Here is a 72,089-nt window from a genome sequence, read left to right on the forward strand (position 1 = left end):
TGAATTCACTAGCAATTTGACCAAGAAGTCATATTTTACCAGAAGTTACGACGATCTGAATTGTAAATCGATAAATGTCGTCTACGGATTAGAGTGCAACCTTTGCGTATTGGTATACGTCGGTGAAACGAAAGGAAGGCTAAACAAACGTATGTGCGGTCATAGATCAGACATTCACCTCAATGCTAACGACATTCTATACCAGCATTTCAATCAGCCCGATCATTCCATCGTTTCTATGACAGTTCGCATTATCGAAAAGATATACCATAGCTCTAACAATCCTAATCTTTCAACGACTCTCCGTAGACAAAAAGAAGACTACTGGATTAGACAATTGGGAACTGCAACACCGTATGGCTGCAATGACAAAATTGATGGTATAGGTATTCTATCTAGTCCTTCGTGTAACTCGGTGAATGTGATGGATATTTTCAACTCGACTCCTCGACGTAGACGCAGTCATGGTCATCGTCATTATACATCACCTTCTCTGCATGATGTCTCTATTAATGACTTGCTGTCATTCATACAAAAGCCGTTAGGTATTCATCACATTCGCACGAAACTTTATTCATTACCCCTTTCAAAACTTCATTCTCTGTTCAATTTATGTTTGGAATCCACTGTTACAAACCCTCATTCAAACCAATACAAACTTCAAGCTATAATTTCGGATATTGCAAGTCACAGACTTTTCAAGCCAGTTCGCATTGGAAAAGATGAAAAAGAGAAAAGATCTTTTCTAAATCTTTCCTTTGCCAACAAAGGTCTCGATGGCGTCAACCTAGGCAATAGCCTTCATCATAAATTAGTTCAATCGAAAATACCTCCTTATTTCAAAGACCAGTCTGTACCAATAATTTCTTATACCTATACCAAACCTATTGCAACTAAAATTTTCAATTACAAACGCGTTTTGAAGAATCTCGATATTGACGACTTCAAGTCTAAACCTCCTGATTGCACTTCCCAATTCATATATAATCCTGCTGGCCACGTTATTACCGGTGACCTTAACATTGTTAATAACACTTCTCTACGAAATGTGTTATCGAAAGGTCCGTAAAATCGTGAGCCTAAATCCATCAATTGGAAATACAACTTTAAAATTTTGATGGACTCAGTCGAGGAGTATGCCAGGCAATGGGCTAAACGTGAAAAGGAAGATGTAGACACTCTATCCGAATGGATTAAGGCAGTGAGGTCGTTAATACAAATCAGAATCAAGAAACTGAATGGGTCCATCAATGCCCATGCTACGTCAATCTTTAAAGACCCAAATGTTGCTAAACACTTATCCGACCTCCATGATAAATATGTTGTTGTCCCCGCAGACAAAGCCCCAAATAACATCGTTTTTGTCTGTAAAAGTCACTACATTAATTGCTTGATAAACGAATTAGGTATAGACAATTCACTTGGAAACTCAACATATACCCTCACGACACTTACCAAAGAGGAAATCCTGGATAATCATAGGTCTGTTCTTTGTTCCTTTGGTATTTCAACCAAAGATGAAGAACTGGATCTTCCATCACTGTATTGGATACCTAAACTACATAAGTGTCCTTACAAACAACGGTATATTGCTGGGTCTTCCAAGTGCTCCACGAAACCTCTTTCTAAATTATTAACATCTATTTTATCAGCAATCAAAGACGGGCTTCAAAGTTATTGTGAAACTGCCTATTCTAGAGGTGGCGTGAATCAGATGTGGATACTTAAAAATTCCAAAGATCTTTTAGAGTACATACAATATAACTCTCTTTCATCTTGTAACAGTATTAAAACATTTGACTTTTCTACTCTTTACACAAGTATTCCACATTCCAAACTAAAAGACAAATTGAAAGAGTTGGTATTACTTTGCTTCATAAAAAAGAATGGCCAACGTAGATACAAGTATCTTGTCTTAGGAAGGGATAAATCATACTTTGTAAAGAATCACTCTGATTCAAACAAAAAATTCTCTGAAACCGATATTATCAAGATGCTTGATTTCTTGATTGACAACATATTTGTAACGTTCGGAGGACGTGTTTTTCAACAAACTGTCGGCATCCCAATGGGAACAAACTGTGCTCCTCTACTTGCCGACTTGTTTCTTTATTATTATGAGGCTGACTTCATGCAGGAACTTCTTAGGAAGAAAGATAAGAAGTTAGCAATATCCTTTAACTCTACTTTCCGCTATATAGATGACGTTCTTTCACTAAACAATTCAAAATTTGGTGACTATGTGGAACGCATTTATCCCATCGAATTGGAGATAAAGGATACTACAGATACAGTTAAGTCTGCTTCATATCTTGACTTACATCTAGAAATTGACAATGAGGGTCGGTTGAAAACAAAACTTTACGACAAAAGAGATGATTTCAGCTTTCCAATTGTGAACTTTCCATTTCTAAGTAGCAACATTCCAGCAGCACCTGCATACGGGGTATATATCTCCCAATTGATACGATATTCCCGTGCTTGCATTTCCTATCATGATTTTCTTGATAGAGGGTTACTGCTCACAAGGAAGCTATTAAACCAAGAGTTCCAAATGGTGAAGTTGAAATCATCCCTTCGTAAATTTTACGGACGCCATCACGAGTTGGTTGACCGTTATGGAATAACCGTTTCACAAATGATATCGGATATGTTCCTTACGTCGTAACTACAATCCCCTTTCTCTTTCATGAATGTGACCTACCGAATTAGACTATTTACCGGATTTGTAATCACATAAGCAACACGACGGGTGCCACATGTGGAGCAGGATCTGCTTACCCTTCCGGAGCACCTGAGATCACCCCTAGTTTTTGGTGGGGTTCGTGTTGTTTATTTTTTAGTTTTCTATGTTGTGTCATGTGTACTATAGTTTTTCTGTTTGTCTTTTTCATTTTTAGCCATGGCGTTGTCAGTTTGTTTTAGATTTATGAGTTTGACTGTCCCTTTGGTATCTTTCGTCCCTCTTTTATTTCTTGAGCATTTTTATTTAAAAAAAAACTTTTGCGAAATCGTAGGTATTGTTCCTTGATCTTCGAAACAGTTTGATTACCTAAGTTGTATAATTAAACATTTACTTGAAGTATCTGCAGTGTTCCCTTTATCTGTAGGTAAGACTCTGAGATGGTTAATAAGTGTTAAAATTGAGGAGAATGTATAACTTTAGATACACTCATGATCATCACCGTACAATGATCTATTTTGTAGACGAATTTTCACACATTTTCTATATTTTGAGATGTTCTTCTCTCTGTCGGTGTATTTGTCATTAGGGATTTAAATGTGCTGGTGTATTTGCTGGCAAATTCTATGTCAGATGGGAAATACCATGTCTAAAAATAATGTGACGTCCAAAGACCTCTAGACTTTTCTTTGAGATGGATACAAAGAACATTCGGTTGAATTAAAAAATTATATCATGCTTACAAGGGGTATTTGCAAAAAACGGCTCTGCACATTTGTTAACCTCTCAACCGGCATTTATGCCAAAAGCCCCTTGTAAGCATGATGTATTTCGTATAAAAATCCAGTCACAAATATTTCATATTCGTATTCATATTCATATATTGAGTATTTCGTGACAACTCTATCAATAGATGCATTAGGTAGATTTTGCACAGAGGGTTGACCAGAATTATTTAACTACACTAACTGATAGAAAAGCAATGATAACAGTATATTTCCATAAAAGTATCGGGTTTGGTTTCTAGAAGAGGGAGTTCATGTTTTCAGGAAGTTTGAAACCAGTTTTTAATGTCTTGTACCAAGTCAGGAATATGGCAGATGTATGTTGGCGTGTGTTTGTGTTGCACTTCAGTATTTCTGTTGTTCCGTTCTTTTCCTCTTATAGTTGATGTGTTTCCCTCGGTTTAAGTTTGTATCCCGGATTTGTTTTTTTGTTTTTAATTTCTCGATCGATTTAAGACTTTTGAAAAGCGATATACTACTGTTGTCTTTCTTTAACACCTGGTTTTTAATTCCGTTTCACCAAAGTCACATCTGACCCTTTACACTAACTATATACCATTATTACTTTATCGTTAAAGGGAACTAAAATGAATTAATGAATTCGAAAAATATTTTCTTGTTCCTTGCCTATCTTAAAAGTTGATGGATGTCGTCTAACCATATTTTTCAAATTATTTTATATCCAATACTTACTAAATTGTTTTTTTTTTTTTTATTATTCACATTTCTACTACATGACTTCATACTACCCTTTTTATACTAACGTATGATTTACGATATACGTAAGAACGTGTGTTCCATCATTAAAAGACCAAGTGATGATTTATACGTATTAAAAACAAAAACAAAACCATAAAACGAAACAAATAAATCCTGGAAAATTTGCGAGTGCTAAGATAAATTTCTCAAACTCCCGGGAAGCCACTAGGTTGTATTATGAAGCAAATCAAGATAAAAAGAACAAAAAGTAAAATGTTATCTAGTCGTCAGATTAAAGTTTTTTTGAATATAACAGATACAAATGCAAAACAAAGGTCAATAAAAAAACACCAAAGTGTGATTTTCAAAATAAGTCACAAGCGCACTTTCCCCAAATGTGCACATATACTCAGACTGTTAATATCTTAATATGATTTCTTAAAGCAAAATTTGTTTGTATATGTTTATCATGCATAGAAGGTCATTCACATGCATAAAGTCTATCGTCCAAAGCATTAAAGGAATAGTTGACATTGAATGTTTAACAAACACCTATTAATCAATCAAATTTAGTTCAATGTGCTCTCCTCCAGTTGAGGGTTAAAAACCAGGTTGTTATTATCACGCCTTTTGTAGACTTAAAGCTTACACACGTAACAAGAAGATATCTTGTGGACTATGTTATATTGTTTTACTGATAAGATAACGGCAAAAGAAGATTTCAACCCTTAACAGTATGTATTTTTTTCTTTAATTAGTTTATTTATTCTTAGTCTTTGTATTAAATATTCCAGTTAAATATTTTATTTTATTTTTATTTAGTATTATTGTTTGCCTGTTAACATAAAGGTGACCTACCGATTTACTTGTAGAAATAGTATAGGAAATATCTTGTAAATATTGTACTAGGTACGTTCATCGAAAGAATCACCCAATCTTTACAATACTTATTTCATATCATCCAAGTTCATTGTGCCTGGTTTTACCTCTCCTTTTTTTTTTATTAAAACTCATAGTCATATCACCTTTGTTCAAAACAAAAAATGAACCATTTTCAGAAGTAAACATCCACATGTTCATGACAAGATAGCCTCATTCTTTTAAACATGTAAAATCAAACTTTAGCAGTAATCATATGAACCACTGCGGGCAAAGAAGGAAAAGGAATGCATATGGAAGACAATCTAAAAAAAAAAACAACGAGGAACTGAGTTTTAATAAATAAACAAAAAAACAGAAGTAAAACCAGGCATAATGAAATTGGATCATATGAAATAGGTATTGTAAAGATTGGGTGATTCTTTCGATGTAATTGAATGCATATTGGTAAAATGCATATGTTGTATTAAAATGCCTTTAAAGCAAAATATGGCGTTGAATAGTATTATGATAAAATATGAATCAATTCTCGTGGACTCATCAAGTGAAACAAATATAAGGGAAATAACCCTACCTCTTATAATTTCTATTTTATTCATTTTGATTGAACGACTACATGTATAAAGGTAGTGATAACGTATGGAATTAACCTCAAAATATCTAATTCATTATAATAACTCCTGATTGATTAACTTGAAAATGTGTTGCCGGGTTTGAGATTTTCCATTGCTTACATTGATCAAAAAAAATAACGTTATACCTTGAATTTTATCAAAATAAATATTTTGTAATTCTTCGTTCACCTAACAATCTAATTTAAAAAGTTTTACATGCACTTCTAATATGAATATGTTACAAACCAGTGACATAATGTGTGTTATCTTGGAATGTTAAAATGCTCTATGTTGTCTTTTTCTAAGTTGTGGTAACTTACTCCTAGTTTGTTCATAATTTTTTCTATAATAGATATATAAAACTTGGTGCACGTTATCACTGTAACTGTTTATCACATTTTGACAAAACACGTATGTATTGACAGTTCTAGGACTGTTATGTAAAGTAAGACGCACAAGTCACAAGCGCTTGCGATATTGACCTCCCTTACCAGTATGCACTCTGTGGGAAATATGACTAGATCGCTTGTGCATATAAACTACGTCCTCGATACGGTAATGTTGGAATTAGCAAGAGTTAAAGAAAAGAAACTAGGTATTGGAAAATATTTATAACACAGGAAATAGGAAAAAGATGTTTAAGACCCTTGTAAAAATACATGTATCAGTAACTATGCTTTCGCGATTGGTTCATGCATTTGCCATTGCAACAAGTCTATAAACATGTAAAGTCAACATTATTTTGTTAAATTTACACATTCCAGGTGCAATATCTCCAATACGGAATGACACGCTCGTCTCGAACTAACTGTAACAAAATGGCAGTCGTAATTAGCCAGATATGATCAAATTTCCATTCAAGTCAACAGATACGAGGCCCTGGTAAACTACCTCCTTTTGTTTAGTGAGACTTATATTACTTTTTAGCAGTAGTAGGTAAACTATATTCCAAAATAAGAAAATCTTTACAACTGAAGACTGAAGTTTTTATTAGATTTTCTTATCATTTTCTTGATCTTTTATTGATTAATAAATTGTGTGCCGTAAATATATTTCAATAGGGTTGCAATTTTGTAAACGGATCGGTCTTCGGGTTCATCAGAATTGTGTTCCAAAAGACCAATGCTGATAAATATTGCCAAAAATAAATGCAAAAGAATGTGTGGAGGAAAAACGAACAGTTTAGAAAAGGAAAAATGTCAGATATCCAAACAAATGTCTTTCTTCTTAAAGATCAGAAATATATGAAAGTACAGTCATTACAAATAAAATCCATTATATGTAAATTGTCAAGACCCATGTTTCCCAATCTAGTCGATTTGGATATAAGTCTTAGATTTTCAGTCGCAATCTTTCTTATTTCTCCGATAGTATTTGCATTCTTAAAGTTATCTATTGTAGGTCTAACCTCATGGTAATGTCATCTGTTAAACATATCTGTAATCTTTGTGAAGAGGAAGATGTTTCCAATGTTGCAGTTGTTTGGTGTGCAGATTGTGAGACCTTTCTTTGTAAAGACTGTGAAAGGCATCATAGCAAGAATAGAGCTTCAAAAGGACACCAAACTATGGCCCTTAATGAGTACAAGAAACTGCCTCCATTCATTGCTGATATAAAAAGTCGTTGTGAACTGCATGATGAAAAGTATGACCTTTATTGCAAACTCCATGGAGCCCCTTGTTGCGTAAAATGTATTACGGACAACCATAAAGATTGCAGGGATTTAGATCCATTGGTTGATGTTTTAAGGAATATGAAAACGTCTGCCAAAGTTTCAAGTCTTGGCAAAGAGTTAAGTACTTTAATACAGACTTTTGAAACAGTAGGCAAATATTTGAAGTCTAGAATAAATAACCTCCAAGAAAACAAAACTGAATCCCTAAAAGAAATCCGAAATCTACGTTCCTCAATTAATAACCACTTAGATGAAATAGAAAAGAAAATAGTGGATGATTTAATTGGGGAATTAGATAAGATAAAACTAAAATCTGACCAATTTAACAGTGAAATTGATAATAAAAAGAAAGGTATTAAGAATTTGCAAAATGACCTCTCACAAATGATAATGTATGCAACAGACCTTCAAATTTACGAAGGTTTGCAGTATTTGGAGAATTCTATATCATCAGAAGTTGGATATCTATATGATATGAAAAGAAAGGGTCACTTGGATGCCATTCGTATTGAGACGAAATTGTCCGACGATTTAAAATGTCTGACTAATAACATAAGGACATTTGGCACTACAATTTTTCAGTCTTCGCCATGTAATTTGCAGCTAAAATCTTCTGTGGATTGTCAAGTACGTCTGTCAGTTCCACCTTTATTAACAATTGATAGTATCGAACCGAAACTAAAAACAACATTAAAGATTCCGAAGAGTTAACAGTTAGAAATAAACGGTTGTCAGGTTTTACCTGATGGTAGACATCGTGTTCTAGAAGCAGTCAGTAAAAGTGTGATTTTGTTTTCAACAAATGGAGAATACACTGAACATGTTGCAATTTTCGATGACGAACCAAATGACATTTGTTACATTAAAGGCAATTTAATAGCCGTGACAATTCTCAAGAAACGCAAAATTTTGCTGATTTACCTAATAATGAAAAACATTACGAAGACTTTTCAAGTAAACGATGCATGTTTTTGCATCGAGAGCTACGGGGAAACATTGGTTGTGAGTTTACATGGTAGTTCACACAAACTTTAAACATTGGATCTCGACGGTTACATTTTATCAGAGGTTACAGTACCAGGAAAATATACTATTCGTATGGCATTGTATAAAAGCAATATTCTCGTTACAAATTGGAAAGATAATATCATAATATTGCTACACCAATAACGGGCTCTTGTTATGGGAACACAAACACAAAGATATTTGCGAACCATTTGGAATAACAGTTGACAAAAATGGATTCATATGTGTTGCGTGCAAAGGAAATGACAAGATAGTAGTGTTATCAAAAGACGGAAAAACGAGTAGAACAATTCTGTCAAAAGATAATGGCATCGTTTATCCCCGTGCTATAAATATAGACAAAACATCATCTACAATACTTGTTACAAATTCTTTTGATGGTGACGCTTTCGTATTCAAAATTTAGAAATTAAAAATCAGAAGAAGTATGTTTTTCTAATTCGAGTGATTGAATTACGTGCGTCAATTGTTTTTCGCAGTTGAGTATGGTGTTTGTAGTTGATATGGTCTGTTGTGTTGTTCAGTATCTTTGATGATTATTTTTTTATCCTTTGTTTTTGTAAATGCTTACCATATGTTTGATGTGTAGTGTGAAGTGTCCACTGTGAAAGTGTCAGCAGTTGTATTTTCAGCTTTTCTTCATTGTTTTATCTGAACTTCTTCGCCTAATGGTCTTAATTGTCCCTTTTGGTATCTTGCTTTAAAATGAAATAGAAATATGTGCTATTATTGCATCAGACCAAAGCAGTGGATTCGAGCAAACATACGGCCTTCTACAATTAGCAAAACGTATAATTAGCCATAACAGGTCAGATGGGAAACAATTCAAATGCGGAAATCGACGGCATCAACATGCAATTATAAGTCTAAAACAAACAACAAATATAACAGACACCAACCAACGATAACAACTGAGTTGTAGGCTCCTGGTTTGGACAATCACATATATAATGTGGTGGAGTTATATGTATCTTATTGTGAGTGCCCAACCCCAATCTCCTCTACCCTAACAGAGGGATGTAACAGCTCTTTATTTTCTAAATTGATTTATATAAATTTCCTGTTTACAAATTGATGCATTCTTCGAAATACTAAGTATTATATACCTCCAGTGATAATTTATCGTAGCCATTTTGCAAATCGTTTCTGAATTGTTAGTCCTCATTAATGCTCTTCAACTTCTTACAAAATTATTACTTGAGATAACCTTTTAATTATTTTGATACAAGCGTTACTGCTAAGTCTTAGTTTGTTATTTAGAAACTCGCATCTGGTGTATAATTTTAAGCTTGGTATCTTTGATGACTTTTTACACTTTCTCTGTTTTAAAGCTTACGATAAACCTTAAAATATATGATAGAGGATTGATCAATAAGGTCTATTTGCAAATAGTATTAGCATTTCAAGATGAGAGCATGTTTAGACAATATGAATCTGACCCCTGATTTGAACTAGATCGACACAGTAGTAGTTAAGGCAAAAGTTATTCTAAGTTCATAGGACACATAACACATAGAAAAAATATTCATAATGTCATGTTAATTTGTATATGTACACTTATTATCTACAATGTTTCGTGGAATTCTGTCGTGTGGTTTTAGAAAATGTGCGATAACAAATCGTTGCAGATGTACATTTTTGCCAAAATTCTAAGTTCTAAGGGGACTCACTCCGAGAAAAAATGCATTATTATTTCCTGTTGATATGCACATCTATATAGTATTTTCTTATTATCTACAAAACTTCCTTATATTCTGTTTTGTGGTCTCATAGGAGTTGTGATGAGAACAGCGGGACTGACAAACAGATGGGCAGTCGGTCTCACGAACTGAGAACTGGCGGAGAGGGGGATCAAAATACTATACCCTACGCAATTTTGTTGCATGGGGTATAGAAATACGAAAAAGTAGCAAGTTTAAACGAATAAGCGAGGCTAAGAATATATCTTAGCCTGAATATTAAAAGTGATGAAAATGAAGTTGTAAAAACTTCTACTTGTCTGTTAAAAGATAATTTTAAAGGTTTGTTTTTTTCAAACCACGCCTACAATGTAAGCATTGGTAAGTGCGACCACTGATATCAGACAAATGTCAATAGTGCACTGCATGCCATGGTGCACATATACACAGACTATTTATGATTACAGATACTTGTTTTATAATTTCTTTCTCAAGTCTCTCTGTACATATTATTTACTTTTTTGTAAACTAACAATTATTGCATAAAGTATATCATCTTAAATATGAATGAAATGTCTGATACTGGATTTTAACATACATCGGATAATCTGTCAAAACTAGATCAATGAGCTCTCTTTCAGTTCCCGGTCAAAAACACGGTTTAAAGTTCGTATTATCACATAGTTGATAGGTATGATGATTACAAACATAACTGATTGATATCTTGGGAACTATTTGTTTCCGTTTTATTAAACGTGTTATATGAATGAGTACTGTTGACAAACAACCCACGAGGGTCGAGAGACGATTAATATTTTAAAGGGGTCGTCTCAAAAGACGTTCTAAACTTCTATCGTTAACATATTGCATTATGTAAAGTCAAATGAAGTATGATCAATTGAAGTTTTCATTACTTTAAGCCAATTCAATGGTGTCCTTTTCTACCAAACAAGCGCAAAGTTTAACAACCTGATTTATTTAACATTTAAGTCTGCGAATAGAATGTTCGACATTAATTCGTCATTATTGTATAACGGTTAGCATATATCTTATCCGCTAATATAAACAAAACGGTTCGCTATGAAATACTGTTGTAGTCTGTGTTCTATTTCTGGAATGGAGTTGCATTGTTGTGCATCATTTTGGAAGCCTAGGCATCGATACCGCTGTGTACAAGTGGTATGTGTTTTTTTGTTGTCAATCAAAACCTGTTTTGTATCAATCTTTTGAGCTTAGCCACGTTCAACTGATATTTACAGTGTGTTCTTATGTTGTGTTGTTAAACCACTGTCCTGGTTAGGGGAGGGTTCAGCCACCACAAACATGTATAACCCCGTTACTTTCTTTATAGAACTGTCCCAATTCAGGAGCCTGTAGTTCGGTGGTTGTCTTTGGTACATGTCTGTCATATTTGTTTATGTTTTATTGTTTTGTTATAAATTAGACCGTTAGGTTTTTTCAGTTGAATTGTTTCATATTTTTCATGTCGGGGCCGTTTTATAGACGACTATAAGGTATGGGAATTTCTCATTGATGAAGGTCGCACGGTAACAGTAACCTATAATTGCTTGCATTCACTTTATTTGAACTTTTTGACTGGTGGATAGTTGTCTCATTGACAATCATAACTCATCTCTTTATTTTCATACATGGTGTAAATTAGTCTATATGTCGGTGTACGGAATAAAACTGTTCATGCGGCTCATTATGCGGGCGATAAATTGCATGAGATAAATGGTCTACTCCCTACAATGCGAGTTGGAGTCTTGGCCAAACGCTCGTTATGCAACGTCGAATACAATGAAGACAATAATTTCACAACAACGGTACTATACCGTCAATAATTTTTTGTACATGTTTGCGACATAGTGAATGAAGAAACACCAAAAGACAAAGGCAAATTCGAATAGCACGAATAGAATTAAGTTCATAACCACAAAATTACCCACAAAAGGCGTTTTCACCGAGACAAGTTGCATCTGTCCGATTCATAAGGAGGCAAGTTTCAAAATATTTAAAGGCTTTTGGTATTGACTCAGAATCTGATTCTGATTCTTATTTAGATAAAAAAAAATATCCTAGTATATGATTCATTTATTTTTTGTTAATATATATATCGCTATTTCATACACACACAAAAAAAAATATATATATATATATATATATATATATATATATATATATATATATATATATATATATATATATATATATATATATAATACAGACGTTCTTGTTCATGATATGTAGCTATATACTCTGTTCTTCGAACAGCAAAACATTATCATCGAGTGAGGTAGTGAGTGTTGGATTTCCCCTTTCTAAATGGCTGGAACCGCGCCTGTGTAGCAATGATAAAAAAAAATAGTCTTGTACATGTACCGAACAAATCAATAATAGTTCTCCTCTTTGGAGATGATCTCTTAATTGTCAACAATAGTTCTTTATCTAACATGTCTAGTGGCAAGATAACGGAAAAGGAAGGTTCCTACCCTGTTTAGTTTGTGTATGTCTTCTTGAAATAATTATTTATTTTCAAGTCAGTTTTATTTGAATGCTATAACTTAATACATGAATCACCTTATTCAATATAACTTTTTGATTGTGTACATTTATGTTAACTCCAGTTTTTACAAGTTTATCTATGTGATCATATCACTATTTGTTTTTGTTTTCTTAAAATTCATAGCATATCACATCTGTTGAAAAAATAAATCAGCTATATCACAAATAAACAACCTCATTGCCATGTTTAGTACTCGGTTTAGTATCTGCAATGGAGACTCATTTTTTTTAAATTTATAAAAACAAATATATAAATTTCTCCATGTCGAAAAGTATAAATGTATGCATACGGAAGAGCATACGGAAGACAGTCTACACCAACACAGAAATACGAAAAATGCGTGTTTCAGTAAATAAACATTTAGATGAAACAGAAAATAAATGATAAGTGATATGTTTTCGGTGTTCGATTAGATAAAACTAGAGTGTGGCAAGCTTTCAAAAAATAAGAAATATATTAAAATTATAAATGTTTGCGACAAACTTTAACATTTACGTAGGAGTGCAGAATATTGGAAAATTCCCAACAAAAGAAAACTTATTATTATTAAGAAGGGATATAGTTACGATACTGTTGTCAGGTCAATAAAGATTGCATATTTTGCCGTTAATATTGATTCACTTATAGGGTCTTTGCATCGGAGCTAAACACATTTATTCAAAAACCAGTTGTTGGCATGACACGGGTTATGTTCTTCTCATATATGTTATGATGGTATGATACTAAACCCCTAACGGGAAGGATTGTGCCTGATGTTCATATGATGAAATCATAATCTTTCAGTCAGTTTAATTGAAGTCTGGAGCTACATGTCAGTTAACTGCTAGTAGTCTGTTGTTATTTATGTATTATTGTCATTTTGTTTATTTTCTTTGGTTACATCTTCTGACATCAGACTCGGACTTCTCTTGAACTGAATTTTAATGTGCGTATTGTTATGCGTTTACTTTTCTACATTGGCTAGAGGTATAGGGAGGGTTGAGATCTCACAAACATGTTTAACCCCGCCGCATTTTTGCGCCTGTCCCAAGTCAGGAGCCTCTGGCCTTTGTTAGTCTTGTATTATTTTAATCTTAGTTTCTTGTGTACAATTTGGAAATTAGTATGGCGTTCATTATCACTGAACTAGTATATATTTGTTTAGGGGCCAGTTGAAGGACGCCTCCGGGTGCGGAAATTTCTCGCTACATTGAAGACCTGTTGGTGACCTTCTACTGTTTTTTTTTTTTTTATTTCTATGGTCGGGTTGTTGTCTCTTTGGCACATTCCCCATTTCCATTCTCAATTTTATTTATTATATTTTCTAGATTTACAAAGAAAATGTCAACTACAAGAGATTAACTTGGAGATGACATTGTGAATTAAAAGCTATTGTTATTAGGGACATTTGAAATCTATGATGAGTTTATTTATAACCTCTTGGTCGATGCCACTGATGGTAGAGTTTTTATTCCCCGAGGGTATCACCAGCCCAGTAGTCAGCACTTCTGTGTTGACTTGAGTTATCATTGATATGGTCAAAGTTATAAATAAACGTTTGTAATCTAATACAATAAATAACAAAAGATAAAAGATGTAATTTATCGACTTAAACCGAATAGTTTTGTGATATTTTTCTACAATTTATATACTAAACTTGTGTTATCATTTTCCAAAATAGTTATGTATTTTTAATTACATGACTGTCAAATATAAAAATGAAGTTAAAGTCATACACTAGGTGTTTCGGCAATGGTCTCCTATTATCATTATATTACCTGACAACAGTATCGTAACTATATCCCTTCTTAATAAGTCTGTTTAAAGCTTGTGTTAGCTATTGCGGCGAATGTCGCTATTTTTGTGTAAAGATTAATACCATACAAGATTGGACGTGAAGCACCTGAACGTATCTGCATATCTGCAGGTCTGCATGTTGATTTATATTTACGAATGCTGTCTTCGTACCGATGATAAAATTTAGTAAATGTTTTGACTAGCTTGTGATATCGAAAACCCTAATGTAATCGAGAATGTAATATTTTTTTTCAGTCATACATTTCTTTCGCTTAAATCAAATACGTTGTTACATACATAACGAATTGTACAAGATCAGATATATAAACACCATTAGATGGTGACAAGGAACGTCACCATCTAAATATGGATAATTAACCATAGGAAAAAAAAATATCTCTTTAATCGTAAATTTTGGTATTAAGCTTCCCGTTAATGATATGGACACAAGACCCAAGAAAGGGCAGTGTTCATTGTTATTATTAATTATCTACACTGTTATTGGACGACTTAATATGATGAAAAATGCCTATGCAATATAAGGTTTAAACTCGGCCAATACAGAAAAACTCGGCCAAACATGCTGAAAATGTCAGTATGGCATATATATCAGGCTAAAGACGGTCAAATTAATTTAAAAAGCATTCTGAAAGCAGTCGATGGAATTATTTCAAGTTTGGGGAACGAGTAAATCATCACAAAGTTCACTTCTTGACGACCTCATAAATTATTTCACGATGGTACAAATCGATTAAATGTTTACTTTCGCTTTTTTTTGTAAACTGTCATTTATTTTTAAACCCGAACAAGGCATATGCATTCTGTAATTATGCAAATCTTCGTTCTTATTTTCAACTCCTTCATTTTTTTTAAAATATATTCAATTAGTTTATGCATAACACATGCAATGGCAGTACCTTTCCAATTACTATTTATGTGTTGTGTCTAAATTTAAGTTGTAACACTTTATAGTGACTGAAAAGGGTAGAAACATTCATCAAATGAGAATATGCTGAAGACACCTGTAAACAGCACCAGATCATTATATATTGCATTTTATAAAAAGAAACTGAGATTTGGATAGTTCCACTTCAAAGTAAAAATATTTATCTCTTTTGAAATGAAATAAAAAAAATATTGTAACACTGTAGTTAATTAATAAAGATACTATTACGTGTATTTCTGTATTGACCTTGCTTCGCCTCAGGCCAATACAACAATCCTCGGACCAATAAAAAGGCTAATACAGAAATACTTACGTAATAATATCATAGTATTAGCTTATTTATATTAATTGAACAGGATACATATCGTTTATTTACATACTAAAGTCGTCAATATATCATCTAAATATCTAAAATTGTTATTACATTTTTGTATCAGGTGTGTTTCGATTGGTCTCGGTGGGTCTTTGCTGATTTTAGACATAAATTGTTACTCATAACAATACAGAAAGGCCTTATTTGAACAATTTATTATCAGGTTTATGATTGTATCAAGTGTACTAGTATTTAAAATAGACAGTTCAGTAGTTGAACATTGGTTTGAAGACGAAATACATCTATATTTGTAAGGTGTTTTGTGCAGCTTCGGAAGCTAGTACATATTTGTAACTTTAACTGTACTGTGTAATAAAAGATTATGTTTGTTACAGCTGTCAATTTCCGAAAATGAAGTCATTTGGAATGATGGCGAAATCGTGATATCCTTTTTTTTATCGTTCCTGATGAAGGGAAATCCAGAAAAGAGCTTCATTTTTTTAATTTGTGCATCAGAAATGAAATATAGAACTCTGATATCGCTATTATAACTGCTTGAAATATGAATTTGTCACATCGCACTGCAATTGTCTCTAAATCTATTATGGTAATAACTTCCACTAATAAGCGAGTCAAGATCTGAACTTTCTTAAGATATTATAACTCCAGTAAAGACATGTATCTTTAAATATGTTTCAAAAATCATTCTCCCACTTAGTTATCTAAAGGGAAAAGGAACTGAAATACCTTGCTATCAAATTAGTATAAACTAAAAATAAGAAATTAATTTGCGGAATTTTTTTAAGATTTCGTATCAATTACAGTAAATAATACATCCGGTGTTCTCAATAATTGAAAATCGATATTTCGATATAAAAAAACCTGAAGATATCAAGAAGACATTTAAAACTTAAACGTCGAAAAAGCGAATACTACGAAAAGACTAACATCTCCATAGACTACTTAAGACTAAGTAGCACACGAAACTGTGAGTTAGCTCAATTGGACCGGTTGAGTAACCAATTCCAGACTCTTATTCATTATTTTATAATATTCTAATCACATACAATTACATATATATTTACACAATAAAAAAGGTACATAAAACATACATGTATAACAAGAAATATTACTTTAACATAGTATGTGGCAATCTTAAAAGATTTATTAGATACTGTACAAGCAATATTAAAATACAATTCGATAATGTACGTATTAGATAATAATATAGTATTGCTTTAGAATATCATTAGAATACAGCATAATTAATCAAATAAAAATAGAATTCTGATTAAAATGTTATAGCAGGTTCTAGCAACACTTTCAAAAAATGTATCGTTATTGAATAATTGATAAAACGTTTAAAATGTCTCCAGTTTATGACATAAAATATGATATAGTTGACTATAAGCAACAGACAAACGTTGAACAGATTTCGAATGCACCAAAACTTAGTTTGCAATAAGAATCTTTTGTAGGGTTCAGGGCAAATGTCTTCCGATAGGAAAAGGGATAGGAGTTTACTAATTTCTCTGATATTTGCATCTTTAAAAATATCTATTGTAGGTTTAATCTTATGAGTATGGCATCTGTTAACCATATTTGTCATCTTTGTGAAGAGGAAGGTGTGTCCAATGATGCAGTTGTTTGGTGTGCCGATTGTGAGACTTTTCTTTGCAAAGACTGTGAAAGACATCATAGCCGAATTAAAGCCTCAAAAGATCATCAAACTATAGCAATGGATGCTTACAAAAAACTGCCTTCTTTTATTGTTGATATAAAAAATTGTTGTGTAAAGCACGATCAAAAGTATGACTTTTATTGTAAATTCCACGGCGACCCGTGCTGTGTTACGTGCATAAAAGATAACCATAAAGATTGTAGAGATTTATATCCATTGGTTGAAGTGTTAAGGGCTATTAAAACTTCAGCTAAAGTTTCTAATGTGGACAAAGAGTTAAATATTTTACTGGAAAATTTTGATACGGTAGTTAAATACTTAAACTCAAGAATAGTCACCATTCAGGAAAACAAAACAGAATCCCTAAAGGAAATACGAAATATTCGTGCATCAATAAATAAGCATCTAGATGAAATAGAACAGAAAATAATGGATGATATATCCGTGGAATTCAATAAGATAAAACAAAAATCTAACATTATTTCCAATGAAATTGGGAACAAAAAAGAGGTAATTCAAAATTTCAAAATGACCTTGCGACAATGACGAAGTATGCAACAGACCTTCAAATTTACGTAGGTTTGCAGTATTTGGAGAAATCTACATCAGATGAAATTGGATATCTTAAAGAATTGCAAAGAAAAGGTCTATTGGACGAGATTCGCTTGGAGTCGAAATTATCTTCCGATTTTAAGTGTCTAACTGATAACATAAGGACATTTGGTACTGCAGTAACACATGCATCTGTATGTACTTTGAAGCTTAAAACTTCTGCCTCATATCAGGTGCATCAGTCAGTTTCACCTTTATTAACAATTGATAGTATAAACCCGAAACTGAAAAAAAATTTCCGAAGAGTATTAAAAATGTAGAAATATGTGGTTGTCAGGTTTTACCTGATGGTAGAAAACTTATTCTAGATTATGCTAGTAAAAGTTTGCTTTTTTTTTTCGAAAGATGGCAAATATACTGAAACTGTAATATATTTCAACTGACCACCATCTGACGTTTGTTTTATCAAAGGCAATTTAATAGCTGTGACATTATTCAACCTAAACAAAATATTGCTAATTGACATAGAAAAGAAAAACATTACAAAGACTATTAAAGTATCAGATTTGTGTTATGGAATCGACAGCAACGGTAAAACACTGGTAGTAGTATTACTAAGTAGTCGACAAGAACTTTTAACTCTTGATCTCGAGGGTAATATTTTATCCGAGATAAGAGTACCAGGCGAATTACCTATCCGTACGGCGCTGTATAAAGATAATATCGTTTTTACAGATTGGAAGGCTAATATCATATCTTGCTACACCAACAACGGGGTCTTAGTATGGACATATCAACATGAAGACATTCGCGAACCATTTGGGATAACAGTTGACAAACACGGATTCATATTTGTGGCTAGCAAAAAAAATGACCAGATTATAGTTTTATCAGAAGACGGGAAGACGAGTAAAACAATTCTGTCGAAGGAAAATGAAATTGATAAACCATATGCAATAAGTATAGACAAAACATCATCTACAATTCTTGTTACAAATTTTTCCAATGGTTACGCCTTCGTGTACGAAATTTAGAAAGAAAACAAAACAGTCGTATATTCCTCTGATTGAAGTAGTTCGTTCATGTGGGTCATTTTGAAATTGTAGATGTTGTTGGTGTGTCGTTGTAAACTGAATTCTGTAACCATACCTGATAATATACATTATTTCTACGAGGAGCTATTCTAACGTAGACGTTATGAATTATTTTTTCTTACAATGCTAAAGAGGAAGTTCAAAATGACAACATTTTCACTGTAATCAAAAATTTATGCGATTTTTTGTCAGATTTATTCAATTATCAAAATCACTTATTTAGGCTGTAGTATACATTATAACCAATGCAAATACATATTCAAGTTCTTTTGTGTCTTTTCGTGAACAGGTCGAGTGGTGTTACTAGTGGTACCTCTTACCTTTCAAGAGGACTAGTATTCATTATAGTGTATTGTGAAGTTCGTGTCCCACCCGTTTTGTGGCCTGTACCCAGTCAGGGTATTTGGACAATGTGTTGTTCGTTATTGGTGGTCATTTTTGTATGTCTGTTTTTGCGATTGATCAATGTTGGACGTTGATATGTTCTCTTGAACTGTTCCATGAATTTTGTCGATTTCTGTTATTCCTTTGTATTGTTTAAAATATATTCCATAATTAATGTTTTGTCTACACTCGTATTTTCATATTTTGACCCATTGTGTTGTCTGTCCTTCTGTACTTCAAGATATTAATGGTTTCTTTGGTATTTTGTTTCTTGTTTAAAAATAAAATAAAAAAAGGAGATGTGCTTTGATTGTCAATGATACCAACTATTCACCAGAGACCACGTAACTTAGATGTAAGCAATTATAGACCACTTTAAGACTTTCAACAATGATCAGAACCTTATCAGTGACAAATTTAAAACAATCAGATAGTTATCAAAGGTACCAGGATTATAATTTAGTACGCCAGACGCGCGTTTCGTCTACATAAGACTCGTCAGTGACGCTCATATCGAAATATTTATAAAGCCAAACAAGTACAAAGTTGAAGAGCATTGAGGAAGCAGAAAACCAGCAGTCTGACTGATGCTTAACCTGTAAAGGAAAACCAAATATGACAGGCATACAGCCACTAACAACAACAACTGAAATAAAGGATCTTTACTTGGGACAGGCACTTATTGATTGTTGCGGATTAATACATATTTTAGAGCATTCAAATAGCGCTATAAAACCAGGTTCAATGCACCATTTTCTACATTTGAAAATGCCTGTACCAAGTCAGGAATATGACAGTTGTTGTCCATTCGTTTTTGATGTGTTTTGTCATTTGATTTTGCCATGTGATTAGGGACTTTCCGATTGAATTTTTCTCGGAGTTCAGTATTTTTGTGATTTTACTTTATACCTACCACTAACCTGGGACAGGAACGTAGTATTACTATGACTAAAATATCAATCTGTACACCTCCAATTGATTAAGAAGAAAGACGTCAAAATCAGTCTGAGTTAATCATGCTATATAAACCTTGAAAAGAAAAAAACATAAACTCAAATTAAGCAATGCGTGTTAAGTAAATGATTGATAACTTTTTACGTTTATTCAAGTGTCGATAAGTGTACATGAACGTCCGCTTCCCCTGTTTTGACCTTTTAAAAGCAACATGATTATATTAAATGTCCCTATGCAAAAAGCACATGCATATCAGAACGAAAACATGTAAATGAACCCAGATGTATACTACACTGACATCATTAACTATATTTTTAACTTACTAAATGTAATTCACAACGCAGAAGACACATGCACACATTATTTTGACTCCTATAAGACCTGGCATTGCTTTTTATCCTAAAATCTGCGTGTCTAGCGTAAAAGCATCAAATACCAGTTAAGGTCTTATGTTTAACCTTGAACGGGATTGAACCTATGACCTCTCGCACTCAAGGCTGGAACGCTACCATGAGACCCTGATGTGTTCAGAAAAACGCAAAAGGATTGTTTATAGATTTAAAAAAGTATCCTCTTAATTTCTCTTCACTTTGAAATTAATATCCTCTTTTCATATTATTATGCTGAACAATAGACAGGCGAGTAAACTCTTTCTAATGGAAAAGAAAGAGAAAATAAGTATTTATTCATGACATAAAATTCTTAACTCATACTCAACAAAGCCCAAATCAAAGAACCAGCACCTCCATTGCTGTCCTCATCATTCAAAGAGATAATCGCCGACTGGACAACAGAAGAAAGGCAAGCTTGTGATCTATGTAAAATGTCGATAGTTTTGATAACTTTTTTTGTACTTTTTCACGTTTGAGGAAGAGTATGCGTAATGGGGAGATATTGTGGATTATACTGCTTATTCATCATACATATTTAAGGGCGGTTTCATGTTGATAATGAGATAGTAATCTATTTCATTTTTTGTACTAGACCTAGTGCATTTAACATTTTTAGCTCACCTGGCCCAAAGGGCCAAGTGAGCTTTTCTCATCACTTTGGGTCCGTCGTCCGTCGTCTGTAAACTTTTACAAAAATCTTCTCCTCTGAAACTACTGGGCCAAATTTAACCAAACATGGCCACAATTATCACTGCGGTATCTAGTTTAAAAAATGTGTCCGATGACCCGGCCAACCAACCAAGATGGCCGCCAAGGCTAAAAATAGAACATAGGGGTAAAATGTACATTTTGGCTTATATCTCTGAAACCAAAGCATTTAGAATAAATCTGCCCTGAAAAACATTGTTTACCAGGTCAACATCTATCTGCCCTGAAATTTTCAGATGAATCGGACAACCAGTTGTTGGGTTGCTGCCCCTGAATTGGTAATTTTAAGGAAATTTTGCCGTTTTTGGTTATTATCTTGAATATTATTATAGATAGAGATAAACTGTAAACAGCAATAATATTCAGCAAAGTAAGATCTACAAATAAGTCAACATGACCAAAGTGGTCAATTGACCCCTTAAGGAGTTATTGCCCTTTATAGTCATTTATTACCAATTTTTCGTAAATTTTTGTAATCTTTATAAAAATCTTCTCTTCTGAAACTACTGGGTCAAATTTAACCAAACATGGCCACAGTCATCATTGGAGTATTTAGATTAAAAAATGTGTCCGGTGACCCGGCCAACTAACCAAGATGGCCGCCATGGCTAAAAATAGAACAAAGGGTTAAAATGTAGATTTTAACTTATAACTCTGAAACCAAAGCATCTAAAGCAAATCTGAAAGAGGTAAAATTGTTAATCAAGTCAAGATCTATCTGCCCTGAAATTTTCAGATGAATCGGACAACCGGTTGTTGGGTTGCTGCCCCTGAATTGGTAATTTTAAGGAAATTTTGCCGTTTTTGGTTATTATCCTGAATATAATTATAGATAGAGATAAACTGTAAACAGCAATAATGTTCAACAAAGTAAGATCTACAAATAAGTCAAGATGACCAAAATGGTCAGTTGAGCCCTTAAGGAGTTATTGCCCTTTATAGTCATTTTTTACCAATTTTTCGTAAATTTTTGTAATTTTTTACAAAAATCTTCTCCTCGAAAACTACTGGGCCAAATTTAACCAAACATGGCCACAATCATCATTGGTGTATCTAGTTTTAAAAAACGTTTCCGATGACCCGGCCCACCAATCAAGATGGCCGCTATGGCTAAAAATAGAACATAGGGTAAAATGTAGATTTTGGCTTATAACTCTGAAACCAAAGCTTTTAAAGCAATGCTGACTGGGGTAAAATTGTTTATCAAGTCAAGATTTATCTGCCCTGGAATTTTCAGATGAATTGGACAACTGGTTGTTGGGTTGCTGTCCCCCTAATTGGTAATTTTTAAAGAAATTTTACTGTTTTTGGTTATTATCTTGAATATTATTATAGATAGAGATAAACTGTAAACAGCAATAATGTTTAGCAAAGTAAGATCTACAAATAAGTCAACATGACCAAAATGTTCAATTGACCTCTTAAGGAGTTATTGCCCTTTATAGTCAATTTTTAACAATTTTCATCAATTTGGTAATTTTTTGTAAATTTTTACAAAAAATTTCATCTGTTACTAAACGGCCAAGTTTATTATGGATAGAGAAAATTGTAAGTAGCAAAAATGTTCAGTAAAGTAAGATCTACAAACACATCACCATCACCAACAAACAATTTTGTCATGAATTCATCTCTGTCCTTTGTTTAATATGCACATAGACCAAGGTGTTCGACACAGGCTCTTAAGAGCCTCTAGTTATAATTTATATACTATTATTTACCTATAACTTTTGCTATCCAAATTTGAAAAGATTGTAAAAAAACGTTCCGATTTTTCTTTATCAATCAAGTTATGTTCATTCGCCGTTTTCGTATTGATAGATTATGATCCTTTTTCTTTATATGAGTGTTGTTACTGGAAATACGCAAGTGTTACCTTCCTTGTAGTTGTATGGGTTTTGCTTATTGTTGACGATCATTTTGTGACCTTTTATTTTTTCATCCTTGTCATTCTGTTATTGGTAGAGAGTGGTCTTATTTGCATGTTTATCCCATCTCTATTTTAATAACATAACTTAAGGGTGAAAACCTGTTGGAGTATCAAAAATGAAAAAAGAAAAGATGAAGACCTGGAGAAAGTAAGTAACCTGTTAAATGAATTAGAGCTTTGATTGCGGGAGGTAACCCTCGAAGATATTTTGAATTTCTAATGCTTGCAACTTTCCCGTAGTATTTTGTGTACTTTTTCCTAGTATAAAACTTCTCCCCAACAACTCCTAAAGTCCTCAATGTTTTTGAAAGCTTTAATCTAAAGTACATTTTCTGTAAGATTCTTTTGAAATCCTTGATATCCATTACATTTATAATATAATTATATAAATATTAATTTCATACTGTGTACCATTCGTTTAGACCAATGCCTTTTTTCAAACATCCATAGACAATTTACCATACTTGTGATGTATAATACATTATCTTTTGACAAAATACTAATACATCATTGAGGAAAATGTTTCTTCTGAACTTGTAACTTGTAATGCCTTTGATACAGTATCCTTGCCACCAAGCCAGAACTTTCCTCGGATACTGCATTAGATTACTAGGTAGATAACATCATCAGTGACTATCAGTTCACTTTTTACAATGTATCAGTTTAAATGCAGTAAATGCCCGTTTCGGCGCATTTAATATCTTATCTAGAACTTGTGTCTTGTGTTTTATTGATCTAAATAAATTGAAATTTTAGGTTTAAGGTGAAAAAGATCGAAATTTTAATCATTCATGATTCCTCTTCTCTCGATGGAATTTAACACAATATTTCTGGTCAACAATCTACAAAACACTACAAAAACTGAAAAGTTTATGCATCCCGTTTTATACTAACGTTAGATTTATTTGTTTCCCTCATTTCAGGACATTTGATAATGTCATCATAGAAAAAAGTACGAAACAAATCAATTTTGTAAAAGCAGCGGCGAGTGCTAATACATTTGCGATTTATTGAAATATCTAAGCTTTAATATGAAACCATCATGATAAAAATGAAGACAAAAGTTAAACAAGTTTTTAATTTGGCAGTTCAATTTTAATTTCAAAAGGTTTTTATAATCCATAACCTAATAAGTGAAACTCCTGATCAGCAAATGTTAGCAGCGCACTTTTGACCATTGTGCACATATACACGAACTCTTAGTATGGTTTATATGATCCTTTCAACAATTCTTCTGTTTGTGCATTTTACGTATTGTAGGCCATTCCCATCCACAAAGTCTGTCGTCCTTAATGAATGAGTACGTTGACGCTGGATGTTTAACAAACATCCATTAATAAATCGAATTTAGTTCAATGTGTTCTCTTGCAGTTAAGGGGTAAAAACCAGGTCGCAAATTGATTTGCACAACGTTAACATGTTAACAGTTTACAAACAAAACTAAAACATGTCTAGTGAACGTTTTTTACTGATAGGAAAATCGAACATACCCCATCCAGTGCAATTGTCTGTTTGTATACATATAAAAGGATATTGAGTAAATGTACATTGGACAAAAATCGCACACAATACATAGAAAAAAAAAGATTATCAATGAACAGGGCTTTTATTCCTGTTCTTCATCTTGACAGTTGATGTAGGGTCTTCAACAATGAACAAATCATTCATACCCTACAACAATGTCAAGACGGCCCCTAGCGTCGACTTTAGCGGTACTATTGATTAAAATAAACCACAGTTAGTTAACCTTCTTGCTCCCCACCCGCCTCGGAGTGCAAACTTGTGCGATGCTTGTGTACGACGGTTCTCCAGTCGAAAGCACCAGGGATACAAGAAAAGTGCAGTAATTTTGAAAGACATCGATCGCCGCTAAAATATGCTTTGAAGTTACAATGTACACATGTCGGGAGCGGTCACTGAATTACATAATTTATAATTACGGGCGAATACATTGCCCAACAAAAGACCAATACACTAGAAACAACAAATGATAGATGATGCATATAAAAGTAAACAACAAATGATAGACAGCACAGGGCACATCGAAATATATGTAAGAAAACCTAGCAGTTTAAAATAGTATAAGAGTGCAATATACAAAACAGATGACAAGACCAGTATTTTGAAGACATTAAGAAAATATTAAATAGCCAAACATGAAATTTTGATTTTGTATTAATATGAGAAATTCGCACATGAACAAGCACACCATAACTGTAAATATTAAAAGAGCATATACCTCAAGCACGGGGAAACGTTCTACTGCCTCCACACAGCACGAGAGACAAACTCTAGAATCAACAGACAATAAAAGTATATGGAGTAAATATACATGGGACAAAAAGGTTTACTTGTAGAAATAGGTCAATTATGAATTGGCAAAGTTGACCTTAGATGGATTTGACAATTATTTAAGATCTCTTTTTGTTCATATAACTCTTCTATTGTTTTTGTTTTTTTACATGCTTGACTTTATAATACTTGGCTTTGAGCGTTCATTATGAAAGTAAATCCAGAAAAGCGCGTCGGACGCATTAAATTTATAAAGTGTTGTTTTGTTTTGTACGAGGCAGGAATCACCCTAATGTAACAATAGTTATGTTGTATGAGCCCATTTCTGCATGCTTGATTTACTCATTAACATGGCATTAACATGTCATTTGTTTTAAACCAAAAATGTACTATATTTAGAAATAAACATTCACACTATAATGTTTTGTTTCCGTCTATGAAGCACCAATCTAATTACAATGAAATTATATATCATTAGTCACATCTTATATTTCTACAAATACAAAAACGAATTATCATGGTTGCTTTTATTAAAATTCTTAGCTGTTTAAACGATCATTTTCATCGGACAATGTCTGTACCATGTAAGGAATATGAACGATGGTTACTAGTCTCTATAGATGGTTGATATAGCCGTGCTTTACGTTTTGTTATGTTTTAATGACTTCCACGTTTTGAATGTAACTCAGTTTGGTATTTCTCTTATAACATTTGAAGGTATATGAAAGATGATGAATAATTGAAAAATTGCAATTCTAGGCTCGTTTTTGTACAATCCAAGTTTGTTTTCATTGTCGTTGACGAAATAAGCAGGTTCCGGACTACATTATTAGTATGGTTTCTGTGAATTTTGTTTTTGTTTTCTATGACTATTATTTTCCAAGAACTAATGATTTAATAAGTTTACTCTAAAAATATCGAGATTCGGAACTTAAAGATTAGTAATTTAAGTTCTTGACATTTAAGAAGATAAACCTAAGGTCGAGGATATAGCTCTCAAAATAATATAAGTACTTTAGTGTCAATCATTTTAAAGTTTGATAGTTACACATTATTATTTACTTCTCTTTCATATCAGTGTATTATGAATTGACTATTACAAATGCAGTATTGGTTTATCCCCCTTCATGAAGAATGATCATACGAATTGTAGAGATTTAGACCCATAAGTTTTTTCATTTTGCATTTTTAAGGGATATCAAAAAGTAAAATAACAAAAATACTGAATTGCAAGGGAAATTCAAAACGGAAAATTCTTTATAACATGGCAAAATCAAAAGCTCAAACACATCTAACGAATGGAAAAAGATGTTTATACTGTCATATTCTTTACTTGGTATAGGTATTTGCTTAAGTGGAAAATCGTGGATAACACCTGGTTTTATAGCTAGCTAACCTTTCACTAGTATGACAGTCGTACACAATTCCAACAAAGGTTCAAAATTTAGACAAGGTTTTTAAAGTTTTTCTTTCAAAGTTTGAAAACGGTAGTCAAATATATAAAACAATTTAAAAAACAGAATATCTTTAAGAATACGAAATATACCTGCCTAAATAATACATTAATTAAATATTTGCAACATGATCTTTCAAATACGACAATGTATGTGACATACCAGGTGCAACAGTCATATGGACATCGATTAAAGATGTATAATGTTAAAACGAAACTGAAAACAAAACTGTTAATGATGAAAAAAATGTACCCGTATGAAAATATATGGTTGTCAGATTTTAATTGATGGTAAAAATTCGTATGCCAGATGAAGTGAATTAAAGCATGCATTTTTTTTCGAAAGGCGGGCCTTAACTCTATATCCAGTTTCGCAAAATTGATATTTGTTACAGCAAAGGAAATTTATTATCAATGACGTTTCACAAGAAAAGACCAATCTTGTTCTATGACCTATTTAGTAGAATCATACTGCATTTGGATTTCGACATTTAAAAAAAACATACATAATACATTTGTAACTTAGCTCAAAGAAATATTATACATGTAAAGAGGAAGTTCCAAATGCAAGAATAATCAATATTGTCTAAAAAATAGAAAAATTCTTTTGATAAAAAAACATGTCGGATTTTGCTATTCCCTAAAGGTACCCTTTTTGTCCTAAAGCTCCTCGCGCATTTTTTATTTTCTAAAATCTGAATGTTGGAATATACCATTTTAGGTCATAATGGAGCTAAATTTGTAAGTTCATATCAATGCTGTAGTGCTGGCTTTCTCTTCCATTTCACAGAGGAAATGGCGAATAGTCTCACTGACAATCATATCACATCTTATAATTTTTATATTCGTAAATAACTACCCTATCACTTTCCTTCAAATATACCATCGTTACTAACTCTTAGTTTTGGGATATTGACTTTACAAATTACACATAAAACTTTGTTTACGTTATTAATCTTATGTTTTATTACTGTTTAATGTAGGTCTTGGTTTTGTTTTTCAATTCTAGAAGTTTTGTGTAAATTAAGTCACATTTGTTCGAGGCATTAACAATTATTACCCTTATGCAATCTGCTGGAAATAAGATTACATGAGTGGCACGTATAAATTACGTCATCGATAAGATTACGTTCATGTTAAGTTTAGTGAATGAAGAAAAGTAAGATCTTATTGTATATATGTATAAGTACTTTCGTGCTTTTTTCATTGCGATGAGAATTAAAAGCTATATAAAATCAAACTTTTTTTATTAAATTACACATACACGAGGTAAAACAAGTTTCTTTTGACAGTTCAAAGTCAATTTCAAATGGTTTTTTTCAAATAGAAGACATAATAGCCGATCATAAGTCCAAAATAACTAGCCCAAGTGCAACTAATGAACAAAATAATATGAGAAGCGTACGTTTGTCAATTGAGCGAATATACACAGACTCATAATATGGTTTATAGGATATTTTTCAACAACGTATTGTAGGCCATTCCAATGATCAATTAATCAATCAAATATACTTCAATGTATATTTCGTCAGTTTAGGATTAAAAACCAGGTTCGATATTGATTTTTACAACGTTTATAGGTTAACAGTTTACAAACACAAATAAACCATGTCTTGAAAACGTATTTTACTGAAAAGAAAATTGAAAAGGACGATTTCTTCCTTGAACAGTTTGTATATTTTTTCTTGAATTTATTCATATTTTCGTAGTCATTTGTTAATTATTTCAATGAAATACTTGATTTATCTAATAAAGTGTAATAATTTGATTGTGCACATATAGGTAACATCTTTCAAATACCCGGCTTTGAGCGTTCCTGATTAAGGTAAATGCAGAAAAAGCTTTGAATGCATGTAATTTATAAAATGTTGTGTTTTTTTGTACGAGGCAGAAATCACTCAATGATAACAATTTGTATGGTGTATGAGCCTTTTCTGAATGTTCAGTTTTACTAATTAAAATGCATTAACATGTCACTTGTTTTTAACCAAAAAATGTACTATACATTCACGCTATCATTTTTAGTTTTTGCCAATGAAGCACAATTCTTTAAAAAAATATATAAAAATGTTGATAGTAACTATATGAATCATTTCATATAAAGAAGGAAAGATTATGAATATGGAAGACACTCTACGCAAAAACCGATGTAGGAATACATAGTACACAATTAATTACAGACTAGTAAAAGCATTTCTATGAAATTAGTCATATTTGTTTTTGTACAAATAAAAACAAAAATTGTTATAGTTGATTTTATTATAAGTCTGAGAAGTTTAACCAACCATTTTCTTCGGAAAATGTCGATACCAAGGCATATGACAGTTGTTTCATAGTCGTTCCATTATTTTGTCATATTTAAGGATATACCCCTCTTTGAATTTGCCTCGTTTTTATTTATTACATTTAAGGTAACTGGAACATGTTATATTATTGTGTGAAATACCAGGTTGAATTAACATTGTTCGAGCATGTTTTTTTTTAATTGTCGTTGATGCGGGCTGTGGACTAAACTATTAGCATGGTTTCTTTGATAACTTTTTTCGTGAATATATTTTGCAAGAACTAATGATTAATAAGTTAACCCTCATAATATTGAGTTTTCCAAAGATTTTCATAACTGTTCATAAACGTCAGGTCAATGATATATCTCTAAAATTATTATAGGTACGTAGTGTCAACCAATCATTTTCAAGTTTCGTTGGAATAATGATCATTTTACTCCTATTATAATCTGTGCTGTAAGACATTGAGTATTTCAAATGCGCTATTGGTTACATACCTGGAAATGTACAGATTTAGGTGTGTATTATTTTCGAAAATTAACATTTAAAGAAAGAAAATTCCTTCAAGATTTGCAATGTCCTGTCAATTAAGAGGAATTGCTAATAACAGAATGACATTAAACATTGCGTTTGCTAACCATAGAAATTTGTTTTTCAACTCAAAACGTCTGGTGTAAATCAGGTTCAACTGTCAGTTGTATATTAAAGATTGATAATATTAAATGAACTGAAAATAAAACTGTTAATGTTAACAATCTACCCGTATACAAATATATGGTTGTCAGATTTCAGCTGTTGGCAGAATACTTGTGCGCGATTAAGTCAGTAAAAGTTTGCATTTGTTTTTGAAAGATATGACCTGAAAACGATATCCAGTTTCGAAAACAAGCCAATTGATATTTGTAACATCAAAGGCAATTAATTTATTATCTGTGACATTTCACACTCAATGCCTAATCTTGTTCTGTGACCTATTAAAGGACAAACATACTGTTTTCAGAACTGATGAATAGTATCACTGGCAATCATAACACATCCTTCATTTTCCTATTCGTAAATAGCTACCGTATCACATTCTTTCAAATATACCATCGTTACTTACTCTTAGTTAGGGGATATTTATTTTACAAATTACATATAAAACTTTGTCAACGTTATTAATGTTATGTTTTATTACAATTAAATGAAACAGATATATTGTTTTTAATTCTACAACTGTTGAGTAAAATGAGATGCATGAGACAAAGTCCCATGATGCATTGGCATTGTGGAAAATAAGAATACAAGAATGCCACACATAAACTACCTCCTTGATAAGGTTTTATTGGTATGAGTAACAAAACGATAGATTAAAGTACTAAGTGAAGTGAATAGAGATTAGGAAAATATCCATAACACTTGAAAATAAATTTAAAGGTGTTGAAGACCTTATGATATATATGTAAAAGTAGCTTTATGTTCACGATAGGTTTATGCAACTGTCAATATGAAGTCAAATCATTTTTTTTAATTACACATGACAGATGCAATATATCCAATAAGGAAACACCGGATTCGATATATATTGCATCTGTATATTGGTTCTATCTCAAACATGAAAAATAAGAAAATGTTCCATGATTACCAATGATAAGTATCTATCAGATGCCAAAGTACATAAATAGTTCACGATTGGACCTTCAACAACGAATGAAAGTCGTTCTGTATAGTAAGATAAACAACTCTTGAATGTCAAAATTTAAAGTAATCCAAAGAAAAAACCAGTGGTGAAATAATGATGCACCAGTGAATGAAAAACAAATATGACAGACAGTCACGAACAACAACTTAATCAAAGGGTCGGCGCTTGGGACAGATTTGAGTTAAATATGTTTGTGAACGCTCAATCACCTTGAGCTATAACTAACATGCATCTTCGTTAGACAAGGGTAACAATTCGATACCCCCTTTCCAATCTTGACGGATTAAGAAATATTTTGTGAATACAGCACTGCGCCATATAGTGAAAAACGTTACGCCCATTCCGACTACATCGTTCTTGACCAATAAGAGCACTTGATTTTATAAATTTCCTGAAGGAAAAACCGCATATTTACGTTGACAGTCCGTGCTATGCACGAGGAACACACGTAAGAACAATAAGTTGATTAAGAACTTTAGAAATGTCACTTAATATTTTCTTATGTTTTGGGCGTAAAGACTTGTGGTAATTCTGCATGCCGAAATTGTTCCTCTGAAAGCGCTTTTTTATTAGATGTAACTTTTTCCCTGTAAGAGAGAGTTATCTCCCCATCACTGTTTTTCTTATTATTTCTACTCCTTCGCAAACGTAAAAGAAACAATGTTTCAACTGCGACTTTGCCTCTTGGATTTCGAAATTCTGAATTAACCGGGACAGAGGTATAACAGCACAGCATGAAAATTACTACTAACACAAAAACAAAAGCCACATAGTACAGGTCTAAGAATATTAACTAAAAGCTTGTGCAACGTATACTACAACTGATGACTAAAATATCAATATGTACACCTCCAATTTTAGTGAATTTAGTGGAAAGACGTCATAAACAGTCTGAGAAAAACATGCACTATGATGCGTTGACAGGATAAGGATCATAACTGTTCATAACTATATAGCAATGCTCAAAGATCTTAATACGTTCTCAAATTGATATTACGGGTTATGTTCTTCTCATATATTTTATGATGGTGTGATACTAAACCCTTAACGGTAGGGATTGTGCTTGATTTTCATATGATTAAGACATAATCTTTCAATCAGTTTAATTGAGGTCTGGAGCTAGCATGTCAATAACTGCTAGTAGTCCTTTGTTAATTTATTTTATTATTGTCATTCTGTTAAGTTTCTTTTGTTATCCATTCTGACATCGGACTTAGACTTCTCTTAAACTGATGAATTTTACTGTGCGTAGTGTTGTGTGTTTGTTTTTCTACATTGACTAGAGGTATAGGGTGAGGGGTGAGATCTAAAAAATTATGTTTAACAAACCATTGGTGGCCTTTGGCTGTCGTCTGCTCTTTGGTCTGGTTGTTGTCTCTTTAACACATTCCCCTAGTAGTCCTTTGTTAATTTATATACATGTATCATTGTCATTTTACTTAGTTTCTTCTGTTACCTATTTTGACATTGGACTCGGAATTCTTTAAAACTGAGTTTTACTGTGAGTAATGCTGTGTGTTTGTTTTTTTCTACATTGACTAGAGGTATAGGGGAGGGTTGAGATCTCACTAAACATGTTTAACCCCGCCGCATTTTTTGCGCCTGTCCCAAGTCAGGAGACTCTGGCCTTTGTTAGTCTTGTATGATTTTTAATTTTAGATCATTTATGTTTTAGACTTTAGTATGACGTCCATTTTCACTGAACTAGTACATATTTTGGTTTAGGGGCAAGCTGAAGCCCGCCTCCGTGTGCGGGATTTTCTCGCTGTGTTCAGGACCCATTGGTGGCCTTCGGCTGTTTTTTGCTCTTTGGTCGGGTTGTTGTCTCTTTGACACATTCCCCATTTCCATTCTCTATTTTATTATACCGAGGATCGATAAGTTTACATGGATTGTATCAAAATTCACGAGGTTTATATAAACAGCAAGACCAAAAATATAAAGATCTGACACTCTTTGCTTTGAAATAAGTAAAATTGTAAAGGTACAGCAAAACGTCAACATAAATCTTTGTATCTGTATAAAATTTGAATTGCTTTTCAAGTAATTTGTGATAACGAAATCCATGACTACAAAATTTACTGGTTATAAATTGCATGTTGTACAGTGTGATAAATATTATTGTGTTGTTTGTTCAGCATCTGGTAATTTTTAAACTGCTCAAAATGATTTATGTAAAACAGCTCTTAAATCATTTTTTAAACTAAATTTCCTAGTAAAAACTTTTGACTAAAATTTTATACGTCATATAAAATCAACAAATTTAGCAGTTTACAAGGAACTTGGTAGTTTTCCACTGCATATTGATATTGAGTTATTTAAAAGTGTTCTGTAGAATCAAAGAAATGAAAGAGTGTAATTTGTTAAGTTAAACTAAGTCAAGTTAAGAATAAACAGCATTTATTTGCGTTAGAATGGCAGACAAACATGGAATTCTTCTATTGTTTTATTGCAAAACAGCTAGATGTAGATATTAATTATCTCAATATTGATGACATTAAAGATGTTTTAATCAAGAGCTTTATGCAATTTTGGAAAGAAATTTTTTACAAAATGCTACAGTTTAAAAGGGTACATTTCGAACTTATTTCAATCTTAAGGATATTTTCAAAAAAGAGACTTATCTAAATATTGTCATAAATATTGAAACTAAAATGCACCTCAAACAAATGAGAATTAGTGCTCATAAATTAGCTATTGAGCAGGGTCGTTATTGAAAGATGACAAAAATAAAATAATTTGTAAATTTTGTTTTTTGATTCAATTGAAAATAAAATTCATTTTCTAATGGAATGCCCCGCATTTGAACAACAAAGACAAGTTATGTCAAATTTAAATCTGCTGTAAAATAAGTTATTATCTCAAAAATCTAAATAAATAAACAGATTCATTTGGCTCCTTTCCTGCGAACATGAAGAAATATGCAAATGCTTTGGTTTGTTATAAATGTTTTACAATATGAAAACATCTGATTTTGTTAAATCCATATTATCATACACATTTTCATTATTGTTTCTTTACTGATGTCTATTAGTAATCATTATATGTTACATGCCCTTGATGGCCTAATAATTGGTTTGATAAATTATTCGTAGTCGTACATAATGTAGTCGTAGTCGTACATTCATACGTTCAATGAAATATGCTGCACACACGGTCATATCGAACGGACATAAAGTCTTAAAAACACCACAAAATTTAAATGACAAGATAGACTATGCGTTGACAACTTCCACTTTATAAAGCCTTCGATGCAAACGAATAATATTAAAAGATTTATGTTCAATGTACATATGCAATTAGCATGAGGATGAGAACATGTTGATGCAATATTAATTTGAATACTGATTTTAACTGGACAGACACACTAACCTAGATTTTAACCAAGACACATAAACACATTATTTTGACTCCGGATTGACCAGTCCCTGCACTAATCCTAACTACCGCGTGGAAAACATACACACAGCAAACACCCATCTTGAAGTCTTTGGTTTGAACTGTAAAGCCATCGGACGTATGACCTCTTGCACTTGAGGTAGACACACTATCTTGAGACAAATGCAACATAAATTGATAAATGGGTCATAGAGGTATCCGATAAATTATTTTGCATCTTGATCTTTATATTCTTTTTTGTTATTACACTTAAGAATAAAAACATGGTAAGTAAAAAAAACTGTCTCTAATGGAAAAAATGTTATTGATACATGACACGTTGCCCCTAGACACATTCAAAATCAAATTCAAAAGAGAAGCACCTCCATTGCAGTCATCATCCCTCAAAGAAATAATTTGAAGTAATAGAAAAAGTCAATGGGTTTTTGAAAGAATGGGACAAAAAAGTAACCAGTTGCGGACATTTCACAAGAAACGCCCAATCTTGTTGTTTAAACTATTAAGGACAAACGTATTTACATAATACATTTACAATTTCGAGCGAAGAAAATGTATGCCTTTATTGATGTTCGCTTCTCTTGTTTTTTTTATTTTTGTCAAATATTCGGAATCCTCTGTTTTATCCATGTAATGCTATTAAAAGATTTGGCCACTAACCTTTACTTTTTTCATAATTTTATTACAAACAAATAATTTTCAAGTCAATCCCATTCCAGAAACGCCTGCATACGGAGAATATATCTCCCAGTTGATACGATATTTCAGGGTTTGTATTTACTATCATGATTTCCTTGAAAGAGGGTTGCTGCTCACAAGGAAGCTATTAAATCAAAAGTTCTAAGTGATGAAGTTGAAATCATCCTTTTGTTAATTTTACGGGTGCCATCAAGAGTTGGTTTACCGTTATGGAATATCCGTTTCACAGATGATAGCGGATATGTTCCTAATGTCGTAACTACGATCGCGCCCCCTTTTCTCGAGTGTGACCTACCGAATTATTCTATTTCCTGGTTTTTACTACCATGAGCAACATTACGGGTGCCACATGTGGAACAGGATCTACTTACTCTTCCAGAGCACCTCAGTTTTTGATTGGGACCGTGTTGCTGTTGTATTTTGTGTATTATTGTTTGTCTGTTTGTCTTTTTCTATTTTAGCCATGGCGTTGTCAGTTTATTTTCTTCGATTTATGAGTTTGAATGTCCCTTTGGTATCTTTCGCCTCTCTTTTATATTAATAATATCACTTTCCTTCAAATAAAATCATTGGTAATTTAGATTTTCCCTGTATAAGGTGTTGCAGTTTATACACAAACAATCTTATAGTCAAAGCTGCCTGCATAATATATTTGTGTAGCTGCTGTGTTCTTAAGGATCATGAATAGGAACTAACTTGTTATCGACACTGCTCATTTGATAAGTTCAATATGCATTTAGGGGTTAAAATAAGTGTTCATATTTTTATTTGCTCATATGTCATAAATTTAGACATTTAAATTTTATTTGGTTGTAAGTACAACATACGTGATTTCCTGTGACCTTGATTTTTTTATACTTGCTGATAACAAGGGCGATGTTTAACCTATAAGGTATGTATTTTCCTTCTTGCATTTATTTACAATGTCTTTTGTTTAATTGGTATATGCTTTTGAAAAATGTACAAACTATCTTATTTTGTTATTGGTTGTATATTTACCTGTAGGATAAATTCAGTCACAAAATGTGTGAAGAAGTGTGGAGTCATCATTAACAAAGATTTAGCCAAAATGTTCTCAACTCAATCCTTCCAAGATATCGTCTTGACTTGAATAAATTGGAGTGTCAACATATCTGTAATCTTAAACAATAGATTATCAAAATAAGAGGAATTGTATTTTTTTTCAAATAACTATTCGCATGAATATGTATAATAAACTATAATGGCCTTATTATTGTGACCTAAGTTTGGTTAAATTGGTTAAAATAAGCTTTAAATATAAATTAAGCATATAAACCCCAGATAGAATACGTTTTAAAATTCTAATTTCGTTTATAACTAGGTTGTACATTAAATGTATTTAGATACTCTGATTTGAGCGGCCATATTTTTGATATTGGTTACGCAAATAAACCAATGAAAACGCTCTAAGGTAAAATGAAGATAAATAAATTCAACAAGCGGGAGTCTCCTACAAAAATATTTTTAACGACCATATATAGGCACTTGTGTGATTTTGTAGACTGTTTGTTAATGGTAATGGTTAGGTTGTTGGTTAACCGACCTACACCTAACATCTCCTTTTATACTGTATATATGCAAACTTGATCTCTTATTGATTTATAAATTGTGTGTGCCGGACATATTTTTTATATTTGTCTTTGTCACAAAATTATTTTAACAAGTAAAACCCTGACGGCTTAAAATGCATAAATTACATGAATTACAGCTCTGTACATGTACATAAAAACATACAACATATGGATAAAATACTAAATGAGTCAAGTTAATAGTTATACACATGTAACTATATAAGATAATTGACCAATATGGATCTCATTTTCGCAACTCCATGGATTGCGTCATATAGCAAACAATATTAGACAAAATATCTTTGCTGGGGTCAAAAATATTTTGAAATTAGAATTTTAGTTAAGCTGGTTAAAATTAGGATAATGGATTTTCTTATATTACTACTGATTTGGCAATGAAGAAAAAGGTGTTCCGCGTCATCTAAAATTTTACAAACTTTACAAACTCTATGTTCTCTTGGAATTCTTGTATTGGTCAATTTCAATTTCCAAGTTATAGTATGGTCACTTATACCTAATTTTGTTAAACAAAATTTTAGATTGCGCAGGTAGACGTCCAATTTAATTTATTTTTTAAGTTTTCTATAAAGGTGAATTTTAAAACTATTATCCTAATTTGAAAATTTGTGTAGATTAATTCTTTCAGACTTTTAAAAAAAAAATTTAACTGATTATTTTATTAGTTTATCAAAATCAACATATTCTTCTTTATCAATATTTAATTTTGTAAAAGTGTGATTTGCAAAAGTATACATGTAAATATTCCATCTTCAAACATAGACTTATTTACTTTAAAATAATCGTTTATCAGAAAGTTTATTTGACAGTTAATTCTACAAAAAATGATAAAACTTGAATCTTTAAGATTGAGTCAAGTAGAAATTGTTCAATCTCAGTCTTGTCAGCTTTATTACATGAGGTTTATTTTATTTATAGTTTTTGTCTCAATCGATTTATAACTTTCGAACAGCGGTATACTACTGTGGCCTTTATTTACGAAAATGTATGATGCACTTTCTCAAAACTGCTCATCGGGATATAGCCTTTTAATGCTGATCCGGCGTGAAGCAAACATCCATCAATCATTATTTTTAAAGTTGAATCTATCTGTCAAGGATAATATATATATATATAAGTTAGTCTATACATGTATCTGTGGCTAATATTCTTCATAAAATAAATTTCACCGTTTAATTAATAAAATTAGTGTTTAATTAATGGATCATCTAATTTTCATGGTAAGTCAAAATTGATATGATAAAATTCATTAGACATATATTTTTTTAATGAGAACTTTAATCGCTTTCTTTGATAGTTCCTGTGTTGATCTCTGTTATCTACCTTTATTATCATTGATGTTCCCATGCAAATTATACGTTTTTACTTTAGTTTGGTCTAGTAGGGACACGGGAAGACATGTCCCATGAGTTTGAATGACATTAAAGTAACCAGAAATATATGTAACACCAGAATATCAATATGTTCATAAAATAATGAACAGACGAAGAAAATCAGAACTCCAACAAATAGTCTTTGCAATTAAAGATCAGAAAAAAACTGATATTTCAGTCACTACAAACAAAAAAGATAAAATGTTAATTGTCCAGAACCATATTTCACAATTTACTTCAGAAATTATTCTGAATGTGGTGTCATTTTGTAGTCTTATTGAAATATACATCAGGTAAGCAAGTTATGATAATCTGATTTTTACTCAGATTGTAAACCTCCAATAAAGTCATTTCCAAAAACAACGTTAGCACGCATGTTTTTACACGAATCTTGCGTTTTACTTTCAAAATGTGTTATCCCTGAAACCAGGTGAAAAAGAAATGCACTACGAAATAAGTGTGTTCTCGGGCCATTTGGACCTTGATTTTTACATTTAAAATGTGTTATCCCTGAAAATACTTCCAAAATCATACTCCCACTAGGCTAATCAGTTAGAAAACCAACAGAAATACATTAAAATTAAAATAAGCAAAATTTAAATCATAAATACATTTGCGCACAAACAATGTTGCAGACTTCATATAAAGTACTATGAAGCATATTTGATCCCCGGTATAATTAATGCATGATATGTTAAAAAAATATGTAAATTGTTCATTAATTTCTAATTTCATTATCATATGATTCCAAACTTCTTTACAAAAACGAAAAAAAATGAAATTAAAATTATGTTAAAAATATAACATAATAATTTAATTTTGGATGTAACACGTCTTCTGATTGGCTGACGTTATTTTGTTAAAATTAAATTATAAGATATGACTGTAATATTTTGTCTGTCTATTCGAAATAACATAAAAAATGTGGTGCACACTGTTAAATAACCCGCTACGCGCGTTATTCAGTGTGCACCACATTTTTTATGTTATTTCGAATAGACAGACAAAATATTACAGTCATTCCTTAAGTAACTGTGGATATATTTCACAACCCTGACAACAGAGCAACTGACACATTTATTTTGAACAGATTTAGATTTCACAATAAAAATTAATTTGCGAAGTTAAATATGTAGAACAAATATATATCTAAGGTTGTAAACGGGATGCCTTTCTTATTTCTCCATTGGTATTTTCATACTGAAATTTATTTATTGTAGCTCGAATCTTTTGATTATGGCATCTATTAACCATATTTGTCATCTTTGTGAAGAGGAAGATGTGTCCAATGTTGCAGTTGTTTGGTGTGCAGATTGTGAGACTTTTCTTTGTAAAGCCTGTGAAAGCCATCACAGCAGAAGTAAAGCCTCAAAAAGACACCAAACTATAGCCCTGGATGACTACAAGAAACTGCCTTCGTTTATTGTTGATATAAAAAGTCGTTGTGAAAAGCATGATGAAAAGTATGACTTTTATTGTAAATTCCATAGCGACCCGTGCTGTGTTAAGTGCATAAAAGATAACCATAAAGATTGCAGGGATTTCGACCTATTAGTTGAAGTTTTAAGGGATATCAAAACTTCCGCTAAAGTTTCAAATTTGGACAAGGAGTTTAACATTTTACTTGAAAATTTTCAAACAGTAGTTAAATATTTAAATTTGAGAATAACCACCCTTTGTGAAAATAAAATAGAATCCGTTAAACAAATACAAAATCTGCGTTCAGCAATTATCATGCAGTTAGATGAAATAGAAAAGGAAATAGTTGATGATTTATCTCTGGAAATCAATAAGATGAAACTAAAATTTGATCAATTTAACACTGAAATTGAGAATAAAAAGAAAGATATTCAAAATTTGCAAAATGACCTCTCACGAGTGACAATGTATGCGACGGACCTACAATTTTACGTATGTTTGCAGTTTTTGGAGAAATCTATATCAACAGAAGTTATATATCTACATGATTTGCAACGAAAGGGTCAATTGGATGACATTCGTATTGAGTCCAAACTGCCTTCCCATTTAAAATGTCTGACTAATATCATTAGGACATTCGGCAAGGCAGTTCAACATTCGCCGCCGTGTCCTTTGAAGCTAAAAACTTCTGGCGAGTATCAAGTTCAGCTATCAGCTCCAACTTTATTGACAATTGATAGTATTCAACCGAAACTGAAAACAACATTTAAAATTCCGATAAGTTCTAAGGATATAGAAATATATGGTAGTCAAGTTTTACCTGATGGTAGAATTCTTATTCTAGATGCAGCCAGTAAACGTTTGCTTTTGTTTTCCAAAGACGGGGATTACATTAAGGATGTAATCTGTTTAGAAGGCGAGCCAAGTGACATTTGTTACATCAAAGGCAATTTAATAGCTGTTACGATTCACTTCGAACAAACAATTTTGCTGATTGACATATCACAGCAAAATATAACTAAGACTATTAATGTAACAGATGAATGCTTTGGCATCGAAAGCAATGGGGAAACTTTGGTAGTGAACTTGGTTGGTAGTGAAGTTATTAAACTTCTTACATTGGATCTCGACGGTAATATTTTATCAGCGGTAAATGTACCAGGAATGTATACTATTTGTACAGCACTGAATAAAAAAAATATGATATGTACAGATTGGAATGATAATCTCATATCTTGCTACTCAAATAATGGGATCTTATTATGGACACACCAACATGAAGACATTCGCGAACCATTTGGGATAACAGTTAACAAACATGGATTCATATTTGTTGCATGCACGGGAAATGACCGGATTATAGTTTTATCCGAAGACGGGAAAACGAGTAAAACAATTTTGTCGAAGGAAAGTGGACTTGATAGTCCACATGCAATAAGTATAGACAAAACATCGTCTACGCTACTTGTTACAAATTTTTCTAATGGTGACGCCTACTTATTCGATATTTAGAAGTCAAAAATACAGTTGAAATGTTCATGTACAAGTCAAGATATTTGGACAATGGTTGTTTTAGTTTGACTTTTTGTCCTTTTTTGAAGCGAAATCGGTGGCTGACATGGTCGGTTGTACTCTTCAATATATTTGACGATTGCTGTTGTCATTTGTATTTATTATTGCTAACAGTCTGTTCCTGTGTAATGTTGTTTTATGGACTTTTGATCTTGTTTTACATATTTATCTTGTCTGTCTTTCTCTCATGTCTCATGGTTTGGGTTGTACCTTTGATTTTTGTAACAAGTGAATATGCCACAAGGCATTAAGCAGATAACCATCAATATATAAGACTTCGAAATCGAAAAGAATAATCAAAGGATTTGATTATTATAAATAGATCAAAACATTAAGTTCTAACTTTTTTCATAGATATAGTCTCAATTATAGAAGTATGATTGCACTTGCAGTATTTAAATGTGACGTAGATAGTATACACTATGTATATTTTTATGATGATGTCGTTAACAAATTAAGACTTAATAAATTCATAAACCTATAGAAATAATAAGGTGTGGTATGATTGCCAATAAGATAACTCTCTACAAGAGACAAAACGACACAGTCAGACATTAATAAATATAGGTCACTGTACGGCCTTCAACAATGGGCAAAAGTCATACTGCATAGTCCGATGACTGAATTTAGTTTATACTATTGTTGCTATATCTGTGTTCGAAGTACAGTTGTTATTGGGCATCTAACTGGCATAACTTGAAACATACCGTTCTTCGTATCGTCCTTCATGAATTAGGAAGTTATTAAAGTAAAATGTCAACTCCCTAGGTCAGAGGTAACCTTATGCGTGTTTAGCTATTCTTTAAACATCTTCTTAAGTGTTAAATAAATTAAACGCAGATACCAAAGATTAAAAAGTCGATGAAAAATCTATGGATAAACGAACGATAGACGAAAAGACAAACAATCACATAAATCTCTAAACAGAAAAAGTATACTTAGCAACACATAACCAACAAAAACTGGGGGGTCAGGTGTTCCTAGAAGGTTACGCAAAAGATGTTCTACTTGTGGCACCCATTGATGTTGTTTCAATTCGGTGATTAGATTGCCAATCACGAATTCAATCATATATACGTCGTTGGCTTTCAAAGTTTGGAGGTTGAGCGTTCCTGATGAAAGTAAAGCAAGAAGAGTGATCCAAATGTGCAAAGTGTCATTTCAATAAAGAGAAGTAGGATTTGTTTAATTTCAATAATAATTAATTATACCATACAATTTTTGAAATAGTTATTTTCACTACAATTTCAAACACAATGTGTATCTCCTCACGCCACATTAGTAGTTGTGACGTCACTAATATTCAGAATATACGAATGTTCTTTAGTTATATTGCAATTACAAAAAATTAAAAAAAGCATTTATCAAATAAATGCGTAGAAACTCTTTCGATTTGAGTCACACCACCATACAATGGAGTTGTAGTTACAGAGTACATCAATAAGCAACCAAACAACACGACAATGTATCATTTATATTCTTCATTGTTTTAAAAGTGATTTACTTAACGCTATCTAAACTTAAAATCGTGTTGTTAAGAGATTTTTTCTAAAGGGACAGGGATATTTTATGCAATAAATAGTAATTAGATAATTGCATTGTTTGTCAAAATATGTTAGATAAAGAAAAACTTTAAACATAAAACATTATCAACACGACAAAATCTACAGATTTGTCAAGATAGCAGGAACTGTCTGTTGTCTCCCTGTAAACAAAACATAGAATGCATTATATAAATTTAAAAGTAAGGTAGAAATATAGTTGCATTACTACTGTTAACAGTTATAGAAGAATTAGATTATGATGATATTTTTAACTATTTAAATAGTTTTGTCTGTGGACGGAGATGTAGTTGTTGATTATATGGAAATCAGACAAATCATAGCATAACAATATATTTTGGATCAAAAGCATGTTTAACAGCTGGATAGTTTTTACCTTTGAAATGTTATCTGTCTTATTAAATCAGTTATAAGTCATCTTTTTATATAAATGAATATATAAAAAATAAGATTCAAAGAAAAATTTCATTTTAAAATAGATTCAGAAATATATTATATTAATATCTTTAAAATATAAATTGCTCATAATTACCTCTCTTTGATAAATTATGCAAATTTGGTCTACCTTTGTGAAACATTTTATAATTATAGTCAGGTATATATTGATTGGGACTCTATTTCACACGGTTCTGTGAAATATAGTACGGCAAATATATACCGGTATATACTATCCGCATAACACAGATAGATTTTCACTCCTCTGGAGAAAATCAACCTGTGAAATACAATGCCTGAAGAAAAATAACCGGGACAAATCATCCTCAGGATAAAATATCACAGAGGAAGAAATAAACCGTTACACATGCAGTAAAAAGTAAAATCACAAAAAAACTGAACTCCGAGGAAAATTCAAAAAGGAAAGTCCCAAATCAAATGGCAAAATCAAAAGTTCAAACACATCAAACAAATGGATAGCAACTGTCATATTCCTGACTTGGTACAGGCATTTTCTTATGTAGAAAATGGTGGATTGAACCTGATTTTATAGCTAGCTAAACCTCTCACTTGTATGACAGTCGCATCAAATTCCTTTATATCGTGAACGATTCGTGAACAAAACAAACAGACACAATAGGTAAAAATGTCAAAAATAGGGGTACAGCAGTCAACATTGTGTTATCATCTTAATCACTATAAAAACAAACAAATGTAACGAAGAAGCACAAAAAGGCATACATCAAATTTAACATCCTCATTTTGCTTATATTATACGATTTTATTTATCTATGTAAAATCCATCCATAAAAGATGGAAGGTTAAAGTACTGTTGTAAAATTGCGCGTTTGAAATTCGCAGAGTTAGACATAAAATATATGACGGGATACATAAATACAGAGTCACGTAAAATAGATATCACAAAAAACAGATTTAACACTTAAAGTAATAATGATAAATAAAGTAATTGTGTGGTTCAAAGAATGACAGAATACATAAGTACAGAGTCACGTCAAATGTATATCACAAAACACAGACTTAACAGTAAAAGTATTATTAATAAATAAAGTAATTTTGTCGTTCAAAGTATGACGAGATACATAAGCACAAAGTCACGTAAATAAAGTAATTTTGTCGTTCAAAGTATGACGGGATACACAAAATCCACCTATAAAGGATGGAAGGTTTTAAATACTGGTGTAAAATTGCGCGTTTGGAATTCGCACAGGTTCAAAGTATGACGGGATACATAAGTACAGAGTCACGTCAAATGTATATCACAAAACACAGACTTAACAGTAAAAGTATTATTAATAAATAAAGTAATTCTGTCGTTCAAAGTATGACGAGATACATAAGCACAGAGTCACGTCAAATGGATATCTAAAAAAACAGACTTAATAGTAAAAGTAATATTAATAAAGACAAATAAAAGAATACTATAACACGTTATTAAGATGATAAACAACGTCAGAACGCAAAATCTATACTTCAAGACCATCGTGTGTTATTTGTGAAGTTGATACGGAATATTTATCAACAAGTTCTTAGTACCTTTTCGAAAAAGGACGAGACGTTCTTTGACATACCCCTGGTTCATCAACTTTCTGCTCAGACACTGGTGACGTTTTACAAAGTCTGAGTAGAAGCTGCAAGTTCTTGAATACCGAATAAGTTGGGAAATGTATATCCCATATGCAGGTGAAGTTGGTATATTCCTACTAAGGTGGGGGAAATTGATAATTTCAAAATTAAAATCGTCTTGGTTGTTATAGATTCTGGCACTGAGATGACTGTATATGTCAAATTCGAGGTATAAGTCTAAACATGAGGCGGAGGAAGCCGTGTCTGTTGTCTCTTTAATTTCTAGCTCTGGCGGATATATTAATGTAACCCACTCAGAAAAGTTCGGATTGTTAATGAAAAGAACATCATCAATATATCTGAAAGTGAAAATAAATAACCTGGCTTCTTTGATCTTCTTTTTTTTTTTTTTTGACAAGTGTCTGAAGGAACTCCGATTCATATGAAAATAAGAAGAGATCGGTAAGGAGAGGCGCACAGTTCGTTCCCATAGGAATGCCGACAATTTGTTGAAAAAGTCTACCTCCAAATTCAACAAATATGTTATCGATAAGAAACTCCATCATACTGATCACTTGTTCCTCTGTGTAGCATGTTTTACCCTTTTGTTCACTATTAACAAAATATGCCAAAGTAATAAATTTGTAGCGTAATCTACCATTTTTATGATGAAAAGCATTGTCGATTATTTCTTTTAGACGGTTTTTCAATTTCACATGGGGAATGGTGGTATACAAGGTTGAAAAATCAAAAGTTTTGATAGAACTTATTTCAGAAAAAGACCGAGATTTTAAATTATCCAGAAGTTCTTTAGAGTTTTTAAGAATCCACATATGGTTAATACCACTACGCGAGTAAACAGTTTCACAGTATTTCCGAAGACCCTCTTTAACACAAAGAAAAGAAGAGGCACTTCATTGCTGTCTGCCTTCGCCAATTCATAAATCGAGTAAAATTTATTAGATTTAGAATAATCCGCGGTCCCCTCAGCTTTAATGGTTGCTAGAAAAAAATCGCTTTACACCTCGGTATTAAAGAGTGACATAATTGTGTCGTTCTATAAAAAAAAAAACTCAATACAGACTATTGAATTATTAGTGTTTTATCCAAAAAAAATTAAGTAAGATAAACAGTTATTCGGAAACAATAGGAAGAGCTGCTTGTGATTGGTAACATTTTTTGTTACCTTTCTGAAAAAAAAACCTTTTTAACAGCAATAAAATCGATAATTTCTATTGAAATTCTGTTCAAAAGAGTTTTCAAGATTTAAGTGGAAATATGAATTACTTTCACTATTTCTTAGCAAATACCCTTTTTAGCTATTTACATGCATGAGTGTTGGAAATAAAGATCTTTTGTAAGATATATAGAAAAAGAAATAATTTGCGTCAATATCATATACAAAGAGTGTTCTGTTATTTTTATATACACTGAAGTAATCTGAGTGTTCAGTGTAGTCTTAAACATACGATAATAGAAATAGGTAAATAAAATTGAGAATGGAAAGGGGGAATGTGTCAAAGACACAACAACCCGACCAAAGAGCAGATTACAGCCGAAGGCCACCAATGGGTCCTCAACACAGCGAGAAAATCTCGCACCCGGAGACGGGCTTCAGCTGGCCCCTAAACAAAATTGTTTACTAGTTCAGTGAGGGTTTATCAACAGTTTAATATTGAGGTACATCCGCTTTATTCATTCCATTCAAATAATATTTCATAGATTAACATCCAACGTCGGATATCATATGCATGTTGAGGAGTATAACCCATATTCCATATACTTGGCCGTAAGCTACACATCAACATCGAGATCAAGCAAAAAATTCTTTCAAACCATTGCTAGAGTCCGATTTGAACTTGCCAAGGAAGAGTTTCGTTCGTTGAAGGCATCAACTGTGAGCGTATATTTTCGAGTTGTTTAATTTATGACTATGGTGTGTGATTTTTTTTTCAATGTTTAATGCATAATTCACACTACCTTTCCAAGAAATATCTAACTGGTCATTTGGCTGAAGACGGTCAATGAAAATTTGAGGTTGCAACCAATAACCTAAAAACAGTCGGATGCATCCGATATCGAATACAATAAAACATAAACCATTTAAACTGACCTTTTTCTTATTTTATAAATTTGATGTGTTGAAACTAACGAGCAATGTTAAATCTCTAAATGATAATCATGATACTTAATTTGACAAATCAATTCTCCAGTATATCGAGTTCTTAATTTTCATTGGAAATATTCCGATTTTACAAAATTGATTATAACAAAGACAGGTGGTATATCTGCTTAGATCAAAAATTAATTTAAAAAAAAACATAATTTTCCGAGTATAAATGTATGAAATAAGTCTATACTGATGAGCTGTTTTACCATGCAGTTCATTGTTTTACTTAAAACTCTGTCTTTGATTTGAAGAAATTATAGTCAATGGGTTCGTGGTCTGACTAACAGATTTCTGCTTTGAAATCATCAGTAAATGGTAACCTTATAATGCCGAATGATTCCACGTTAATAATCAATACAGCATTTGGAATGTGTTGTGGACAATATAGGTCTTCCAACATAAACTTTACTATCAGTTAACCTGTCAAAAGATTTTCGGAGTAACCGGTTAATAAAAATATTCTATTTGACAAAAAAATATTTAATAATAAAACTATCAGGGAACGATGTCTACTGATACTATTGATGAAAAAACACATTACCAGGCACTCTGTATATGAAATATATAATGACTGTGACACCATGAATTCTCTCAAACATCTTTAACAGGAAAAACAACAAACATTTCCCTATTATTCAAAGAGATCAATGGTCTATTGTTAAAACCATGCAGTCGTACAATTGAATGTGGTATAAAAGAAAAGAACAACAGAAACAAATCAATTATACACATGCCTCTTAAACTTGCATCCATTACTACAAACTGATGAACCACTCACTTAACCAAATGAAACACCACTACGATATTAGTAAAATGAATTTAAACACAGATATCGAGACAAAGATCATGCTAATCTCAAATAATTTGGCTTGTTAAAGACATAAACAAGACAAGAACATTCAAACTAATGTGTAGGTTTTTAGATTTTCAAAAGTAAGCCTTTCAAGACTTTTTTACAATTTTAAACACGTTGGAGTAATAAGAGTATTGAAAAAGACTAAACCATTGGTATCTGCTTCCCTAGAAAACATAACAGTAGTATTTGTTGGGAAAACGGAAAATCCGTTTTAAATAAATCGAATCTTAAAAATGTATGTATTTATTCCCTCAGGCAAACAGGCAAAGTTAACCTTAGATGGATTCGGCTATTTTTAGGTATTTTTGTCATAAACCTCCTCAACTGTTTCGGTACTTTTACATCCTCGGCTTTCAAGTATTCGGCTTTGAGCGTTCCTGATGAAGGAACATCCAGAAAAGTGCTTCGGACGCATGAAATATTTTAACGTGTTGTTTTCATTTTTTAAACACAAAACACAAAAAGAAAAATAGTATAAATCGACAGGTATTTTAATAACTCATCTGCAGATAATAATTTATGATTTATAACTTATAGAAATATATAAATATGATTTAGAAATAAATAACAAATATACTGTGAAAGTACTTTAGTTTGTGGGTATCAATTTTCGTGGTTTGAGCAACATTTACATGTTCGTGGGTTTTTTAATTCGTGGATTTTAGTTTTCTGAAAAACAAATTGTCGTAGTAATCACACTAATTAACCTGAGATAGAGTGATCAACAGATTAAAGACCATCAAAGGTATTAATTAGACCATAAACATGTCACCTAAAGAAAACAGTAACATAAACAAATGCTATAAACGTATCTTGAATTGTAAAATAATTCTTATCAAAAGCAAGCCCAACATGAAATTATTATTTCCCATACTTACGAGAACTATGAGGATATAAAATGAACACTTTATCATAGCATATCAATACCGGAAATCTGACTTTCGTCGATCAAAAATATTTTTTTATTAGAATTAAAAGATCAAAAGTTGAACAGGTTAGGTTTTTAAAGATTAAATGGGTATAATCCTCCATGCAGTTGTAGTTCATAGTGTGTTTGCCCTGTGACAACTATTATAGTATTCTCAGATTTGGCGATATACAATATATTCTCTAGATCATATCAGTAGTAAAACCTAAATGGGGATATTTCCATGTCTTGATTTGGACAACGGTTGTTTTATTTCGTTGGACACTTAAATTCGTGGATAAAGTCATCCACGAAAACCACGAAAATTGGTTCCCCACGAATAAAAGTACTTTCACAGTAATGGTGTAAATAGAGAAAAAGAGTCATCACCAATTGTGTGTGTTTTGCAGCTATATCTAAAGTAACACGTCAAATTTACATTAACTAAATTTTCTCTTATCAACATGATCAATGGATAGATATATAATTATAATTACGCGTATAACACTGTTATTACTAATCGTAAGAATAAGTGTAAGTGCACATTTGCTAGTAAGTTCCAAAAATGAGGCAAATAAGAATAAAGAGACAAATCAAAAGTGAAAGACGAAATGACAACACGATGGCAAAAACGAAAAACGACGAAGAGAAAGCAACAGTCTTCAAAACTCTACAACGGAAATTGAAGACACAAACCCCAACAAAATTAATCTATAATGATAAACTTTTCTATCGATCGCAAAACAAAGTAAATTAAACATTTATTTTTTTAAGCATTTTTTTTTTTTTGAAAAAAAACTTTTGCGAAATCGTAGGCATTGTTCCTTGATCTTCGAAACAGTTTGAATACCTAAAGTGTATAATTAAACATTTACTTGAAGTATCTGCGGTGTTCCCTTCATCTGTAGGTAAGACTCTGAGATGGTTAATAAGTGTTAAAATTGAGGAGAATGTACAACTTTAGATACACTCATGATCATCACCGTACAATGATCTATTTTGTAGACGAAACGCGCGTCTGGCGTAAATACAAACTGTAATCCTGGTATGTCTGATGAGTTTGTTTACATATCAGAAGGAACTGCAAGTCTCATACTTTTTTTTATATTCATCAAAACAGTACTTTACATTTTATATAATGTAGATCAATTGATGTGTGTAGGTCACACACATGATTGATAATGAAGATACTTGACTGGTTGGTTGATTTTTGTTTTAATTCCACCTTATGTAATAATGCTTTATTTTGATATGATGAGAGGAATGGTTTTCACAAATTTTCTATATTTTGAGATGTTCTTCTCTCTGTCGGTGTATTTGTAATTAGAGAATTCAATGTGCCGGGGTATTTGCTAGCAAATACTATGTCAGATGGGAAATACCATGTCTAAAAATAATGTCACGTCCGAAGACCTCTAGACTTTTCGTTGAGATGGATACAAAGAACATTCGGTGGAATAAAACAATTGTATCATGCTTACAAAGGGTATTTGCCAAAAACGACTCTGGAAATTTGTTTACCTCTCAACATGTATTTGGCAAATACCCCTTGTAAGCATGATATATTTTAAATAAAAATCCAGTCACAAATATTTCATGTTCGTATTCATATTCATATATTGCGTAGGACGTGACAACACTATCAATAGATGCATTAGGTAGATTTGCACATAGGGTTGACCAAAATAATTTAAATATACTTACTGATAGAAAAGTAATGATACCCACAGCATCGTTTCATAATAGTATCTGGTTGGGTGTCTAGAAGAGAGAGTTAATGTTTTCACGAAGATTTGAAACCAGTTTTTAACACCCGGTTTTTAATTTCGTTTCACCAAAGTAACATTTGACCCTTTGCCTTTACCTATATACCATTATTACTTGATCGTTAAAGCGAACTAAAAATGTATTTATAATAGATATAAGAAGATGTGGTATGAGTGCCAATGAAACAACTCTCCATCCAAGTCACAATTTGTAAAAGTAAACCATTATAGGTCAAAGTACGGAGCCTTGGCTGACACCGAACAGCAAGCTATAATTGGCCCCTTAAAAATGACTAGTGTAAAACCATTCAAACAGAAAAACCAACGATCTAATCTATATAAAAAACGAGAAACTAGAAACACTTATGAATGACATTAACAAACGACAACCATTGAGCATGAGGTTCCTGACTTAGGACAGGTACAAACAAATTCGTAAAAAAATCCTTGGTTCCCTGCCTATCTTAAAAATTAATGGATGCTGTCTAACCACATTTTCCAAATTTTATGATATCCAATAAATTATTTTTTTCATTATTCACATTTCTTCAACATTACTTTATACTACCCCTTTTTCTAACGTAAGATTTGCAATATACGTAAGAACTTGTGTTCCATCATTAAACGACCAAGTGATGAGGTAACACGTAATTAAAAAATATATATATAAAACGAAACAAATAAATCCTGGAAAAGTTGCGAGTGCTAATAGATTCGGGAATTTGTGAATCTATATTAAGATGTAATGTGAAAAAAATCAAGATAAAAAGGACAAGAAGTAAAATTGATATCAATTTGTCAGATTAAAGTTAATTTTAAAGGTTTTTTTATATAACAGATACAATTGCAGACCAAAGGTCAATAAAAGCACACCGAAGTGTGTTTTCCCCCAATTTGCACATATACACAGTATCTTTATATTGTTTGAATGATTTCTTACAACAATCTGTCTGTATATGTTTTACATGCATAGAAGGTCATTCACATGCATAAAGTCTATCGTCCAAAGCATTAAAATAAAGGAATAGTTGACATTGAATGTTAAACAAACACCGATTAATCAAATTTAGTTCAATGTGCTCTCCTCCAGTTGAGGGTTAAAAACCAGGTTGTTATTATCACGCCTTTTGTAGACTTAAAGCTTGCACACATAACAAGAAGATATCTTGTGGACTATGTTATATTGTTTTACTGATAAGATAAGAAGATTTCAAACCTTAACAGTATGTATATTTTTTCTTTAATTAGTTTATTAATTCTTAGTCTGTGTATTAAATATTCCAGTTAAATATTTGATTTTCTTTATTTAGTATTATTGTTTGGCTGTTAACATAAAGGTAACCTACCGATTTACTTGTAGAAATAGTACAGGAAATATCTTGTAAATATTGTACGTTCATCGAAAGAATCACCCAATATTTACAATACTTATTTCATATGATCCAATTTCATTATGCCTGGTTTTACCTCTGTTTTTTTTTTTTATTAAAACTCATAGTCATATCACCTTTGTTTAAAACAAAAAAAGAACTATTTTCAGACGTAAACATCCACATCTGCATGGCAAGATAGCCTCATTCTTTTAAACATGAAAAAATCAAAACAGTAATTATATGAACCACTGCGTTCAAAGAAGGATAAGGAATGCATATGGAAGACAATCTAAATAAAATAACGAGGAACTGAGTTTTAATAAAAAAAAAAAACAGAGGTAAAACCAGGCATAATGAAATTGGATCATATGAAATAGGTATTGTAAAGATTGGGTGATTCTTTCGATGTAATTGAATGCATATTGGTAAAATACATATGTTGTATCACAATGCCTTTAAACCAAATATGGCGTTGAATAGTATTATGATAAAATATTAATCAATTCTCGAGGACTCATCAAGTGAAACAAATACAAGGGAAATAACCCTACCTCTTATAATTTCTATTTAATTCATTTTGATTGAACGACTACATGTATAAAGGTAGTGATAACGTATGGACTTAACCTCAAAATATCTAATTCATTATAATTACTCCTGATTGATTAACTTGAAAATGTTTTGCCGGGTTTGAGATTTTCGATTGCTTACATTGATCAATTAAAATAACGCTATACCTTGAATTTTATCAAAATAAATATTTTGCAATTCTTCGTTTACCTAACAATCTAATTTTAAAAGTTTTACACGCACTTCTAATATGAATATGTTACAAACCAGTGACATAATGTGTGTTATCTTGGAATATTAAAATGCTCTATGTTGTCTTTTTCTAAGTTGTGGTAACTTATTCTTAGTTTGTTCATATTTTTTTCTATAATACATGTATATATATAAACCTTGGTGCACGTTATCACTGTAACTGTTTATCACGTTTTGACAAAACACGTATGTACTGACAGTTCTAGGACTGTTGTGTAAAGTAAGACGCACAAGTCACAAGCACTTGCGGTATTGACCTCCATTACCAGTATGCACTCTGTGGGAAATATGATTAGATCGCTTGTGCATATAAACTACGTCCTCCATAAGGTTATGTTGGAATAAGCAAGAGTTAAAGAAAAGAAACTGGGTATTGGAAAATATTTATAACACAGGAAATAGGAAAAAGACGTTTAAGACCCTTGTAAAAATACATGTATCAGTAGCTATGCTTTCGCGATTTGTTCATGCATTTGTCATTGCAATAAGTCTATAATAAACATGTAAAGTCAACATTAGTTTGTTAAATTTCACATTCTAGGTGCAATATCTCCAATACGGAATGACCCGGTCGTCTCGAACCAACTGTAACAAAATGGCAGTCGTAATTAGCCAGATATGATCAAACTTCCTTTCGAGTCCACAGAACGAGGCACTGGTATATTACTTTTTAGCAGTAGTAGGTAAACTATAGTCCAAAATCAGAAAATCTTTACAACTGAAGACAGAAGTTTTTATTAGATTTTCATATCATTTTCTTGATCTTTTATTGATTAATAAATTGTGTGCCGTAAATACATTTCAGTAGGGTTGCAATTTTGTAAACGGATCGGTCTTCGGGTTCATCAGAATTGTGTTCAAAATGACCTATGTTGATAAACATTGCCAAAAATAAATGCAAAAGAATGTGTAGTGGAAAAACGAACAGTTTAGAAAAGGAAAAATGTCAGATATCCAAACAAATGTCTTTCTTCTTAAAGATTAGAAATATATGAAAATACAGTCATTACAAATAAAATCCATTATATGTAAATTGTCAAGACCCATATTTTCCCAAAATTGCATTCTTAAAGTTATCTATTGTAGGTCTAACCGCATGGTTATGTCATCTGTTAAACATATCTGTAATCTTTGTGAAGAGGAAGATGTTTCCAATGTTGCATTTGTTTGGTGTGCAGATTGTGAGACCTTTCTTTGTAAAGACTGTGAAAGGCATCATAGCAAGAATAGAGCTTCAAAAGGACACCAAACTATGGCCCTGAATGAGTACAAGAAACTGCCTCCATTCATTGCTGATATAAAAAGTCGTTGTGAACTGCATGATGAAAAGTATGACCTTTATTGCAAACTCCATGGAGCCCCTTGTTGCGTAAAATGTATTACGGACAACCATAAAGATTGCAGGGATTTAGATCCATTGGTTGATGTTTTAAGGAATATGAAAACGTCTGCCAAAGTTTCAAGTCTTGACAAAGAGTTAAGTACTTTAATACAGACTTTTGAAACAGTAGGCAAATATTTGAAGTCTAGAATAACTAACCTTCAAGAAAACAAAACTGAATCCCTAAAAGAAATACGAAATCTACGTTCCTCAATTAATAACCACTTAGATGAAATAGAAAAGAAAATAGTGGATGATTTAATTGGGGAATTAGATAAGATAAAACTAAAATCTGACCAATTTAACAGTGAAATTGATAATAAAAAGAAAGGTATTAGGAAATTGCAAAATGACCTCTCACAAATGATAATGTATGCAACAGACCTTCAAATTTACGAAGGTTTGCAGTATTTGGAGAATTCTATATCATCAGAAGTTGGATATCTATATGATATGAAAAGAAAGGGTCACTTGGATGCCATTCGTATTGAGACGAAATTGACCGACGATTTAAAATGTCTGACTAATAACATAAGGACATTTGGCACTACAATTTTTCAGTCTTCGCCATGTAATTTGCAGCTAAATTCTTCTGTGGATTGTCAAGTACGTCTGTCAGTTCCACCTTTATTAACAATTGATAGTATCAACCCGAAACTAAAAACAACATTGAAAATTCCGAAGAGTTTTCAACAGTTAGAAATATATGGTTGTCAGGTTTTACCTGATGGTAGACATCTTGTTCTAGAAGCAGTCAGTAAAAGTGTGATTTTGTTTTCAAAAAATGGAGAATACACTGAACATGTTGCAATTTTCGAAGACGAACCAAATGACATTTGTTACATTAAAGGCAATTTAATAGCCGTGACAATTCTCCAGAAACGCAAAATTTTGATGATTGACCTAATAATGAAAAAAATTACGAAGACTTTTCAAGTAAACGATGCATGTTTTGGCATCGAGAGCAACGGCGAAACATTGGTTGTGAGTTTACATGGTAGTTCACACAAACTTTTAACATTGGATCTCGACGGTTACATTTTATCAGAGGTTACAGTACCAGGAAAATATACTATTCGTATGGCATTGTATAAAAGCAATATTCTCGTTACGAATTGGAAAGATAATATCATATATTGCTACACCAATAACGGGCTCTTGTTATGGGAACACAAACACAAAGATATTTGCGAACCATTTGGAATAACAGTTGACAAAAATGGATTCATATATGTTGCGTGCAAAGGAAATGACAAGATAGTAGTTTTATCAAAAGACGGAAAAACGAGTAGAACAATTCTGTCGAAAGATAATGGCATCGTTTATCCCCGTGCTATAAGTATAGACAAAACATCATCTACACTACTTGTTACAAATTCTTTTGATGGTGACGCTTTCGTATTCAAAATTTAGAAATTAAAAATCCGACGAAGTATGTTGTTCTAATTGGAGTGATTGAATTGCGTGCGTCATTTTTTGAAATTGTTATTGTGTGACGAACTACCTAGTCAGTCTTTTTGGACAACATGTTTTTGTTTTCATTGCTGTGTATATGTCTGTGTTTGCAGTTGAGCTTGGTGTTTGTAGTTGATATGGTCTGTTGTGTTATCCAGTATCTTTGGCGAATATTTTTTATCCTTTTGTATTTGTAAATGCTTACCATATGAAGTGTAAATTGTCCACTGTGAAAGTGTCAACAGTTGTATTTTTTATCTTTTCCTCATTGTGTTATCTGTACTTCTTCGCCTAATGGTCTCCATTATCCCTTTTACTATCTTGCTTTAAAATAAAATAAAAATATGTGTTATGATTGCATCAGACAAAAGGAGTCGATTCAAGCAAACATATGTCTTATCGGGGCCTATTATAGCTGACTATGCGGTATGGGCTTTGCTCATTGTTGAAGGCCGTACGGTGACCTATAGTTGTTAATGTCTGTGTCATTTTGGTCTTTTGTGGATAGTTGTCTCAATGGCAATCATACCACATCTTCTTTTTTATATATGGCCTTCTACAATTAGCAATACGTATAGTTAGCTATAATAGGCAAGATGAGAAACCATTCAAACGCGGCAATCGACAGCTTCAAAATGCAATTATAATCCTAAAACAGACAACATAAATGACAGAAACCCACCAACGATAACAACTGAATTGTAGGCTCCTGGTTGGGATAAGCACGTATATAATGTGACAGAGTTAAATATGATTGTGATCGGTCAACCCCCGTCTCCTCTAACCTAGCAGAGTGATGTATCAGCACAACATACGAATAAACTAAACAAATCTGTATGAAAGGGATTGACTCAACATACAGACACGAATTACAAAAAAATTACTCACAAAGACACAAAAGGCAAATATTATTTAATTGTTCGGAATACGAAGGATTTTCTATCCCCGCTTATTGATTACTAGGGATGTCAAAATATCTGAAATTTAATACTCGGATACTCGGTCGTGATACTCGAGTACTCGCGAGTACTCGGATGAATCTTAAACGTCTATTGAAAAGTTAAGGTTTTAGGTTGGATGCAGTGTTTTTGTTACTACCTTTCATAAACATATTAACGGAAGACAAAAGTACTACAAACATAGCTTGATCCTCTTTTTTTGTGTCGATTAAACACTGAATTACCGACTGCCGTTTCTACAAATAACCTATCATAATAGCAATCATTGTTTGTGTACGTGTTCATGAACCAAATTCCAATAAAATCAAAAATATTTGCATATAAAGTCCGATAAAGTAGACAATATATGTATCATCTGGTCCTAAGAAGTTGGTACTTTTTATAATACGACTTTTTGCACTAGAGTTTTTTAACCATGACGTTGACAGTCTATTTTCAACTTTTGGGTTTAAATGTTGCACTCATACTTTCGGATATCTTCACATTGTAAATTATTTTAAACAATTATAAGTGAAGTTTCAAATACACAGAGTAATTTTAAATTAATTTAAATGTACATCTCATACCAATCACGTTTACATAGAAGTCTTGATTAACAAACAAAGGTAATTTTTACGGCTTGTGATGAGTTAATTATTAATCCATGAAAGTGTTGATCCGTGTACAAACACCGTTAAAAATGTCTCTAATCAGAGATTATGTTGTTAATTGATTTCATTTAGTAATACAAGGTGGATATTTCAACGGAAATAAAGTGAGTGGAAATGTGAAGAGACATATCTCAAGATGTTTAACTTGCAAACGAGTATTCGAGAACTAAAACAGTACTCGAGTACTCGGCCTTCCGAGCGAGTACCCGAGTACTCGAGTACTCGTTGCCATCCCTATTGATTACCTTAGCCATATTCGGAATAACTTCTTGGATATGTAATGCCTCAGTGCTCTTCATCTTCTAACTTGATTTGGTCTTTTAACTCTTTTGATTCGAGCCTCACTGATGAGTCTTGTGTAGACGAAACTCGTGTCTGTTGTACACATTTACAAGCCTGGTAACTTTGATGAGTTTTTACAACCAATGGGTCGATGCAACTGTTGTTGTGCGTATCGTCCCCGTGTGTATTAATAGTCAAGTAGTCAGCACAAATGTGTTTACATTAAATATCATTGATACGATCATTTATATAAATTTCCTGTCGATAAATCTTTGAATTCTTCGAAACACTAAGGATTATATACCTCCAGGGATAGATAAACGTAGCCATATTTTGCAAAACGTTTCTGAATTATTTGGTTTTCAATTGCCTTCAACTTCCTACTTGAAATAGCCTTTAAATTTTGAGATGCAAACGTCACTGACGAGTCTCGTGTAGAGGAAATTCGTGTCTGGCGTATAAGTTAATAGCCTGATATCTCTGATGAGTTTGAACACCATATCTTTTTTTATAAACCTTCTATAAACCTAAACAAAAGTAATGATAAAGGGTTGATATTTAATGTCCTTTTGCAATATTATATGCATTTAAAGACGGGAACATATGTATACAATATTAATCTTAACCCTCATTTGTACCAAGCTGACACGCTAAAATGGATTTTCCTCTTGCTACATGCACCTGTGGCTCAAATGAGTTAGTAAGTCTGCAGGAAAAAATAACACAATTACACCAAGCAAAATTTAAAACAAAAAGTCCCTTACCACACATCAACAAGTTATTCTGACTCCGACTCGACCAAACGTTGTTCTTACTCATAAACGTCCGATGTCTAGCGTAGAAGTGTCGAATAACAATTATAGGTACTGGAAACAGATCGATGTTTTTATATTATAGAACTATCCGGAGGGGACGAGCATTTGATATCCTGGGTAGAAGGAGTCGACATTCAGGCCAGAATATTCCTTATCAAAATCCTCCTGTACCCTTTTCCCTCCCCACCCCACCCCCCAAAAAAATTTAATGTCCCTTTATTTTACACGAGTTTAAATTGATTGTTTGTTTGGTTACTTAATTTTCAAACGTCCAGTTGAAAATATTTCATGCATATTGAGAACGACACACGTTTAAAAGTGTGGTTTTTAATATAAAAATAAGGAGATGTGGGATGATTTCCTATGAGACAACTATTCACAAGAGATCAAATGAAGTGGATGTAAGCAATCAAAGGCAATTGTTTGGCCTTCAGCAATGAATTAAAACCTAATCGTATAGTCTGGTATAAAAAGCCCGACATGACAAATGTGAATCATTTCAAACATAACCCTTAATGGCTTAATGCATAACAAAACAGTTTACGAAAAACAAATATGACAGGCCTAGAAATTCCATTTTAAAAATAAGGAAATTTATAATTTCATAGTTACGATTTAGAAGGAAATCATTTAATTGAACAAATAAAGAAATATCATCTCACAAATCAAGAAATGTAGAAATTCATGTAACGAACAAACAAAATACAAATTCAGAAAATGCATTTACAAATTTACAAAAGACATGTATAAATTTATGTAATAGAGGAAAAGGTACATGTTACAAATCAAGAGATTACATTTTACAAGTTCAGAAATTGCATTTTATAAATTAGGAAATATTTAATTATGGCGGATATTGCCTTCCATAAATTGACTTGATCATTTCCTGTTACCTTGATGTGCTATGGAAAAAGAGAGGTGTTTAATCTATAAAGTATGTACATGTCTTCTTTTTTTTTTTTTTTTTTTGCTTTGATAATTAACTTAATATCTTATTTATTGGTTACGTGCACATATACATGTACATCTATATGATGTATATGTTTGTTTACCTGTATGATTATAAATGATTGTGTGGAATCATGATACACAAAAATACCATTATAATGTACACAACTCAATCTAATTAATTTAAATGTATTGTAATCTTATAATATGAACATTAACCAAAATAAAATAAATTGTCACTTTTAATATCGACTCATACAAAATAGTTTTGTGATATTTTTCTATAATTTATATATCAAACCTATAGTACATTATCACTGTAACGTAACAAAACCGGTATGTTTTACATGACTGTACAATATAAAAAGAAGCAAATGGCACAGGTGTTTCGGTCAGGAACCCTTAGCTTACAGATGACACACAAAACCTAGTCTTTGATAAAGTTGTGTTCTCACGTTAAATTAGAGAAACTACGTTCAGTAAATAGAAAAGAGGAACATATCTATACATGTATATAAAGAGAGACAAAAGATAACCAAGGGGCATTCAAACTCTACATGCTCTAAGTAGAAATAAACTGACAACGCCATGACTAGAAAAGAAACAGACAATGAGACAAACAACTTTATACATATAACAACATAGAAAACGAAAGAGTGAGCAACATTTACCAACTTAACTTCAATTAGGTTACTTAGTAACATACACAAACAGACATCTCAGTAAGGACTATTTACACACGCACATTGCAGAGCCTCAAAATATTTAAAAGAATAAACGTATTGACACTGTACAATTATGTGGAAGTTTAGTCAGGAAAATGGCATTGTTATCTTATATTTCGTTTCTGTGTGTGTTGCATTGTCGTTTGGTTTTTTGTTGCACTTTAGTATTTCTGTTGTTTCGTTGTTTTCCTCTTATATTTGATGTGGTTCCCTCAGTTTTAGTTTGTAACCCGGATTTGTTTTCTCTCAATCGATTTATGCAGCGGTATACTACTGTTGCCTTTATTTAGCATACTCCCTTGACTGCCACTTAAATGCATCCAATTATGGGATGGCTATCACAGTTGGTGGTAGTTGGTTCCATAAGATGATCGTTCGTGGAAAGAATGAGTATTTGTACACATTGCAATTTGTCCGAATTGTCTGAAGTTTCCATGCATGACTGTAGCAAATTAATTTTATTTCTGTCATAGTAGGGTGATGTTGGATAGGTACGGCAATTAGGTTAAAGACTTCCATATACATGAGAATTACGTCAGATGTTTTTCGACTCTCTCTGGTCTAATGTTTTCCAATTTAGATTTTTTACCATTTCTGTTGTTTCGTCTGTTTTTTGTATCCTAGTGGTTTATTCCGGACATATCTTGTTGCGTTCTTTTGTACAGATTCTAATTTATTAATGTTGTTGTTTGTATGAGGATTCCAAATTGTTAGGCAATATTCTTATGTTGGTTACACGAGGCTGGTATATACACTTTCCTTTACACTAGGTTGACAGTGTTTGATGTTACGCTCAAGGAATCCTAGGACTCTTGATGCTTTCTTGAACGTTTGGTCAATGTGCAGATTATACTTCAGATTGTTTCTTAGTTCCACTCTAAAATATAGGTGATGGCTAACCTTTTCAAGAGTTTCACCTCACCTCACCCCACCTATCCTATCCTCTCCATGTCGTTCGGCACTTAAGGCTCTATATTGTATCCGTCCATTTCCCTCTCCACTTCTGCAGTTTTACCTATGGCATACATAATTCTAACATTTCAACTGCCTAGAAGTATATTTTCTTTTGGTGTACACAAGGGTGTCAGCTTGTGGACTTCCCGTGGGCTTTCATCCATCAGCGTCATGTCCCGCAAACCATGTTGTACAGCAGAGGTGTTATCCTGATGCTGATTTCTTAATGTATCTTCCGTAATCATCATTTTTTTACTCTGCAAGGTGATTAGCCATACGATAAACCTACTACCTGTAAGATGGAGTTTTGTTGTCTAGGTTTTCCTTCCCATAGACGAGTGCCTACCATGGCTGACGAGTTCAATCTTCCTGGCTTTTCTTTCTGGGTCTGCTCCCATAGCCTTTGATTTTCCCAAATCTAACCACAAGGCAGTGGCTATATACCCATAGTTAGGAAAAGGTTGATGATTGCAAGGGCGTGTCAACGCGCCGATGGGCCTACACATTGCATCTCTAGGGCCCTTGCTGCTCCGATATCCTCTACAATAATGTCTAGGGTGCTTAATCCTAGTTACCATGTGCTGTCGCTGGGAGTCATTGTAGAAGTCTTAATAGTGTAGAGGCTATGTACTAGTACACAGACTTACGCACTCAGCTTTCTTTTCAGCTGCAAAGCATGGGGAACCCCCGATGTTGCAAATGAACACCTGGAAGATTCCACATCTACAACTACCTTTTGGATCCTGATGCTGAGGAATATTTCAATCCATTTTCTGGTTGTTCCACTAATGCCACAATATTGCAACTTTTCTCATAGTCTTTTGTGAGCAACTTTGTCGAAAGCTATTGCAAAGTCAAGGATTGCTATGTCGACTTGAATATTGTTGTTCATCCATTTGATGATGTAGTCGGTGGTCATCAGGAGTTTGCTTTCGTATGACCTTTTTGCTCTAAACCCCTGTTGATTTTCATTTAGGATATTTTAATCGTCTAGATGGTCCATAATTGATATTCATGTCAACACCGAAGTGCTGACTACTGGGCTGGTGATACCCTTGGGGACGAAACGTCCACCAGCAGTGGCATCGACCCAGTGGTGTAAATAGTTATCAAAGGTACCAGGCTTATAATTTAATACGCCAGACGCGCGTTTCGTCTACACAAGACTCAACAGTGACGCGCAGATCAAAATAGTTAGAAAACCAAACATGTATAAAGTTGAAGAGCATTTGAAGACCATAATTTCCAAAAAGTTGTGCCAAATACAGCTAAGGTAATATATGTCTGGGATAAGAAAATCCTTAGTATTTCGAATAATTCATACTTTTGTAAACAGTATATTTATAAAAACGACCATATAATTGATATTATCAAAGGCACCAGGCTTATAATTTAATACACCAGACACGCGTTTCGTCTACACATAATTTGTTACTGTTCTTGGTTTGGTTTTTTCCTGGATCTAGCATGTAATTTCGGTAGTCCCAGTAGCATTTATGTAGTTTGTTTCTTATCAAGCTTTTGATGTTTTTGAAGGCTTCTTTATGTGGTGTTTTCTTCCTTTTCTTGCTCTTGTTGTACCAGCGTTGTTTTTTCCTGATAAATCTTTTAATCTCAGTTTTCATCCATGGTACGTCGTGGTGTTCCCCTATTTTCTTTTTTGGCAAATGTCTATCTATGCAGGTTTCAATTGCCTCTTTGAACTGTGTCCATTTTTCTTCTACTGGGTGTATATTTCTTTCTGATTCAAATTCTAAAAAAGAAAATTGTTTCTGAGTGATGTGAGATCTTGCTTGATTCTTTCCCAGTTGGCTTTTTTATAGTTGGGTACTGTTCTTCTTTGCTGTTTAACGATTTGCGGTGTTATAAATATTAATACTGAAAAGATGTCGTGGTCAATATACCCTATACGTAGACATGTGGTGGTTCTAGTTATGAGTGTTGGATGTGACGTTATCGTGAGATCTAATATTCAATCAATTCTTGTTGGTAGGTTGTTGATTTGTTACAAATAAAAGTTGTTCAGTATGTTTATAAAGATGGTGCTTAGCGATATATTTCTTCCTCCAGGAATCGTTCCTTCTGTCTCCTAAGAATTTTTGTCATTTCTGTATTCAGGTGGTATGTAAAAGGATCTTGTAAGTATTTGGTCTTTTTCGTTAAGTATAATTTTAATCCATTTTATTTCACATTCTGTGTCTAAATCGAGGCAGTCATCTGATGTTTTGTTTGGTCTTACCATTATCAAGACTCCTCCATGATTTTTGTCTAAGAGTTTTTTCCGGTCTTTTCTGTATATTATGTACTGGTGACAACTTGGTATGGCATGCGGTAATATTTCAGCATTACTATAAGCTGGATTCAGATGTGTTTCTGTACCAATTATTATTTCTGGAGATGAACTTGATATGATTTTTGGCAGTTCAGTGCCTTTAAGGCTTTATTTGTTATACTTTGAAAGTTGATCGGAAAGATGGTAAAGTTGTCAGAAATTGTTGTCATCTCTGAATGGCTGGTGGTGTAACTATTATCATTACTAATAGTACTACACTGTACTGTAAAAACTGGGATGATCTCAGCTGCTCCGGAAGGGTATACAGATCCTGCTCCACATGTGGCATCAGTTGTGTTGGTCATGCACGTTAGTACGAACCCGGAAATATTTTTTAAGATTCCATATCAATTACAGCAGGATCATATACATTTTACATGTAATTGGTATTGCTTATAATTGATATTTCGAAAGAAAGTAAAAGACGGAGGATACCAAAACTTAAAACTCGTACGTCGAAGAAAAACTGACAAGGTCATGTCAAAAAGTGAAACGTGACAAAAAGACTTACATGTCCACAAAACACTACATAGAAAACTAAAGACTGAGCTACACACAAAACCGAGGGTTACCTCAGGTGGTCCGGTTGAGTCACCAATTCCTGCTCCTCGTGATTAATTTTAAGGTTGTTTGTTTTCAATAAGTACTAATTACATTATCGAATGATTATATTTTCTTTACGCAAGTGTAACAAAATGAAATACTAACTATGTCATGACTATGCCATAGTTGATATATTTCACAAAACTTGTTAACTATAAAACAAACTTTGAACAGATTTCGAATACACAAAAATTTCAAGTTTACAAGGAATAATCTTTTGCAGGGTGGAAGGCAAATATTTGTCGGATGGGAAAGGGCATAGAAGCTTACTAATGTCTCTGATAATATGTGCATATTTGAAAATTTCTATTGTAGGTCTAACCTTATGAGTATGGCGTCTGTTAATCATATTTGTCATCTTTGTGAAGAGGAAGATGTTTCCAATGTTGCAGTTGTTTGGTGTGCAGATTGTGAGACTTTTCTTTGTAAAGACTGTGAAAGGCATCATAGAAAAATTAAAGCTTCAAAGGGGCATCAAACAATATCCCTGGATGAGTACATGAAACTGCCTTCGTTCATTGTTGATATAAAAAGTCGTTGTGAAAAGCATGATGAAAAGTATGACTTTTATTGTAGATTCCATGGCGACCCATGCTGTGTTAAGTGCATAAAAGACAACCATAAAGATTGCAGGGATTTCGACCCATTTGTTGAAGTTTTACGGGATATCAAAACTTCCGCTAAAGTTTCAAATTTAGAAAAAAAGTTTAATATTTTACTTGAAAATTTTGAAACAACAGTAAAATACTTAAAGTCTAGAATAACAACCATTCAAGAAAACAAAACTGAGTCCTTAAATGAAATCAGAAATCTACGTGCCTCAATAAATGAACATTTAGATGAAATAGAAAAGAAATTAGTGGATGATTTATCTGCAGAATATGATAAGATAAGAATAAAATATGACCATCTTACTAGTGAAATGGAAAATAAGAAGAAATCGATTCAACGCTTGCAAAATGATTTTTCAAAAATAACCCTGTATGCAGCAGATCTGCAGATTTACGTAGGTTTGCAATATTTGGAGAAGTTGGCATCAGAAGAAGTTGGATATCTCACCGAATTGCAAAGAAAGGGCCAATTGGACGAGATCCGCTTGGAGTCAAAATTTTCCTCTGATTTAAAATGTTTAATCAATAATGTTAAGACGTTTGGCAATGCAGAAGTACATTCGTCACCGTGTACTTTGCAGCTTAAAACTTCTGGCGAATATCAAGTACATTTGTCAGTTTCACCTAGATTAACGATTGATGGTATCAAACCGAGACTGAAAACAACACTGAAAATACCCCAAAAATATATCGAAGGTTGTCAGATTTTACCTGATGGTCGTATTCTTATTCTTGATTCAGTCAGTAAAAGTTTGATTTTGTTTTCACAAGACGGGGAATACAGTGAAACCCTTATAGTTTTCGAAGACGAACCAAGTGACATTTGTTATATCAAAGACAATTTAATAGCCGTGACCTCTTTTGATAAACACAACATTTTGCTCATTGACCTAATCAAGAAAAACATTACAAAGACTATTATAGTAACAAATACATGTTATGGCATTGACAACAATGGCGAATCATTGGTAGTTAACATGGACAGTAGTCCAATGAAACTTATAATACTGGATCTGGACGGTAAAACCTTATCAGACATCAGTGTACCGGGAGATTAATAAGTTCACACAGCACTGTATAAAAACAATATCCTGTGTACAGATTTGAAACGTAACTTCGTATCTTGTTACACCAATAATGGAGTTTTATTGTGGACATACACACACGAAGACATTTGCGAACCATCTCGAATAACAGTTGACAAACATGGCTTCATATATGTCGCATGCAAAGGAAATGACAAGATAGTAGTTTTATCAGAAAATGGAAAAACGAGTAAAACTATATTGTCCAAGGTAGATGGAATTGTTAATCCACTTGCTATAAACATAGACAAAACATCGTCTTCGCTTCTTGTTACAAATGTCTCTAATGGTCAAGGCCTACTTATTCGATATTTAGAGGTAAAAACTGTCGAAATTTGTTTAGATTACAGCAATTTCTTTGCATCGGTCTTTTTGTTTTTGGTTTTTGCGCGGCTAACATTCTTTATTATATTCATATTTTATCTAGAATATTTAGTTTTTTCTTTTGTTTTGAATATGCAATCTTATATTTAAAATACAATGTAATTATATACAAATACAATATACAAATATCTTATTAGCACAAACTCATCAACAATAAATGGTTAAGGCTCATGGTATATCAATTACATAGTTGGTCAAACATAATAAGTATTGCAAATAATGACTATATTAATATGTAATATTATAAGCAATGATTATGATGAATTAGACATATTGACAATTTTATAGAGTTTGTTCTGCAAACTGTTTGAAATGAAAGAGGAAGTCAATTTTGAATTGTGTATGAATTATTATTTAATAAAAAGATTATATTATTTTCATGTTTTTGAAATTTTGTAGGATCAACGATTATATTTGAAACTTTTTGGTAAAATATGGCCCTTTTAGTTGAGTATTTTTCACAATGTAAAAGAAAATGTTTTTCATTTTCAATTTGACCAGAATTACATACAGAGCAGTATCTCTCATTTCTGGGAATATTTAGATGTCTCCCTCTTTCAATCATCAGTATATGAGCGCTTATACGGATCTTACATATTGCAGCTCTGTCACTTCTGTTTTTTTAATTAAAGTCATATGAAACCAGTGAGGGGTGAAAAATAATATTTATCCAATTCTTGAACCAATGCATGTATATATCATAAACTTAGTCCTCTGCGCACGATTTTATCATTTTTTACGCAAATATATCGTATAATCGTCAATTTTTTATCTCTCTGTCTGTTATGATTTAACAAATATGGCTGCTCATTAAATGCCGTGTTTTGAAGCCGAAGTTTACCGATTGTCACCTTATAGTAAACAAATAACAAAAAGCATGGGTATTGAGCACGTGTTAAACATGTACAATCAGATAATTGTTTATTTTAATAACAGATTCATGCGTATTGCGATCACCGGATTTTTACGAGAAGGGTTACGCTCAGGTCACTATGCATACGGAAAATATGTCGGCGAATTGCTTCCTGGAAGCAAGCAATTAAAAATAAGTAATCTTCTTCTAAATGTGGACAAATTAAAGAACTTTCCTCAGAAAAAAGTATATGTACATAGGTTGTAGTGAAAACTATCCATTTAGTTATAAAAAACATATGCATAATTTTTTTAAATTTGACTTTAATATATCAACATAGGGTGGTCTTCTGCCCATTATTTAGACACTCTTGAAAAAGTCTAACTTTGTTTATTCAAATATATTTGCATTTTGAACTTGCATACATTGGTCATTAATTCTTTGCTTAATAGAATTTAAATTACCTTTAACATAATTAAAGTTATTGATGATATAAGACATCCCAAGTCCATTCAAAAGACTCTTGACCTTTATGACCCAAGGGTTTGAATCTACAGATTTAGTGAATATATCATATGCCAAAGAATTTCCCGAAGAAACTATATGGATCAGGTAGTTGAATATTGAATATAATATTTTACTTTTCAAAGGAATTCTACTAAGTTCGGCTCGACATCCATCATTAGATGCCTTACAGTGAACCCCTAATATGTCTTTGATAAATTTAACATGAAGTTTTTCAAAGGGATCAGAGTCTTTAAAATGTGAATCCACCCCCCAAATTCCACTACAATATGTAAGAATGGGAGTAACTAAACAATCAAACAATTTTTCAAGAAGTCTACATGGGTTGTTGAGACCTATAGTTTTCTTTATCTTATAATATGCCTTCCTGGCTTTTCCATTAGAGTATTCACAGCAAGGCAAAAATTGCCATTATACTTTAAAACAATACCCAAGTAACAATAATTTGTTACCGTTTCAAGATATGCATTATCATAAGTAAAATGGTTTAACAATGTCTTGCCATTAGAATTAAATATCATAATTTTTGATTTATCAGTATTAACTTGTAGTTTCCATGATGAACAATATTCATGTAAAATATCAAGAGATTTTTGTAGACCCTCTTTGCTTTCAGATAGTAAAACAATATCATCTGCATATAAAAGAATGTTCAAAGAGGTATCCCCAATAGCAACTGGATCCGTATGTTTGTTATCAAGATTACCTACTAGTTCATTTATAAAATAGTTAAAAAGAAGGGGACTCAATACGTCACCTTGTTTAACACCCCTTTCTGATAGGAATAGAGGACTCAACCCATTAGAGAATTTTATTCTACATACTGTATCAGTATACATTGAATAAATAACATTAAACATTTTTTGGGGCATATTATGTTTTATGAGTTTAGAAAATAAACCTAGTCGCCATACAGTATCAAATGCCTTTTTAGCTCACCTTGCCCACAGGGTCAAGTGAGTTTTTCCCATCACTTTGCGTCCGGCGTCCGTCGTCCGTCGTCGTTAACTTTTACAAAATTCTTCTCCTCTGAAACTACTGGACCAAATTAAACCAAACTTGGCCACAATCATCATTGGGGTATCTAGTTTAAAAAATGTGTCCGGTGACCCGGCCAACCAACCAAAATGGCCGCCATGGCTAAAAATAGAACATAGGGGTAAAATGCAGTTTTTGGCTTATAACTCAAAAACTAAAGCATTTAGAGCAAATCTGATTTTGCAAAATTGTTTATCAGGTCAAAATATATCTGCCCTGAAATTTTCAGATGAATCGAACAACGCGTTGTTGGGTTGCTGCCTAAATTGGTAATTTTAAGGAAATTTTACTGTTTTTGGTTATTATCTTGAATATTATTATAGATAGAGATAAACTGTAAACAGCAATAATGTTCAGCAAAGTTAGATTTACAAATAAGTCAACATGACCGAAATGGTCAGTTGATCCCTTTAGGAGTTATTGCCCTTTATAGTCAATTTTTAACCATTTTTCGTAAATCTTAGTAATCTTTTACAAAAATCTTCTCCTCTGAAACTGCTGGCCAAATTAATCCAAACTTGGCCACAATCATCATTGGGGTATCTAGTTTAAAAAATGTGTCCGGTGACCCGGCCATCCAACAAAGATGGCCGCCATGGCTAAAAATAGAACATAGGGGTAAAATGCAGTTTTTGGCTTATAACTCAAAAACCAAAGCATTTAGAGCAAATCTGACATGGGTAAAATTGTTTATCAGGTCAAAATGTATCTGCCCTGAAATTTTCAGATGAATCGGACAACCCGTTGTTGGGTTGCTGCCCCTAAATTGGTAATTTTAAGGAAATTTTACTGTTTTGGGTAATTATCTTGAATATTATTATAGATAGAGATAAACTTTAAACAGCAATAATGTACAGCAAAGTAAGATTTACAAATAAGTCACATGACTGAAATGGTCAATTGACCCCCTAAGGAGTTATTGTCCTTTATAGCTATTTTTAACAATTTTTATAAAATTTGTAAATTTTTACTAGCATTTTCCACTGAAACTACTGGGCCAAGTTCATTATAGATAGAGATAACTGTAAGCAGCAAGAATGTTCAGTAAAGTAAGACGTACAAACACATCACCATCACCAAAACACAATTTTGTCATGAATCCATCTGCTTCCTTTGTTTAATATTCACATAGACCAAGGTGAGCGACACAGGCTCTTTAGAGCCTCTAGTTTAAGTCTATGAAGGCAGCAAAAACTTTTTTCTTTTTTGTCTATATTGATCAGTTATGGTCTTAAGAGTGAATATGTGGTCAGCTGTACGACTTTTCTCTTTAAAACCTATTTGATTTTTACTTATTAAATTTTTGATATCCATAAATTTTACTAAACGTTTATATAAAACTTTATTAAAAAGTTTACCCAGGTTAGAACTAATAGATATACCTCTATAGTTCCCTGGTTCAAATTTGTCCACTTTCTTATGCAAGAGAACAAGTAAGCTTTCATTCCATATTCTCGGAAATTGACCAGATTCGAATATGCTATTAAAGAGTTTATGAAGTGGTTTTATTAAAATAGGGATTGCATTTTTCAACATTTCATTTGAAATCATGTCGGCTGATGTGCTTTTGCCATTTTTAATTAAACGAATAGCTGTTACTATCTCTTCAATTGTTATGTTTGAACTCAAGTGGGTTTAGTCATCTGTAACATGTGATAAATTAAACTTTTCTTTTAGAGAGTCAAAATCTTTAATAATTTTAGAGTGAAAACTATTGTGATTTATGTCACAGCTATTCATTTTTTTATAAAACTGGATGAAATCTTCTTGTGGTAAAGATTCATTTTCTTTGTTATTACTTTTTTGTCTACTTAATTTATTCAAAATGTTCCAAAACATCTTTGGGTCTTTCTCATATGTATAAAGTTCTGAAAATATATCTTTTTTTGTATTTATTTTCTTCATATTTACATAGACGTCTAAGTCTAGATCTGAAAGAATAAAATTCATGTCTGTATTCAGAATTATAGGGATGTTTATTAACTAACTTTGCATAATTTTTTACTGTAACGCCAAGTTCACGGTAAGATTCAGAGTACCAAGGTCGTCTGTTTGACCTATTTTGATTTTTATTTCTGACTGGGACTTTCTTTACTAGTTTAGCAGACTTCAAAGCATTTTCATATAGTATAGTGTTAAATGAATTTACTTCTGATTCAGAGTCTTTAAAAGTTGATTTCAAAAACTGTTCAAATTTGTTTTTACTCTCTATACTGTTACTATATAATGTGTAGAGATTTATTGCTTCAGGGGTCCATATAAACTTATTTGGGATAGGATTCAACTGATATTAGGGTGTTTTTTTAGGCATAATAAAACCTATTAATAAAGAACAACTTATTATACAATGATTTGACAAAGAAGTGAAGTCATGTACTTCAAAATAACCAACTATATGTAATAATTCTTTAGACACAAACACTACATCCATTGTATGTAATACAAATGTGTTTACCATGTAAAACACCTATGGTTCTACCATTTAGTACTGTAAGGCCTGATTCCTTACATAAATTCAGTAGATACTTTGCACTATTGTTGACAAGTTTGGTGTCAAGGTTATTCCTTGGTATATTTTGATCAGAAATATATTGTAAATCATCTTGATTTGAAGTACAAGAATTATCAAAGGCAACAAAATCTGGTTTTGTATTAGTATAGGCATTGAAATCGCCTTGGACTATAATTTGCCCTAAATTAGAGTATTTAACAACATCAGCTAGTAGCTTGTCATCAATGGGTTCTAACCCAGTAATGTTCGTGCTAGAATTTTCTGGAGACATATATACTGTAGTATATATTTTATTTTAATTTTATGTAGTAATATATATGTCAGAATATGAGAATAAATCAAAATTCAGTTCTCTCAAGAGTTATTCCTCTTCTCCTTTTGGAGATGAATATACAATCCAATATTTAGAATACAATGTAAATTGGAATACAATCAAATTCAGTTCTCTCAAGAGTTATTCCTCTGCTATCTTTTGGAGATGAATATACAATCCAATATTTAAAATACAATGTTAATTTGGAATACAATCAAAATTCAGTTCTCTCAAGAGTTATTCCTCTTCTCCCTTGAGATGAATATATAATTCAATATTTAAAATACAATGTAAATTGGAATACAATCAATCAAAATTCAGTTCTCTCAAGAGTTATTCCTCTGCTACCTTTTGGAGATGAATATACAATCCAATATTTAAAATACAATGTTAATTGGAATACAATCAAAAGTCAGTTCGCTCAAGAGTTATTTCTCTTCTCCCTTTGGAGATGAATATACAATCCCATGTTTAAAATACAATGTAAATAGGAATACAATCAAATTTCAGTTCTCTCAAAAGTTATTCCTCTTCTCCCTTTGGAGATGAATATACAATCCAATAGTGAAAATACAATGTTAATTGGAATACAATCAAAATTCAGTTCGCTCAAGAGTTATTCTTCTTCTCCCTTTGGAGATGAATATACAATCCAATATTTAAAATACAATGTAAATTGGAATACAATCAAAAGTTAGTTCTCTCAAGAGTTATTCCTCTGCTATCTTTTGGAGATGAATATACAATCCAATATTTAAGATACAATGTAAATTGGAATACAATCAAAAGTTAGTTCTCTCAAGAGTTATTCCTCTGCTCCCTTTTGGAGATGAATATACAATCCAATATTTAAAATACAATGTAAATTGGAATACAATCAAAAGTTAGTTCTCTCAAGAGTTATTCCTATTCTCCCTTTGGAGATGAATATACAATCCAATATTTAAAATACAATGTAAATTGGAATACAATCAAAAGTCAGTTCGCTCAAGAGTTATTCCTCTTCTCCCTTTAGAGATGAATATACAATCCCATGTTTAAAATACCATGTAAATTGGAATACAATCAAAAGTCAG

At 32.3% G+C, this 72,089-nt stretch overlaps 3 long non-coding RNA genes across 3 annotated transcripts; all 3 read left to right on the forward strand.

Moving 5' to 3' along the window:
• Nucleotides 1-4,798: 4,798 nt before the first annotated feature.
• Nucleotides 4,799-8,031, forward strand: LOC143074640 (uncharacterized). Its single transcript, XR_012977984.1, has 3 exons — nucleotides 4,799-4,901; nucleotides 6,425-6,564; nucleotides 7,062-8,031. It is a non-coding gene; the product is annotated as an uncharacterized LOC143074640 (long non-coding RNA).
• A 27,935-nt stretch (nucleotides 8,032-35,966) lies between these two features.
• On the forward strand, nucleotides 35,967-41,109 carry LOC143074641 (uncharacterized). The gene is made up of 2 exons (XR_012977985.1): nucleotides 35,967-36,031; nucleotides 39,343-41,109. It is a non-coding gene; the product is annotated as an uncharacterized LOC143074641 (long non-coding RNA).
• A 12,026-nt stretch (nucleotides 41,110-53,135) lies between these two features.
• LOC143076231 (uncharacterized) lies at nucleotides 53,136-55,401 on the forward strand. Its single transcript, XR_012978573.1, has 2 exons — nucleotides 53,136-53,271; nucleotides 53,675-55,401. It is a non-coding gene; the product is annotated as an uncharacterized LOC143076231 (long non-coding RNA).
• Nucleotides 55,402-72,089: the final 16,688 nt, after the last annotated feature.

Source organism: Mytilus galloprovincialis, chromosome 5 (genome assembly GCF_965363235.1).
Source record: "Mytilus galloprovincialis chromosome 5, xbMytGall1.hap1.1, whole genome shotgun sequence".
Taxonomy (NCBI): Eukaryota; Metazoa; Mollusca; class Bivalvia; order Mytilida; family Mytilidae; genus Mytilus; species Mytilus galloprovincialis.